Source organism: Lissotriton vulgaris, chromosome 1_1 (assembly GCF_964263255.1).
Source record: "Lissotriton vulgaris chromosome 1_1, aLisVul1.2, whole genome shotgun sequence".
Lineage (NCBI taxonomy): Eukaryota > Metazoa > Chordata > Amphibia > Caudata > Salamandridae > Lissotriton > Lissotriton vulgaris.
The window spans coordinates 1,723,006,047-1,723,078,135 of record NC_141685.1 but is presented as its reverse complement, the minus strand read 5'-3'; positions in this window follow the sequence as shown (position 1 = coordinate 1,723,078,135).

The following is a 72,089-nucleotide window of genomic DNA, read 5'->3' as shown; positions in this document are numbered from 1 at the left end:
ATACCGAAACACCATACATAATTCAAGTAATATGAAGTCTGTACAAGTTGAGGATTCACTAGGTCCTTTCGAGAACAAATGCAAATTGTGCTTCTAATCCTAGAAAAGCTGACTCCAGTGCAATAGACTGTGCAATCCTTTAATAAATTGGCTCCATTACTGATGTGCAAGACAAGTGTTATCCAGAACGCATCCCTGCAATCGTAAAGACTAACATCCAAGGATAGCTCAATGAATTGCATTCTCCTAGCAACAAGGTTGTGTCTGCAACTAAGAGGCACATATATCAAGACTTTTAGGCACCCCAAAGTCATGTAAAGTGGTGCAAAGTCTCACTATGGTATTTATTTTCTAGTGCAAAACTTTATTTGCACTGAAAAGTTGCAGATACATTGTTTGTTCTAATGCTACTACCAATGGATTTAAAGCAAATGCATATCTACAGAGATTGTGAGACCTGGCTTTGTGTCAAAATAAAATGCATTTCTGGAAGTTGCACAAACGGAAAAACATTTTAATTCCTTTTAACATTTCAAATACTGCATGTGGAATTCACTGTACAGCACATATCCAATCTGTGAAATGTTGAAAAAATAAAGCCTAAGATAGGATTCTTTAGTTCAAATTAACTCTCTTTTGGCATTAATTTGTATAACTTTTTGCATTTTTTTTTAGCTCAATCATGACCCAAGAGCATCAAAGAGCTTCAAATGAGCACTGTTATACATTTTAGATGATCAGAGTCATTTGTTAAAAAAAATAGAAACTATGGCTGTTAGGCCACCTCCTCTCCCTCTTTCAGTACAAGACATAAGATAGACAATGCTCATGCATCGTTTCACTATGTTGCAAATGTTTGGGCATGGTGCTAAGCAGTCTTAAATTGCATCATTGCAGGAGATGATAACAGCAATTATTTCTCTGAGCTGCTCTGCTCTAGCTCAATACTGAACTGCACATTTAATTGCTGCGCTGTGGTATATATTTAGAAAATCTGCTTAGCAAGCAATGCTCTGAAATATGAGGAACTTAGGGGGATATGTAAAATGAAGTGGCGGAGCGTGTCGTTAGCCTCCTGGGCTTAACGACATGCTCTGCCAATTCGGAAACGCAAGGCTGCACCATATTTACAAGAATGTAGTGGAGCCCTGCGTTTCCCCCTGTGATGGCACTAAGTTTAACTACTTAGTGCCAACGCAGGCACTCTTGCACCAGAGTGCAAGGGTGTCTGTGTGCAGGTTTGGATTGTTTATGTGTAGGAAGGTGTCACTTCCTGCACATTAACAATCCTAAAATGCGATTCTGTAACATTCATATGTGTTGCTTCATGCAGCACACATGAAAGTTACAAAATGGCATAGTTAAAAAAATATATGTTTTTGTACAGGAAGGGACACCTTCTTGTACGTAAACAACCATGGCATCTTGCTTTTTCCATGTGTGCTGCAAAAGGCAGCACATGTGGAAAAAGCAAAAACGAGGAGAAATAATGCATTTCTCCTCTTTTCTCCAACAAAAATTTTCCTGGTCATGATTTTGGAGCTGCCTCCTATGTACGCCACCCTTGTACATAGGGGGCAGCGTCAAATACAGTGGGTGTTGCGGTGGTACGCCCACCACAACACTTAATGCACGCCCCTTTCACGCTAACCATAGTGTGAAAGGGTGCCTTATTTACAAGGAAGCTTTCTTTCAAATACAGTGATCTTCCAAAATATGTAAACATTGGCATTCCGTGAAGGAGGATTAGCCTCTGCCAAATGCTGCAAAACAATAACCACAGGAAGTGGAACACTGAGTACATTTAGAATCATATGTTAAATGCATTGACCCTAAGTACCGACCGTGTATTTTATTGCTCGCTCAAAGAAGACGCACACGCCTTAAGGACACTGGAAGTTGATGGAGATTTACTCTCGGTAAAATAGTGCCTAAGTGCCGGTTCCAGATGTCAATCCTCCCTTTATGCTAAAAGATTATACAGTAATCATTCCAGCTAATTACAATGTCTATTGATTTTGATGTATCTAAGTTGCACTGTGGCACTATATGAAAGCAACAAAATCCTGTCTGATTAAAGGATGCTCTTATAAATGTCACAGGCTTCTGCGATTCAGTGATATTTTTTGCAGGAAAGGAAACTTGTCTTTGACACAATTTCTTTTTTAAAAAAACAGGTGTGCAAGTTCAAATATTAAAGTAAAGTAGGCGGAACGACAGCCGTGCATGTGAGTACAACTGAGGATTCACCAGCCAAAGGAAGGTGGGCAGAAGGGCTCTTTGGATATTTTCCAGGATTCTACTCTTTGTGTTGTTAGCATGTGTTCATAGTTTTTCGAGTGTTGTTTTTCCGGGGCCCTACTGATGTAGGAATCAGTGTTTTTGTACTCCCACTCTGCTTTTAGTCTCTTCTCATGGTTCTGTCTCAGGCATTTCTGCAGTGATCTCCTCTGGCTGTGTAGTGTGTTTGGTGCCTGTTCAGATGCATGATTATATGGTCCCTATGGTAGGTGCCACATTTATAGTGCTTGTCTTCTCTTCCTTCTCGGTAGAGCTTTGTTTCTTTAGTCTGATTTTCAGCTCAACCACTGTCTTTGCTTGGGCTTGTTTTGTTGTATGTGTTCCTTTAGGGGATTTTGTTGCAGAACAAAATAGCTTTGACTCCTGCGGTTTCTGATGTGTGGTCTGGTGCATTAATTCAAGAGGGAAGAGATTAGCTGGCCCACATCTGAAATTGTGAACCCTGGCACTCAGTTGTTCCTTTCTGGTTAGGACTGAGTCCATCTCTGCAGCAGAATATCGTTTGTTTGTTTACAACTTGGGTCCTGTGGCTTACGCCTGTGGCAAGCACTATTGTTGTCCATGGAGACCTTTGTTAAGGTTGGTGAATGGATGCAAGGTGATGGAGCATGGTCGTTAGGATATATGCTTAGAGTAAGTAGAGTGGTGTGAAAGAAGGACAAGGCATGGCTAATTATTTACAAAAAATCTTCATTACTCAAAGCCCAGGTCTTTATAATTAAAGTCCTATGACTTACTAGTCTAGTCAAAGTATTTCAAAAAATGGGCTAACATAGAATTAATTGCAATACAATTTCTGTGAGTGGATTCTTATTTAAGATTTTCTGTAGAAAACGATGGTGAAAAGTCTACCACTCTATCATGACGCAGTAATCCAATATGGCGGATTTTTCAAGATGGCTGCCCATTATTTGAGATATAGGGTATAACTGTTTATATGCCCATGTGGTATCATTTTATATGTTTTTAGGAACGGGAAAGTCAAAAATAACATCAGAAATTGTTTCTGATGACTATAACATCAAATTGGGATTAATACAATAAACAACAATAATTATATGTTAATATGCCAAATATAGTTTTGACATTATTTTTTATTTACATTTTTTCAACATCATTTGCAAAGGATAAACAAATTTCAACTAGATAATATAGCACGTCTCAATATGACACTGACAAATGAAAATTGTTAAAGAGGTAAATTCAAACAGCACTCCTTAGTATAAGAATAGTATGATTTCAATCATCGTTAATGTCCACTTCCATGGAATTGCAACAGCTTATTCCTCGACAATCCGTGCACAGATCTGTGCACACTATTCCCTGTCTTTTGCATATACATTGCAGAGTCACACATTCACTCTTGATACAGCCACATTTGACAAATTTTAATAAATGATCTTGTGCTGGTTATTGACTCAATCTAATGGGACCCAATCTTCCATCTTTCACTTCAAATCCCCACTGTAATGGATCCATATGAATACCCATCCACTGCTGCACCTGATGACATACTCTGAGCGAATGAAATTTGCAGGCATCCTCTGTAGGAGGCAAGACTTCAGGTTTCACATGTATTGTTGATTTTGTTGCCTTTGAAGTGAAAGTTCGAAGTCTCATATTATGTAGTGTGCTGTCTCCTGTTTTTCCTCCATACAACGATATAATAGCATTAAGACCAGTATTTTCAATTTCTTCTGTTGATGTTTGTGGAGTTTGGAATACGGCAGCACTTACTTTGAAGCTGCCTAATTTTTTTAACAACTTTATGGAGTCACGTTTTCCAAATCCAAATGGTTTTGAGGTGGTATATCACATCCTAATACGGCGTGAGCAAATAAGATGTGAGAGCAGAAGTCATTACCTAAAGCTTTTGCTAATTTCCTAATATTATACACAGTTATGTTTTTGGAAGATTTCTTAGGTTCTGGGCAAAGGAAAATATCAAATGGGTTTTCTTGAAAATGATGAAGGAGTAGTATGAGAAGATCGGTGTCCTCGCCAACAATGGCTGTAAGATGACTTTTGGCCGACTCAAAAGCCTCCAAAACGACCATGAAGTCTGCATCACTATGAGCTTGCTTTGTTTTGCACCCAGCTTCTTGTAACTTTTGCGAGAATTGAGCAATGAAGGCTTGTTTAATTTCATTATTACTCAGAAAGAATTGTCTCTGGATGGCGATGGAGGTAGAAGTTATGAAATTTACTTTAGGTCCTACAATACCTCGGTTTCTTTTTAGATGCACTTCTAATTTTGTAGAAAACGTATCTCCATATCCGTTGAATACTATTATTGCCTGGCCATACTTTGTTAGCACATATCTCTCATAGGCACAAAGCAGCTCATGGAATGTCTGATTCGGACTCTGAGGAAGGCGATGTAGTAACCACCCACCATCAATGACGAACTGCATATTTTCTGGGATGTTAGCAATGGCTGGTACTTGCTCTTTAATATAATTGGCAAGCTGCGTTGCATTTTTGTAAAACTGATGATTTGAATTCAACTGGTCATGCAATAAACCACGCATTTTTTTCCTCTCCCTAAAGTATAAATGAACTCAGTACCACAGAAATAAAAAATTCTAAAATCAAACCGAGTTTCACACGACCGTAGAACACAAGAAGTTGTGGGATCTGATTCTTTCTCCTGGAATGTTGATCAAGTTAACAAAACGTGCTCTACATTTCTTCTGAACTTTCTGCCCAACACAAACGTGAAACTTAGATATTTTTATCTCCTTGCATGTTTTTTGAATTTCAGTCACTCCTCTTTCAGTGAGTACAGATACATTGTCATCTTCTTGAAACACCACATCACAAATGTAACACTTTTCTATGTTCATTTTCACTGTATCTCCCAGCAACTCGCAAGAACCTGTAACACATCAATGAAACATTTTTGATTAACAAAAAAAAAAGACAATAACAACAAAGTTACAAAACAAAACACAAACAAAAGCAAACTTCTTATTTCAAAAGTTAATTGTAATATTTACGTTCCTTCACACTTTGTCATATAAGTCAATGAAAAAATTATACAATCTTTGCCCATCTGACATATTACGTGATTATTTGATATTATGGTAATCAAAAAAAAATGTTGATGTTATTTTTTACTTTCCTGTCCCTAAAAACATATATAATGATACCACACATGGGCATATAAACAGTTATACCCTATAACTCAAATAATGGCCAGCCATTTTTAAAAATCTGCCATATTGGATTAACGCGTCATGATAGAGTGGTAGACTTTTCACCATCGTTTTCTACGGAACAATTTCAATAACAATCCACTTACAGAAACTGTATTGCAATTAGTTCTAGGTTCCGAAACAAATTGACTAGTCTATGGCCACTGTCCATCCTCACTCATTTTCCTCCAGGCATGCATGTGAAGTTTGGATTTGTGTTATGGGGAAAATCACCAAAACAGGGTTTGATTCTGAAAAACGAAAAGAAGTATGGCAAGCAGGGAGCAGAGCTAAAGCAAGAAGGTTCCACATATTTTTCTGAGGTGCAGCAATTTTGAGTGTATTTACTGAAGAGGTTCTCACTACTCCCCAGGGCCATGTTGAGTGCTTGGCTACTGCAAGTTCTTACCAAGATTTGAAATATTCTTTATTCATGGACACAGCAATTACCTATAAGGACAGCACATTAATGAATGCTATAATGGGCCATTCAAGGACAAGCACAATTAAAAAAGATTGTCTCATTTACAGATTACTGGCAGGCAGAAATGATTTATTTTTTGGTATGGCTTGACAGCGCTGCTGATACCAGACCTTAGGTGATCAACCTGAAAAGACGTCTCAGAAGTATTACATAGAGGGGCTTTAGCGCCGCCCACATGTTGACAGACAGGAGTGCAAGTTTTGATTGGACAGAAGTTGTGTGTTCTCATAGAAGAAGTGCTACCCGACCACGCAGCTGTGAGTATTTTGATTGTTTATCCTGCTGTATGAGCTGGCAGCAGTATGGCTGACCTGAGAAGGTTCACTGAGATGTGTATGCATAAAGTATCAAGCATACAATAGCATGTAGGCTTAACTTCCATGGGAACTTTTAAAGTGTTTTAGATGAGTGGATAATTTACAGTGTTTGGCTTTCACTGTCAGTACAACAGATCCCCTTCCCTATCCATAATTAAACTTGGAATTCAGAGTACAGTTGTGTGTTTGAGAGCAGTAAGAGATGCCCAGGTTACCGTAAGCATTTTTAGGCCTGCCTTGACAGTAAAACTGTCTCTGAACTTTCTGTGATCTACAAAATAACTTTCTGAGTACTATGGAGAGAGGTGCCTAGGATCTACCCACATGTTGGTTTACCTAATTAAATAATTTTTGTGTTCCTATTAAAAAAGATTACTTATATTGCAGTGTGCAGCATGATATTTTTTGTGAAAAGCATATAGTAAAGTCAATAGACATTTATGGGTGGATTATTATTACTCTGTATTAACTCCTACAGATAGGTACATTATTGCATGGAATCTCACAGATTGGCATAGTAGGCACAGTTTTTGTTGTTGGTTACCCCCTGTAAAATCTTTGCACTGTGAGGATCCTTGTTAAGCCCTATTAAGAGACATAATTTCCTCTGCCTACTTAAATGTTGTATACATTTGTAATGTCATGACTGTATGCCTGGTGGTAGGCTCATGTGAAAGCTTACTCTAAGTACAGTATTCCTGGAAAGGGTTATGGCGATAGGCCAGTGATAATACTTAGAGGCCTGATTGGTGCACAGGTAAAAGCTATACCAGGGCTGGTCTTTTTAATATGAAAAGGAATGACAAAGGCAGTAGGCCTCAAATATTTATCAGGACAGCATTTGTTAAAGCCAATAGGCCCCTACCAATGTATTATTATCACACTATGTTATGTACTGTAGACAGGTATTTGGTTACATCTCAGAGATTACCATTGTGGGCTAGTGTTTAAGTGTTGATCACCCACTCTGCAAAAGCTTGGGAGTAAAAGATTTTCACTTTGATGATTCTTGTTAGACCCTATTTTGAGAGATTGTATATTGTTTTTTCCAACTGTAATTCTGTACATATTTGTAATTATATACCTGTATGCTTCATGGTTGTCAGTAGTTGTCACCTTTAGTAGGCCTATTTTGGTTATTGCCCCAAGGCAATGGAAAATGATATAGGCCTACTGGTTCAGTGGGGAAAGTTATGTCAGATTCCTTAACAGTGATCCCTTCATAATGAAATAATTATAACAAAGCTAGTAGGACTGACTTATCTATTGTGAAAAGCATACTTTAAAAGCAATAGGTTTTTAGGGGTGGTTTGTTATTACATTCTCATTCTACTAAATCATGTATTTTTGTATGGGTGTGCAAATTCCATATAATTAGCTTTTGCTTAATTTCACGAAATTTCAAGAAAAGTAGGCAAATTCATAATTTTGCAATATGTGAAAAATGCATCCTTGAATCAATTTATGACCGGACACCCCATCTTGCACTGAAAAAATAGTGTGAAAACCACAGTAGTTCAAAATGCCATGAACAACAAACCAATAGCTTCCATACTATAATGTTTCATGAATAGTGGTGTATTTATACTACATGGCATAATGGCATCAATGTGGGAATATTGCATAACGCAAAGTTCTCAATTTACACAGTATTTCACCTAGGGCTAGTTTTTTGTCACAAAGAATTATGCTAATTACCAACGTTGGCAACAGTTTTGATGACCCAAACATGGGGATAGAAATAAGGCACTTTAGTAATCCTTATTAGGCTCTAGTAGTAGGGATTTTATATTGTTTTGACATTTGTAATTTTGTATTTATTTGTAAATGTTTTAAGATATACCTGATGTATGCCTTGTGGGGAAGAGCATGACCAAAACAGTAGTTCTGATTTGGTTATGGTGACAAGCCAATGACGATAGTTATAGGCCTCACTCTTTATAATGAAAGTTTATGATAAAGGCAGTAGGCCTGACATATTGTTTGTTAAAAGCATACGTTAAAATCAGAACGCAATTCAATTGATCAATTGAGCATCATTTGCATTGTCACCTCTAGAGGTATCTGGGCGCTGAGAGTGCCATGTCTTAGTCCAAAAGCAGAGTCTGAAGTTTCCTTCCTTCGCTAGGGATGGTGCTGTTCGAAGGTGAAGGGGCAAGACATTTCAGGTCTTGGCCGCAATGTAGGTAAAGGAGTACCCTCCGCTGTGGCTGCAATGGATGCAGAGGTGTGTGTGAGGGCAAAAGAAGAGGAGCGCAGGTGCCTTGAAGGTAGGTGGAAGTTCATGCAACGGTTGATGTAGGACAGTCCTAGATTGTGTAGAGCTTTGTAGGCATGCATGAGGATCTTGAACTGGCATCTCTTCTCAATGGGGAGTAGTAAGGTTTCTGAGGTGGCTGGTGATTTGGGTCATTTTTGGAATCCAAGATGAATCTTGCAGCTGCATTCTGTATGGGCGGGAGCCTTATGAGGATCTGGGAGGAGATGCCTGCATAAAGAGTGTTTCTGTAGATGAGGCAGCTGTTGACGAGGGCCTGGTTGATGGTTTTTCTGGTGTTGACTGGGATCTAACTGAAGATTCTGTGGAACAAGTGAACTGTGTTCAAGCAGTAGAAGGCGAATGTGTTGACTTGTCGTTTCATGGATAGGTCGCTGTCAAGGATGAAGCAAAGGTTGCATGCATGGTCTGTGGGTGAGGGAGTTGGTCTGAGTGCTGCTGGCCACCAGCTGTACTCCCAAGTGGAGGTGCTTTTCCCGAAGATCAGTACTTCTGTCTTGTCAGAGTTGAGTTTGAGGCAGTTGTTTCTCATTGGCTCCATTGGTTATGGTGTTGTAGAAGTTGGTTTTGGCGCAGGAGGGGTCCTCTGTGAGCGAGAGCATTAGTTGAATGTTGTCAGCATAGGCGATTATGTTGAGTCTGTGAGATCTGTTAATGTCTGCAAGTGGGGTCATGTAGGTGTTGAAGAGGAGGGACCTGAGGGAAGATCCTTGGGGTAGACTTCATATGATGTCTTTGGGTTTGGAGGTGAAGGGAGGTACCCAGATATCTTGAGTGCCTCCTGGGAGGAAGGAGGCAATCCACTTGATGACGTTTTGCTGTATGCCAATTTTGTAGAGTCTGTCAATGAGGATGCAGTGGGAGACAGTGTTGAATGCAGCGGAGAAGTCAAGGAGGATCAGGGCTACAGTTTCTATTCGGTAGAGGAGTAATCTGATGTCTGTAGCAGGGATCAGTGTGGTCTCAGTGCTGTGGTTTGCACAGAATCCTAATTGTGAGGCATCAAGTAGGAGGTTTTGTTCCAGGTGTTCAGCAAAGTTTAGGTTGAAGGTCTTTTTCAAGTATATTGGCTGGGTGAGGGAGCATGGAAAACAGTTGATAATTTTTTAGATCTGTGGGTTTGGTGAAGGGTTTCATTAGGCATGTATGTTTCCAGCTGCCCAGGATGGCTGCAACGGAGATGGAGGTGTTAATTATGCTGGTGAGATCAGTGCTGATTGGGATGGGTTAGAGGTTGAATAGTCATGGAGAGAGGGGTTGGTGGGCACCCCAGAGTGGATAGAAGACATGACAGCCATGGTGGTTTTAGTGATGAGCAGAGACCAGGTGTTGAAGATTTGGGTAGAGTGCATTGGTTGGATGAGGTTATTGATTTTGATAGCCATGGGCTGGTGGTCTAAGTTGTTGTAGATTGAGGCGATGTTGATGTGGAAGTATTCGGAAAGGGAATGGCAGAGTTCTTGGGAGGGGTGGATGGTGTTCTCTGTTGGAGAATTCCTTGATTATTTGGAAGAGTTTCTTTGTGTACTTGAGAGCTGTGTCAATGAGGGCTGTGATGGCCAATTTCTTGGCTTTCTTGATTTATGGGTGGTATTTGCTGAGGGCTGTCTTGTGAACAGCTCTGTCGGAGGGGTTTCTTGTGGCACACCATTATTTTTAAAGTCATTAAATGTTGTGCCTGACAGTTGTAAGCTCCAGGTTGTACCAGCTGGCATGTTTAAATGTGTGGTTGTTTTTTTCTAGTTTCAATGGGGCCACTATGTCGGCATCGTTGGGGATCCAGGTAGAGGAGTTCTGGTTAATCTGGTCGAGGTCTGATGACGCTTTGGGTTGGGAGGTACTAAGGCCCTCTGTCTACTGTGTGTCAGTTACCTCGCTCCAGCTCAGATGCTTATTGGTGGCATGCTGAGCATCGGAGATTGTGAAGTGAACAAAGGCATGTTCGGTCCAGGTGAGTTCTGTGATGTGACTGAATTTGTTTCTTTCTCCAGAAGTGAAGATGAACTCAAGTGTGTAGCCAGCTTTGTGCATGGGTTCGCTCTTCAGTTACGTGAGGCCAAAGTTGTTCATGATTTCAAGGAGGGTGATGGAGTTGGCATTGTTGGGATCATTGGCATGGGAAATTCAGGTCACTGAGTAGGACGTAGCTGTAGGAGTCGATGGCTAGGGCTGTGATGAGGTTTGAGATGGTGTCACAGGAATCCTGTTGGTGTCCCAGGGGTCTGTATTTGAGGCATGGGGTCATCGTTGGTCATGGTACATCGGATGGTTTCCTTGATGATGAAGGTGATGCTCCTGCTGAGTTTGTTGGAGTGGTCTTTGTGTATCATCTTGTAGCCGCCTGGAGTTGCGGTGGCGATCTCGGGTTCAAGGAGGGGTTGAGCCAGGTTTTGGTGCTGAAGAACAAGTGGGGGGAGAGGGTGATCAAGTTGTCCTAGATTTCCATGGCATATGTTTAGGGCATTGGGTATTGAGAAGGGTGCATTAGAGCGTTTCTGGGCTGTTGGTGTTCGTATAGGTGGAGGTGGTGCAGGATCTAGTGTGAGCTTGCCTTTGGTGCACCGGAGGCACAGCCACAGTGGGGTCTCCATTAAGTAGGTCCTGGGGGAAAGGTGGGGCACTGGGTGTTAGTGTTAGGAGGCAAGAAACAGCAGGAAGAGGGACGTGCCAGAAGAAAGAGACAACTTGGGGCAAGAGGAGAGCAGAAAACAATCAAGTAAAAAGGGAGGGAGTGATTTTAAAAAGCAGATAGCTAGTGAACAGGAAAAAAACAACTAGAAAATGATCTGCAAGGGCAGGGAAGGAACAGAAAAACTAGTAGAAAATGATCAGAAAAGGCAGGGAAAGAACAGAAAATCAAGCTGAAAATGATCAGGAAAGGCATGGAAGGAAGAGAAAAATAAAAATAAAATGATCAGAAAAAGGCAGGAGTAGAGGGCAGAAAGCAGCAGAAAAGGAGTAGGAACAGGCAAAAAATGAACCAAGCAGCATCGGTGGTACAATTAGAGTCAGCAGGGCTAGGCTGTGGGCAGCTGGACTGCCAAACACTGTCAAAGTCTGTCAAAGGAGCAGGTAGCACCAGGATCTTCTCAATGCGGTTGCGCTGTGGCCTCCATTAAGTAGGTCCTCGGGGAGAGCAGGGCACTGTTTGGAGGGAAATGGAATAGGTCAGGAAGAGGGAAGTACAAGCAGAACCAGGCCTCGCGGGGCAAAAGGCAAGCAGAAAACTATAGAAAAGGCAGCCAGTGAAGGAACAGTAAAAACAAGCAGAAAATGGTCAGAAAGGACAGGGAAGGAACAGAAAAGCAAGCAGAAAAGGATCAGAATGGGTAGATAAAGAAAAGTATCAGAAAAGGCATAAAAGAAACAGAAAAACGAGCAGAAAATGATTGGAAAAGGCAGGGAAGGAACAGAAAAACTAGCAGAAAATGATGAAAAAAGGTGGAGAAGGTAGGAACAGAGGGCAGAAGGTGAGCAGGAAAGGAGCGGGAGCAGGCAAAAAACAGGGCAAGCAGCAGCAGAGGCACAATCAGAGACAGCAGGGGAGGCTGCGGGCAGCTGGACAGGAGATTGTCATGGGGGATCTGGCACGAGGACCTGGAGGAGGACAATTAAAGCTGAATTGCCATTTCATACAGGAAATCAAACAGATTACCTTTATAGGCAAGACTTTGGGTGTCAGTTATCCCTTCTGACATATTCCAGGGGTTCAGTTCAGTTTATTTCATGTTTATTCAGACCATTGGTCCACAAACAATACATAACAATGATAAAAATTTGTCTTAAAAGAACATTTCATTAACACACATAAATACATACTAAAAACAGATTCAGTCTAAAATCCCCACTATTACCCAAATTACTTGAGGATTGGCTAAAAATCATTAAAAAGGTATAACACAGCCTTCACGTTTTGCATAAATTTCCCCATGGCCACTGCAATATCTAAATAGGCCATTTCAGTCATCAGTATCACAGCCTGGGACCTAGTTTTAATCTTATATTTCATAAATATTGGTTTTAAAAACATAATACGCAAGTCCAGTAACTTCAGGCAATCAAATAAAATATGCGGCAGATTGCATTGAGTACCCACGGAGCAAGTACAGCCTCCCATCCTATTTATCATAACACACTTTACCAGATTGTTCATATAACAAGGATTTACCCCAATTCTTACTCTCAGCAATTCATTTCGTAATTGACAGTCCGGTATCTTATCAATATAAGGGAAGCATTGATTATTTTTCCATGTAGCAGCCATGAAACGTATCGAGATTTTATTTACAAGTTAATTTTGATCCTGTGCATTGGATATTTCCATCCCAATCAAGCTGAGTGTCTTCTTGTCGATATTAGTCACCTGGACAGTGGGGCATATATTAACTCCCATCATATTACATAGCTTTGTTATTATCCCCCTGGTCTCCCTTGCCCATTTTAGTTCGCTGTTCTGTATTTCATTTTTACACAGTTGAGATATTTTAGTGTTTATGCCTCTATCTAAGTGTTGCCAAAAGCGTAATAGGGCCATACCTACCTGAATATCCCATGAAGTCAAGCCGAGTTTCAGCCTTATAGCCTGAACCATTGCTGACATGGGGAGACTAAATAGCTTTTTTAGGTTTTTACCTTCCTCGACATCCCAGTTTTCCTTGCCACTTAAAAATAACAGTTCAGCGCCATACAGAAATTGCGTGGTACAATAGCCGAACATGCTTTTAGCACTGGTCTGTCGGTCATTGCACCATAGACTTTGTTAAACTATTTCAGGCCGCTGATCGATGCAGAGGTTCTTACTTTTGAGGCCTCTAGGTGGGTATTCCATTTCAGACTTTTATCGAACCATAGCCCTAAGTATCTATACTCAGTAACTGATTCCAATTTCTCTGCCCCCATCCCCCAAGAGAACCCAGTTTTCTTATGGCCGAAGCTCAGGGTTTTGGTCTTATCCATATTGATCACAAGTTTTTTTCCTGGAACAATATACATTAAATAAATTCAATTCCCTTTGCAGGCCCACCTCAGTCTGATCCATGATCACCAGATCGTCCGCATAAAGTAAGCATGTGATCTGCTTGCCATTTAATTTCAGGCTTGCCCCAATGGCATTACCCAAGATTAATGGCAGGTCTGCTAAAAACAAGGAAAACAGCAGGGGGGCCAATATACATCCCTGCCGTAGCCAATTTACAATTTCTATTTTCCGGATAGGCTGCCATCTGTATCTAAGATTATCTGGGCCCAGTTTTTAGTGTGGAGCAGTTGTATCAGCCGCAGTAGGTCATTTGGAATTCATAGCTAATTAAGGCCTCCCACAACAGCTCTCTATCCACCAGGTCGAAGGCTGCACGGAAGTCTACAAAACAACAGAATAGCCTTCCCCGCTTTTCCATCGACTTCCGTGCTATAGCCCAAAGGGCAAAGCAATGATCAATAGTGGAATGGCCAGCTTTAAACCCTCCCTGTTTCGAGGGGATAATCTGATTTTCTTCTTCCCAGTCTTTTAAGGCATTCAATATACTTTTTGCGAAGACTTTTTCCCCTATATCTAAAAGGTTTATCAGCCTATAATTTTTGGGGATTTTGTGATCACCTTTTTTATATATTGGCCCTACAATTGCACCCTTCCAGCTTTCAGGTACAATTCCTGTTTCCTGAATAACTCGGAACATTTTAGCAAATAGCTCCGCCCACCATTCCGGTCATGTTTTAATTATCACTGCCGGGAGGTTATCTGGGCCTGCAGCACGGGTAAGCTTCATACTAGCTATCATTTCAGTTATATATCTTGGGGTAAAGTATTCCTTAATATCTTCCCTTACCCGTGGCCAGTCTAAAAAGCAGATAGCTAGTAAACAGGAAAGAAACAACTAGAAAATGATCAGAAAGGGCAGGGAAGGAACAGAAAAACTAGGAGAAAATGATCAGAAATGGCATGGAAGGAACAGAAAAATGAAAAGAAAATGACCAGAAAAAGGCAGGAATAGAGGGCAGAAAGCGAGCAGAAAAGGAGTAGGAACAGGCAGAAAATGAGCCAAGCAGCATCGGTGGCACAATTAGAGTCACAGGGCTAGGCTGTGGGCAGCTGGACTGCCAAACACTCTCAAAGTCTTTCAAAGGAGCAGCTAGCACCAAGATCTGCTCAGTGTGGTTGCGCTGTGGCCTCTATTAAGTAGGTCCTCGGGGAGAGAAGGTCACTGTTTGGAGGGAGATGGAATAGGGCAGGAAGAGGGAAGTACAAGCAGAACCAGGCCTTGTGGGGCAAAAGGCAAGCAGAAAATTATAGAAAAGGCAGGCAGTGAAGGAACAGTAAAAACAATCAGAAAAAGGTCAGAAAGTACAGGGAAGGAACAGAAAAGCAAGCAGAAAATGATCAGGAAGGGTAGATAAAGAAAATTATCAGAAAAGGCAGAAAAGAAACAGAAAAACAAGCAGAAAATGATCAGAAAAGGCAGGGAAGGAACAGAAAAACTAGCAGAAAATGATGAAAAAAGGTGAAGAAGACAGGAACACAGGGCAGAAGGGGAGCAGGAAAGGAGCGGGAGCAGGCAAAAAACAGGGCAAGCAGCAGCAGAGGCACAATCAGAGGCAGCAGGGGAGGCTGCGGGCAGCAGGACAGGAGATTGTCAAGGGGGGATCTGGCACGAGGACCTGGAGGAGGACAATTAAAGCTGAATTGCTATTACTCCTTAAAGCCTACTGATAGGTATTTTCATACAGGAAAGCAAACAGATTACCTTTATAGGGAAGACTTTGGGTGTCAGTTATCCCCTCTGTCATATTTCAGGGGTTGGAAATTTCCAAGGCAATATTTCTTGTTAGAATCTCTTTGGAAGTTCTGATTGGCTTAACTGTCTATCAGGATTTTGTAACAAACAATAATTCATATACATCCTTTTATAAATATATGTGCATATAAATGCATAGAGGGCATTTGAGATTCTTCTTCTGCCATGGGTCTCCCATTTACATTTTGTTTCCATGTATGAGAGTGTACTACCTTGAGTAATGGTTCAGTCCACATCAGTCATTGTCTCCATTGCTCTGTGCATGATGGACGTTTGTTTTTAATCACATGCGTACCTCCACATTAAATGGAACATGCATCAGTGTCAGGGCTTGTTGGCCAGAACTTAGTTTTCAATTTTTCCCTTTTATAGTTCTCCTTTAATTTTGTTGCCTTTCCTCCTTTTTTTAAATGTCTACTACAGTTATCTAGGCAGTGCTACCCCAATCTATCTGCACCCTAATACACAGCTATCTCACCTGAAAGAAAGCTTTGCTGCAAGCAGTTTAAGTATAAATTGGGTCTGGCCTTCAAATCTGAGGACTTGACTAACTTCAGACTGACCCAGAAATCTTATCACAAATGTATTAGGGATGCCAAGAAATCCTATTTCACAAGCCAAGTTGAGCAGGCAAACTTTGACCTAAACTGATCTTTCAAGCTTCCCAATATTTTGTGCAGACTAAAGCACTTTCAAGAGAAATTCCCCCATCACAGGCCCTTTGTTATAAGAGTATCACCATGTTTGAAAAAAAGATATTAACATTAGAACGTGGTTTCACAGCCTGCTGCCTCTCATTCCACGTTTGCCACTTTTCAGGATATTTTGTTATCACAATAACGGCCTTCTTTCATGCAAGTCTGGCTCTCCCTGAGACCCCTGCCCACCGGCCATTCTACATAAGGTCATTGACAAGGTGAATCCAGGGATCAACCAGATATTAAACTTTACTTTTGCCTTTGCATAAGTCCCTAAATCTTGGAAAGCGGTGGTGATCAAACTACTGCTACAGAAGCCCTTAGAGGACCCTTCAATTGTGGCCTATCTTGCTGCGTCTAGGGTTGGGCAAAATCTTGGAACAAAATGGCAATGGCCAACTGATTTCCTATCTTGAAAGCTCGAATGCATATCTGCCAGTCTGGCTGCAAACTTAAGCATTGCTCAGAGTCGGCCTTCTTAGAAGTCTCTGAACCCATTAACAAGACACTGGATTCTGGTAACAATGCTCTGTTGATCCTATTAGGCCTTTCAGCAGCATTTGAAACTATTTCTCATTTGATTCTTTTTCAGCGTCTTCTTCAGACTTCTATATCTCAGAAGGCCTTGGCCTGATTCAAATATTTTCTGGCAGATAAGAAACAACTGCTAGCTATTGAACAGTACTCCTTGGCTGAGGGATCAATGGCGTTTGACATCCCGCAATGTTCATTGCCTAGTCCGGCCTTATTTAATATCATTAGTGTCCCTTTGATATTCTTGATTACCTCCTATGGAATGGTAACAACTTCATACATGGATGACACATGATCGATCCTATCTCTTGAGAAGGATTCTTTTGATTCTGAATTGAATTTTGAGAACTATGGGGCATATTATCAAGCCTGTGCGCTAAAAATAATCGCCGCTTTATCTGCCGAAAACGGCCGATAAAGCGGCGATAATGGGCTTGATAATATGCTCTATGGAATTCCAATCGAAGCACATGTTAGATGTGAAGACATCTAACATGGGCTTCGATTGGAATTCCATAGAGCATATTATCAAGCCCATTATCGCCGCTTTATCGGCCGTTTTCGGCCGATAAAGCGGCGATAATTTTAGAGCACAGGCTTGATAATATGCCCCTATGTTGTTAACATTATGTGCTGGATAGAAAAAATACCCTCTTTAAAATGCAACACTGATAAAATCAAAATGTTCCTGTTCAGAAAGGCAATCCTGTTCTCTGCTACGCTGTGGTGGACGAAGGTCTATCAGTGGCTGGCATGTGTTTCTCGATGATTAAATCTTAAAAAAAAATTTGACTTCCTCTCCCTAGCTGCTAGGAAAATCCTTGCTTTTGCCTTAATAACCTCAAGGCTTGATTATTGCAGTAGCCTTTATGCAAGGAGTTCAAAGTAGTTGCTCTGTAAACACCAAATGGTTCAACACGAGGCTGCCATACTGGTTCTTAAGCTTTTCAAACAGTGGGGCATATTACCAACAACTAGCGATAATTTTTGTCTCTAACTTGTTTAGAGACAAAACTTATCGCCGCACATCGGCGATTTTTATCGCAGATTAACCTTGCTATTATTAAGGTTTATCGCAAATGCGATAAAAAACGGCCGAAATGCATGAATATCGCTGAAAAGTCAGCGATATTCATGCATTATCGAGCAAATGCTCTTAGCCATGTTATCCACCTCCCATTGGATAACATGGCTAAGAACTGCTCAGGGCAGGTGTTAGCTTTTGGAGATATTCCCGCTTAGCGCGAATATCTCCAAAAGTTGGTAATAGGAGATAGCGATGTTAGCGACTGTTTTCAGTCTCTAACATCTTGGCACGCCCACTTTGCATCTCATTAGTGATAAATATCACTGACATGCAAAGTGGGGCCCAAGATGGTCGCTATCTCCTACTAGCTGTCGCTAACTGGTGTTAGCGACAGCTTGGTAATAGGGAGATAATTTTATCTCCGCTTTCTTGGCTTTTAAAGCCAAAAAAGCGGAGATAAACCCCCTTGATAATATGCCCCAGTGTTCTGCCACTGAAGCACTCAGGAGGGTGCACTGGCTACTGGTTCATAAGCTGATTTAATTTAAAATTGTTGTTTTGGTCTTTAGAGCATTACATGCCACGGGCCCCAAATATCTTACTGTCCGCTTTTGTCACCACAGAATTCAGAGGCTGTTGAGATCCTCTAATGCCAATATTCCAACACCTCCAACCTTCAGGCATACACCCGGGAGGACAAGTCCTTCATGGTTTTAGGTTCAAAAGCATGGAACCAATTTCCAGGCCTGATTTGGTTCATTGAGCATGAATCTACCTTCAAGAAGAGTCTGAAGACTTTGCTCTTTCTTGCAGCTGATACTCTTTGCCATTTGTTATCATAGTTGGGTGGGACTTACTATCTACTCATTTCGTTCCTCATCTGTACTAATCCATAGGTACAGTTAATGTTTGAGCTATAGGATGCTCTTGTCTGAGTGAACTTGCGCTCCATAAATATCACATTCATTCATTAAGTGCTAACAGGTTGCTTGCATACTGCTCAATTCATCTGCAGTGCGCCACATCCTACATGGCCACTTCCGCCAAATGAAGCAACTATATGGAATGCTGTTATCCACAGTATATCATTATTTGACCATTTCAAGATGGCCAACATGTTTGTTTTAAATGGGCTGCCATTCTGAAACTTTAAAATAAATATAGACTACGTACATTTAGTTTTGTTACTGCAAGGACATGCCCACCGAGTTTAGATGGCAGCCTGTTTTCCTTTTTTAATTGAATTCTTTTAATTTATCTTGCATATTGTGTGTGTTTTATTGCATTTGTGTAAACACGAGTCACTGGATGGATTAGTGGATGCTGGAGTGCAAAATGAGTGACAGTGCATGTATGATGACTTGTTGAGTGCCGTTAGCCAAACCTATTGGCATTGCCCTTGCTAGTTCATTATTTTGAATTGTGGGCATATACTTTCGTCATTACCTTATTAAATAGGTTGCCAAACATAGCCAGCAACAAATATGAGTAGGTTAATGCTCAGTGCGATCCTGTTGCATTTTTAATGCTGAAGGGCTAATTTAAGATCTTCCTTCTGCTGAGTGTTACCAAAGGAGGGTCAATGAAGTAGTTAACATTTACCTATTTCTATAGTGTTGCTACAAAGTGTTCCTTTGACAGGAAGTGCTAACTGAACAAAAAACAAAATGGAAATGATAGAAATATATTATTTTCTCAGGACTGCAATATGCCTTGCAAAGCCCTGAGGGTTTTTGGTTGTTTACTCAAGGAAAACAGCTCAATCTAAAGTTTTTCCCTCTGAAAGACGTACATATTTTCTTAAATTAGTATTTTCTCGCCTGCTCTAATGGTTTCCTTTTCTGGGAGTAGAAATGAACATCTTGATTAGTTGTCGTCAGAATATTGTCGCATCCAAAGACTTAGAGAAACAAACGAACTTAACACCTAGGTCCTTTCACAGACAAATACTACATGCCCAGCCTAATTCCACAGATTACATTTGCACAGAGAAATCAACAATTAACACTAACTTTGATGTAATGCATTTAAAATTAAGCACTGGCATGAATATTCATTAGGTAATTAATAAATAAACATTGAGGCAAGATTAGCAATTCAAGAATAACTCGTAGACTTTAATACTTAACTAAGCAATCTAAAATAATCAAATGTAAATATAGGCAAACAATTTAACTCTGAAGCAGATGTACTCCCAATAGTTTTCGCTGGACCACATGACCATCCGTGTGAGCATATGTCCCTCGGAATCTTTACTCACCTGCTACTATGTTGTGTCACAGGATATACTATTAAGGGCGTTTTCCAGTAGGCTGTTGTTACACGGTGAATTTTAGAATTCACAATTGCAGGTTGTTAAAATAAATAGTAAAAGAACAGTAGAAAGACGTAGGGGCATATTCTTAAGGGTGTATCAGAGAGTTATCGGCCCATTATCAGAGCCAAAGTGGCAATACTTTGATCGCCCCATTCACAAGCTGGTGCTAACAGCCCATATCAGCAGTTTCCCTGTGATAGCAGCCGCAAAAAACATCACCACAGATGACCCCTGCAACTATCGCTAATGAGATGCAGAGTAGGCGTTCCCATGCAAAATGCAGCAACAACACCACTCCGAAACATTCTCAACGACCAGCCAGATCAGCTATGTGAACCCAAAACAGGTGATAAGGTGCGTTAGCAGCAGGAAATTAACACCTGCTCTGACCTGGTGTAAAGTTGGATGACAGCCTGCACCAGAAAAGGGTGCCCAGCCCAGACCTGAAGGGCAACAGATGCCATGGATCTACAGACCATGCAGCTGGGAACCCCAACGACACAACACCCACCACTACCCCCCCAGGACCTCCCCAGGCACCCTTCACCCCGGGCAAAGACACTTCATGAAATTATTCACAAAATAATTCGCCTGATGTCACAGTCACAACAGGTAACATGTATATGTCATCCCAAAAATGAGCATCACACCTTCACCTTTGAATTACCAAACAAAACATTTTATTCAAAAAACTCAAAGCAACAATTTTGATGACTCATGGCGGGTCTCCTCGGGACAATCTGTAGGTCACTACCTGCAAGACAAAATTCCAGATAAGAAGGAGTGTAATGCACATATCAAAGGACAGAGAGAGAACAAAAGAGAGAGAGCGATACAGAGAGAGAGAAAGAGAGGGAGAGAGAAAGACGGACAAAGAGGGAGAGAGAGAAAGACGGAAAGAGAGGGAGAGATAGAGAGAGAAAGACGGAAAGAGACGGAGAGAGAGAGTAAGACGGAAAGAAAGGGAGAGAGAAAGATGGAAAGAGAGGGAGAGAGAGAAAGACAGAAAGAGAGGGGGAGGGAGAAACAGTGAAAAGAGAGGGATAGGGAGAGAGAGTGCTGAAACTGCACACCCAGGACTCACTGCTCACCTGTTGGCACTGGTGTGTCTCCAACCACATGCCGGTATGCACTGCAATTCACCAGGTCCCTAATCTGAAACATATCCCTCATCTGAAAAAGAGTCCAGATACATGAATGGCAGAGTACATACAATTGCACATGCAATCATCGCCTGTCTGTCCCTGCGCACCCTGGCTGCTGCATCCCAGCCCCTCCCGCCGCCCAGCGGTGCATGCCTGCCCCTGCGCACCCAGGAAGCTGCACCCCAACCCCTCCCGCTGCCCAGTGATGCATGCCCGGCCCTGCGCACCCAGGCCTCACTGCTCACCTTCCGCCGCCAGCGTATCTCCAAGAGGGCCCACCACATGCCGGTGCAAGCCTGGGGCTCGTGAACATGTCACCCTCCACATCATGCAGCCCCACACCACAGGCTACCAGGTCTCACACTTAATTCAGGGTCTTGATTTTGCTTTGGCAGAGGCCATATCCATGCACACGGCATCATCACAGGCTGCAAACCCACTCAGCCCTTGATGTGCCACTAACTCTGTAACCCACGAGGTAACGAGGCGGTAGGCCCGCACTGCCCACTGGCTCAGGCCAACACTGCGGTCCATCATGGCTCACAACAGTCAGCACCAGTCCGAGCCGCCAGGACGGGCATTCCTCGCAGGCTGCTCATTGGACAAGGTTATGACCAGGCTCAGTGCTGATTTACTATAAAGGGTCGTAAAAACTCTAGACACACAACAATGTGAAACACGTTAGAACATATGACATAGAAACATATTTTTGATTTTATTATTCTTTTTGTTTGTTTTTATGAATAGAAAAAAAATATATATATAAATAATTTGGATTTGTACACAGTTAGTTTCAAGGCACAGATAAGTATACATTTCAACACTTGTTGCACTGGTTAGATTCACATATATATGTCATCCCAAAAATGAGCATCACACCTTCACCTTTGAATTACCAAACAAAACATTTTATTCAAAAAACTCAAAGCAACAATTTTGATGACTCATGGCGGGTCTCCTCGGGACAATCTGTAGGTCACTACCTGCAAGACAAACTTCCAGATAAGAAGGTGTGTAATGCACATATCAAAGGACAGAGAGAGAACAAAAGAGAGAGAGAGCGATACAGAGAGAGAGAAAGAGAGGGAGAGAGAAAGACGGACAAAGAGGGAGAGAGAGAAAGACGGAAAGAGAGGGAGAGATAGAGAGAGAAAGACGGAAAGAGAGGGAGAGAGAGAGTAAGACGGAAAGAAAGGGAGAGAGAAAGATGGAAAGAGATGGAGAGAGAGAAAGACAGAAATAGAGGGGGAGGGAGAAACAGTGAAAAGAGAGGGATAGGGAGAGAGAGTGCTGAAACTGCACACCCAGGACTCACTGCTCACCTGCTGGCACTGGTGTGTCTCCAACCACATGCCGGTATGCACTGCAATTCACCAGGTCCCTAATCTGAAACATATCCCTCATCTGAAAAAGAGTCCAGATACATGAATGGCAGAGTACATACAATTGCACATGCAATCATCGCCTGTCTGTCCCTGCGTACCCTGGCTGCTGCATCCCAGCCCCTCCCGCCACCCAGCGGTCCATGCCCGCCCCTGCGCACCCAGGAAGCTGCACCCCAACCCCTCCCGCTGCCCAGTGATGCATGCCCGGCCCTGCGCACCCAGGCCTCACTGCTCACCTTCCGCCGCCAGCGTATCTCCAAGAGGGCCCACCACATGCCGGTGCAAGCCTGGGGCTCGTGAACATGTCACCCTCCACATCATGCAGCCCCACACCACAGGCTACCAGGTCTCACACTTAATTCAGGGTCTTGATTTCGCTATGGCAGAGGCCATATCCATGCACACGGCATCATCACAGGCTGCAAACCCACTCAGCCCTTGATGTGCCACTAACTCTGTAACCCACGAGGTAACGAGGCGGTAGGCCCGCACTGCCCACTGGCTCAGGCCAACACTGCGGTCCATCATGGCTCACAACAGTCAGCACCAGTCCGAGCCGCCAGGACGGGCATTCCTCGCAGGCTGCTCATTGGACAAGGTTATGACCAGGCTCAGTGCTGATTTACTATAAAGGGTCGTAAAAACTCTAGACACACAACAATGTGAAACACATTAGAACACATGACATAGAAACATATTTTTGATTTTATTATTCTTTTTGTTTGTTTTTATGAATAGAAAAAATATATATATATAAATAATTTGGATTTGTACACAGTTAGTTTCAAGGCACAGATAAGTATACATTTCAGCACTTGTTGCACTGGTTAGATTCACATATATAAATTGATTAAAGAGTGTCCTAGAAGAAGTAAAAATTCCTATATGGTAAACTTTACCAACTCTTATACAGTAGATGTTCAAACAGTACATTGTATTCCTCATAATTTGTACAGTTGTTACACAATTTAACATGAAGATTTTAAAGCTGAATATATCCAACACTGGTAATGATTTGTAGAATACCACCACTGCGTTTCTGCAAATGCCTTCTTCAGGATTTTCTTACCAGTGGTTTACTAAAATAAACAAATACATAAACAACATTTGTAATCTAGAGTTTAGATGCACTATTTATCTATATTCTTTATATACAATCATTGATGTCAGATTGATAATCCTGGCTCAGCTTTCTGAGACAATTAAAATGATGTTGTACTGTGTGTAACCAAGTGAAGTGAAGAGTGAACCATTCTCACTAGCGTACTTGCCATAGTGCTGTTATTCTTTCTTAATCACTGTGACAACAGGTGAAAAAAACAAGAATTAAAAGCCTACATGAATCATGCAAGTGTCGTTTAAAAAAGATATATAGTCCTAGACCATTCTATTTAATTAAGCTGTGTATGAGCACACTATCACATTGAGTTCCTGATTCAAAAGGGAACTCTATTTTTGGGATCAAAGTACAGATTTAAATCTACTGTACATGATTCCTTTATTAAGGTAAGTTACCTGTGCTGAATTCTTCACTAATCTACACAGACATCGCTCTTCATCCGTTTAGATTAGGAGCTATGATTTGCCGTGCTGTATTGGCACTATATGAAAATAAAAGTAAATTTAAAAGGGTTTTGTGTATTGACTACTTACACATCTCTTCGTTTCATCAACTAGTCCCATATTGTTTGGTCACTAATGTGTTCAAGTATCCATATATCTACATATACTAATATTGTAAATCACTTAATTTAAATGAAGACATGTCTTCAGATATAAAATGTTGATCTTAGTGCAGGGGTATAATTAACTTCTTTCTGTCCGATGACACAAAATGCCATCCATGACATTACACCGTTTTTAACACTTTAATCGCTGTACAAAACAGGATTCCAAATCCCTCCTTTTTATCCATGCTACCTCTAGGCTACTCAATATCTACATAAATTGGTATATTAAATACCTTATTCTAAAAATATGAGTCTTCAGATTTAAAATATTGATCTTGGTATTGAGACAGGTACGTCGGATTTCTTCTGTCTAAAGACACAATATGCAGAATTTGAAGTTAACCTATTTTTAACCATTTCTCTTGATATACGACACTAAGGTTCCTAATAGTATTTGAGGTCACTTACATTTTATCTGTTGTTTTCCTTTGTTGTCAGTCTCTGTTTCCTAGCTATTCATACTGGTCGGAGGTCTGATGAGTCTATCCGTCTTATTCTAGAACAAAAATTATTTGACAGTTGATACACTAACCCCCATATTGCCTACAAACTTATTCTGTTAGCGACTGTGTATGAATTCACATATACTAACCTAAATTGAAGATGAACCTATCAGCAATCGCGTTACTTTTTTCTTAATGCCATAGCAGGATAATGTGATGCGATACAATTCTTGGGTCCTACATGAGAAAGAAAACACTGAATTATTCCATGAAATCCTCAAAGTGTCCGTGATTTACAAATATTATAACCAAGTACATATTTATATCTAGCTCCATAGATATCAGTTTACTGTTGCCTTAGAAGTTACAAAACGGGCAATTGATACGATTTAAAACACACTGCGGAAACCCATATTGCACCCTGATTTTAAGGCAAGGAGCCCCTAAGGACAAGTGTCAACTACGTACCTAGACTCATAATTAGGGTAGTTGTCAATGACTCTCCTAACCATGTAGACAAAATTTCCAATTTGGCTTCAAATAGGTTCCCCAACTTTTTTTACTGTTTATAAAGCAGCCCTTAAATACCACATGTGGGTAGCTGCAGATGTACATCAGGGGTTGTGGCCAATGCATTAAAAATATATCCGGCCATACATTCCCTCGTGCCTTCCAGACCTTCGCAAGCACGGCCATCTCGACTAGCCATTCTTTCACCCGAGGCCATGACTGTGTTACTATACTATCATAAATGAATTAAAGGGATCTGCGCCATACTATGCAGACATCCCATGTATTTTACACATAAAATAGTGTTCAGTATGTTGTACGATATTCTGAAGGACTTTTGTATTATAGATTTAGTTTAGTGTCCAATACACTGTATGATACTTTGCGGAACTCCTATATACTTGAAGTGTCATCTAGCGTGTAGTGCGTATTTCATCTACAACTCCATTTGCAAGTGTATTTATATATTAATACATTATCGCTGCTCAACAGACTCACCTGAACACAGATGTAGTGTATCTCTGCCTCCGACCAGCTTACTTGCAAATGAAGCGTTTTACTTCTGATTCCATTTTTAATATTATAGCGCGACCCTCAGCCTTTGTGCTCTGACGTCATCATCGAGGGTAGTTTGGTCTAAGGAAATGTGTAGACGGCGAATCCGCCATGATGGACTGTCTACTCTCGTACTGAATTATATATATGATTTGAATAGTGAGGGCTCTGTTCACTTTGGCATTACTAGTTAATACTGCCTCACACACCACACGTAGTTCAGATCGTAATTGAAATAACATTTTCATAAGTATACTATTTGATGTAACCTACAATTAGTTTTTAAAGCGGACCATTTATTAAAAGGTCCTTAACTCTTCACGGAATGATGAAAGTACTATTTCTGACAGAGGATCCATAAATTGAGTATATTGTTTATGTCTTGTATTATAATTTATTAATATATCTTAAGCTTCATGATTGGTATCAACCCCTCTCTTTGTCAACACGATGTTATCCCTATGTCCAACCGGAAGACTCACAGATTGAATGCATTATTTATCTCTCATACTCCAGTAAATATGTGTGCCTAGATAAAACCTATATTTGCAGGGAGGCTCTACTGCTCACAATTATTTATCCAGGTCATAAATATCAATGTATCAATACATTGACAGTTCTCATACCTTTTCCAGGGCGGGTAACCCTAGTTGACTAGTATCTAACTATACTCCTGTCTTTCTTTTCAGACTCAGAAATGTCCTGAATTTACATTTTAATTTAATTAGGAGATCATATTCTAAAATGCAAATGGATGATAATCAAATGGGCATCATAGATGTTATAACTCCTTTACCTGTATTTCAATAGACATTTTGAAAGCTGGAGAGCGGATCTCACTTGTTTATAGGGCCAATCTCTATTTAATAGCTTGCTCCCAAGGTATCTCAAGATTTAGACCAATGGTTGATGTTCCCAAAACAAAAATCCAGTAATCTTCTCTGAGTTTTCTGATTTTATCTGTGTGTGTCCCTTCTTTCTGACAGATCTTTTCTAGAATGTACCATTGCATATCTTCAGGGGCATGATTTTTCTCCATATATAGTGATTAACCATAGGTGCTGCCATTTTCTTTGTCCTGATCGCTGATCTGTGTTCTGTTAGGCGCACATTTAATGCTCTCGCTGTTCCCCCTACATACCCCAATTTGCAGGTGCAAATTATCAGATGAATTACATTAGATGTCTTGCAATTATTCAGATTCTTCAGTGAAATCACATGATCATTAAAAGTCAATGTTGGTGCTTCTATAGCCATTGCACAAGATTTACAGTTTGTGCATTTATATGTTCCCACTACTGGATTGTTACCTCTGATACTCATTTGTTGAGATGTGTTAGTTTGCCTCATACGTGAATGTACCAGATGATCCTTTATAGATTTATTGCATCTATATGCAAACATTGGTCTAGGGATCCACTATGTTTTAGATGTGTTCACATTGAGAATATGCCAACTTGAGCACACTGCCTGCCTAATTCTTTCATTTAATAGAGTGTCTGGTGATAAACACTAGTGCAGGATCTTTTTTCTCTGTAGTGGCCTTAAGTAAATGCTGTCGGTCGTAAAACCGAGCTCTTTTATATGAGTTTCTTATGATCTTCTTAGGATACCCCTAGCCTCGAACTTCCTTTTCATAGTTTCAGCTTTAACATCGAAATCCTCAATGTTAGTGCAATTCCATCATAGACGTAAAGATTCTCCGAACGGAATGCTATTTTTTGTGTTGACGGATGGTAACTGTCGTAGTGTAGTAAGGTATTCCTGACGGTGGGTTTGACAAATAAATCCACCACCAAGACACGTGCGTCATGTTTTATTAGTACATCCAGATACTCCACCTGCTCTTTACTTATATGGTTGGTGAAATGTATGTTATTATCACACAGGTTTATCCATTCCAAAAATTGTTGTAGGTTTTCATGAGTGTCATTCCAAATAAAAAAGAAATTGTCTATGAATCGCGACCATTTGGTCACAGATTCGGGGCTATCTCATTGAAGACATATCTCTTCTCAAATTGTGATATATATATATTCACCACAGTAGGTGCGCATGATGCTCCCATACTCACGTCCTGATTTTGTTTGTACAGCTGTTTGTTAAATTCAAAGATGTTATGACATAGCACTATTTTAAGGCATTCTAAAACAAACAAAGATGGGCACTTTATGTTATAAGTCTGAATGAACCAATGTACCGCTGCTATGGCTCCATCAATGGGAATGTTACTATACAACGCCTCCATGTCCATAGTTACCGAAAATTAGGAGTCTGGGCAAAACGAAATGTTTTCCACAAGATTGATAATATGTCTTGTGTCTTGTAGAAAAGCTGGTGTTCGAGACACGTAGGGGCATAAAATGGCATTGATAAATTTTGCCAAAGTCTCTGTAGCAGAGCCTATAGTGGTAACTATTGGTCTTAATGGCGGGTTTGTTATGTTTTTATGTACCTTAGGTATGCCATAAATACTGGCCATCCTAGGTTTCTCAACATTTAAAAAGGCCCATTCTTTTTCACAAATGTCCCCATCCTTTAATGCTCGATTTGTGAGCTTCCGTATCTTGTTCACTGTGTTCATGGTAGGATCTCTGGTGTCAGTGCATAGAATCTTGTGTCACTCAACATAATCTCTATTTTTGTCACATATGTAGAGGTATCATATACTTCGATACCACCCCCCTTATCACATGCCTTAATGGTCTGGTCTGTGCTATCTTTTGGGTCCTCTAAAGCTCTGTACTGATCTCTGATCAGGTTAAATGGTGTCTTCTGAACATGTTTAGTGATATTAATAAACGTATTGTACACTACGTGTTCAAATGCAGTTACCTCAGGAGGTAGCTGTTCAGCTGTTGGCATTAAGACCGATTTTGGTGCCTGGCCTGATAAATTCTGCCTATCACCCTGACTTTCCTGATTTGAGAAAAAAAACTCTTAGTCTAATCTTTCTCAGAAATGCTTGTAGGTCTCTAAATAATTCAAATGTATTGAGGCCTGAGTGGGGAGCAAAGGTTAGCCCTTTTGATAGAACTGACATTGTTGTTGAAGATAACTGGGAGCTACTTAAGATGAATATGGGTATGGTCTCTACTCCCTCGAATCTTTTTTCTTCCGTGTTTCTAGATATTGATTGAAGCCCATTGGTGGATTGGCCTGGTATTGATTGAAACTCATTGGTGGATTGTCCTGGAATTTATTGAAATCCCTTTGTGGGTTGGCTTGAAACCTCGGCTGGTATTGAGGTCTCCAATTGCTCTGTCTGGTGAAGCGCCGCCCTAAAAAAGGCGGTATACTACGTTGTCTGTCATTGTATCTAAATCCCTGGTATCCTTTGTTTGCATAGTGGCCTTCATTATCGGAATCTGATGAATCAGAGAAAGTAGGGACTTTCCGGCCATAATTATATTGTTTATTTACAAATTGATCAACTCGTGCTCCCTCTGGTTGAGTGTAATATTGTTCTGCCAAATAGGGGCGAGTCGTTACTTTTCTGAAGAATCTGACATCCTTTCTTATTTTTTTTTTTTTGCATTTGGTAAGATATTCTGTATAAGAGTGGAGATCTTTTTCTATATCATCTAACTTCTTTTTAGCATCTACTATACCTGAGGCTTTGATTGTATTCTCCAGGTCCAGAATCTCAGCCGCTAATTGTTCTAGGACCTCTTTTGCTGTTGTAACAATTAGCATCACGTAATCTCGTGAGCAACGGTTCGATATCCTGGCCCATCGTTCTAGAAACTCCTTTATTTGAATAAGGAGGCCAGGAATATTCCTGACATGCAAGCTTTGGGGAATTACCCCCCACCTTCAAGTACTGTAGCATATAATGCCCGTGTAACTCAATACGTTTCATTTTCTTTTTTAATGCCAGTAATGTTATAGCATCTTCATTTTTATCTGAGACAGTAGATGCTTGATTACCGAAGGTTAATGAACTGCCTACCATATTAGCAAATTGTTCATCCGAAAAACTAAATGTAGGTAGATTAGATTCCTCGCAGGCTGCACACCCGCTCCGCACTTAAGGTCCCCTTACCTTAGTGTACCGAAAGTCACCGTCCCGTGGCAGTTTGCCTCTGCCAAATGCAGTGAATCCTGTGCCACCAAGTCTGTGCCCCGCAAGTCATGGACCCTCTATGATTGAGTATCATGGTGTGGACGCCATCATGTCACCAGCCCTGTGGAATGTGATGTTGCAGGGCCCTAGGCCCTCATGCATAAATGAGAACCACAATGATACACCCAGAGAGACAGTGGAAATGGCATTGAGCAGGTGCACCTGGCCTTTTTTATTGGCAGGGTCACATGTCCTGTGATGTGTGTGCTGGATGAGTGTGGTGTGGGTGTGTCCCTGTTGTTGTCTCGGTGCCACCTTTTTCTTTTGTTTTTTATTTATATAGTGCAACTATGCCCATGGGCGTTAAGGCGCTAAGGATGGAAATGCTGTAAGGGGAGAGGGGAAGTGCGCTGGCTATATATAGGCCTCCCTGAAAAGCCAGGTCTTCAAGGTCTTTCGGAAGAGAGAGTGGCAGGGTTGGTCCTTAATCTCAGGCGGAAGGGAGTTCCAGATCCTAGGGGCGATAGAGAAAAAGGCCCTCCCACCCCACCTTGCTTTAGTGATTCTTGGGACAGAAAGAAGGCTTGTATTGGCTGAGCGGAGTTCCCTGCCAGGGGCGTAGAAGGACACAAGGGATCTAATGTCTTCCGCCCCAGAACCGTGAAGGGCACGGTGGGTGAGGCAGAGAACCTTAAACTCAATCCTAGCCTGCATGGGGAGCCAATGCAGGTTTTTCCTAATGGAGGAGCCAGATGAGAGCCTCGGGGCATCAACAACAAACCTTGCTGCTGCATTATGCACTACTTGGAGATGTTGGACAAGTCGTTTATTGATTACTAAATATAGCGCATTGCAATAGTCTAGCCTAGAGGATAAAGGGCCACCGTGACCTGTTTACGAGCTTCGGTGGAGAGATAATGCACTATTTTCCTCAAGGTTCTAAGGACACCACAGCAGGTTGATGCTGTCCTGCTGACCTGTTTATCAAAAGAGAGCTTGGTGTCGAAGATTATGCCAAACTTCTGGGCAGACTGGGAGGGCGTGGCACAGGCTCCGAGAGCAGGAGGCCACCAGTCGATCGACCAGATCTCCTGCTTGCCTAAAAAGATGAGCACCTCCGTTTTCTCCCCATTTAATTTGAGGAAGTTCCTCACCATCCAGCCTGCAACTGCTTCCGTGCAGTTCCTGAAATTTTTGGCCGTGAAGTCCACAGTTTGCGAAAGGGAGACCATGATCTGATTGTCATCGGCATAGGATAGAACCTCCAGCCCAAAAGATCTTACAAGCCTAGCTAAAGGGGTCACGTAAATGTTGAAAAGTGTGGGGCTCAGGGAAGAGCCCTAAGGCACACCACATTGCACAGGCTTGACTGGGGAAAGAAAATCACCCAGCTTGACCCTCTGTTCACGGTGATCAAGGAAAGATGTTAAAAGGCTTAGCGCCAGTCCGTCCACTCCAATCTCCCTTAGGCGCATGGCCAAGATGGAAGGGGACAGGGTGTCAAATCGGCTGTGAGGTCGAGCAGGACCAGAAGTGTAGTCTGGCCACTGTCGACATTCACGCAGATGTTATTAGTGACAACTGTAAGGGCGGACTCAGTGCTATGAGCCTTCCGAAAACCGTGTTGAGAGGGGTCAAGAAGGCTGGAGTTCTCCAAGAAGGCACTCAGATGGTTATTAAGATGGGCCTCTAACATTTTCGCAGGGGCTGGGAGTAAAGAGATAGGGCAAAAATTCTTTAAAATCCCAGGGTCTAGTGTGGGCTTCTTTAAGAGGGGTTTCACTATGGCCATTTTCCATGAGGTCGGATAGACACCTTCATGGATTGCAAGGTTGATAGCCTCCAGGAATGGAGGGAGTAAAACATCCCTGCATTCTTTTAGGGTCTTCAAATGACAGGGATCAAGAGGAGATCCTGATTTAAGTTTGTCCAAGTGCAGATTAAGTTGCACCAGGGTGAGCGGGGGTCAATTAGTGAGAAAGCCACCCTGGGACCTTCCAGGATCCTCCTCCCGGGGAGAGGGCGCCACTGCGGCACAGGGAGCTCCAAGGTTTTGATTGAGAGCTTCTAAGCCTGAGTGGATATCCATTATCTTCACATGGAAAAAGTTAGAAATCTAGACCGCAATCAGCAATGTGTCTACTTGTGACCCAAGTCCAACATCATGAGTAACATGGACATAAGGGGGAATCACTGACCCTACATTCATCCATACTTCCACTCTTGAATCATCATAGACATGACACATCTGTTTGAAAATGAATGTTTATTGCACATTCAGTGGAGTGTTGCAGCTGGAGCAGTACTGGGCCATGCTAACCACACTTTACAATGTTGGACTGAGGTGGGCCAGCCAGAGTCCTTCAGGGAATGACAAGTCCAAAGAAGAGGAAGAGTTCAGTCACAGTCTGATTGCTGTGTCATTGGTGATGAAACAGAATATGGCAGTCTTTTTCGAGGTCCAAGGTGAGTGTCACAGAGTGTATTGGGGGACAGTAGAAGGTGATGATGAAGAGGGCAGAAACAGGCCCTATGGCGGAGATGAATGCTACTCCGTCCTTCTTACCATGAAGCCAGATTCATATGCATGTTCGTCCTCTGCTGTTTCATGTGCCTCATGTGTGGGTGGTGGTGTTCTGTCCCCAGCACTGTGTGGCAGTGACACATCAGTGGCCGGAGGTGGATTGTCTTCTGCAGTGTTCTCCCACACCGATTTATTATCCCCTCTTAGATGCAGTGGGATATTTCCGCTTCTGGCCGGCACGCTGACTAACATCTTTAATCACTCCTTTGAGAGTGCCTCTATTCCTAGCAGTTGGAAGCTAGCCCAGGTCAAGCCTATCCTCAAAAAGCCCAACAGCGACCCCTCCACCCTATCCAATTACAAACCTATATCCCTTTTACCTTTCTTTGGGAAAGTACTGGAACATCTAGTAAATAAACGAGTTACCACCTACATTGAGGCACATGCATTGTTTGATCCTTCACCATCAGGTTTTCGTACCGCCCATGGTACGGAGACCGCAGTTATTGAGATAGTAGATAACATTCGGCTCTCCCTGGAAAGAGGGGAGTCAGCTATTCTGGTCCTGTTGGATCTATCGGCGGCCTTTGACACCATCTCCCACAGCATTTTGAAACATCAGCTGTGGGAAATTGGTGTTAGGGGCAGTGCCTTAACCTGGTTTAAAGACTATTTCACCGGCCGCTATACCTATCTCAAAATGAACACCTATGTATCCAGGAACAGGCCTCTCACTGTGGGGGGTACCACAGGGGTCGATTCTTAGTCCCCTATTGTCCAACCTATATTTGACCCCGTTGGCCAACATTATAAAATCTTATGGCTTACCCACAGTGTCTTACGCTGATGACACGCAGGTGTTAATCACCTGCAGTTCTCAGTTTCTGGATACCTGTATGAGATTCAAGCAGTGCATGGTTCACATTAGCGGTTGGATGAGTGATAATAAGCTCCAACTTAACTATAGCAAAAAACGAAATCTTGCTATTTGGTAATGCCAAAACTATTTGGTCCGTGGATTGGTGGCCTCACGAACTCGGACCCTGCCCGGAGCCTAAAGAAGTGGTGCGTGACCTGGGCATTATGCTGGACAGTGCTCTCTCGATGAAAGCACATGTCAACCAAGTATCTGGTACTTGTTACAGAATACTTAAACAACTGCCTAAAATCTTCAAATGGCTTCCTCCAGAGGCACGAAAGCCTCTGGTTCAGGGGCTCATTATAAGCCGTCTAGATTATGGAAATGCCATGTTTGTGGCGATCAATGAGTGTGTGCTCACCAAACTTCAAATACTACAGAATGCGGCTGCCCGATTGGTACTGGGACTACCGCCAAGGTCTGCCTCTGCACCCAGTCTAAAAGAACTGCACTGGCTCCCCGTGCGCCAAAGATGTCAGTTTAAAATACTAAGTCTCACTCATAAACTCCTCTATGGTATTGGCCCAACCTACCTGAAAAAAAAATTAGTTTGGTATAGACCATCCAGAACTCTACGTTCCAGCTCGAAGTCCCTTCTTGTCCAACCAAAGGCCCGCACCTCCAGAAATGGATGCAGGGCTTTTTCTTACCTGGCACCGCAATTATGGAACAAATTGCCCTCCCATCTGCTTTCTCTCTCCAACCATCTAGCGTTCCGTAGGAGTCTGAAAACCTGGCTCTTTTCCAATGAATTCCCCTTTCAACCATTTTTTGCTCCCTGTAAGGTTGATGCCTTCTTTTTTGTCAAGCGCCCTGAGACCTTTCTGGTGAATTGTTGTGCTATACAAAAGCCTTTGACATTGACATTGACATTGACACTGTGTGACACTGACACTACAGGGGCGGAGAAGTGGATGTAGTGGTAGCAGCAGAATGCATCAGCGCCAGGCCTTGTGGCAGCAACGCCATGAGGATGGTCCTGAGGTCATTAAGGAACCTTGCTACCTCTCGCTGGTGTGCACCCACTGCAGCGGCTCTTTCCGCCCGTGTCCGCTCCATGATCTCCATTAACCTCCGCATGTGTCCCAACTCCTGTGTGACATCTCTGGAGCCACTCTAGAACACAGTTGTTCTAGTGGCTGACTCAAGACTCCAGCGATGTCAGCCACAGTCTGTTGGAGAGCATGTAGCAGACTGTGGGTGTCCGTTAGGGACTGTGAGTGGTCCCTGATGAGACTTAGACACCCACGTATGGCATCTAGTTTGACTGCCATGCGGTCGAACCCCACCCACACCTGTTCAGCCAGATTCTCCTGGCACCCTAACAAATGGTGTTGGAAGGCCATGTGTTCTTCGTGGGGGTCGCTCATTAGGTAAGAACTGTGACAGGTAAGAGGGATGAGCAGGTAATTGTGTGGTTATAAACCTTTGTCAGGTTATTATAGGAGGAAAAAAGAGCAGTATTCAGTTGTTGATTTTTTTCTGTGATTATAGCGCATGATGTAAAACCACAATAAGCTATGGAAATTTGTAAAATGTTTCCTGGTGATTTTCCAGCCCTCTAGTCACTCCCAGACCTCATCAGATGTGAAGTACCAGGTCTTGCCCTTTGTATCCTACTGTAGCTTTTTCCAGAAAGATCATTGAGTATTTTATCTCTCGTTCTTTTAAGGCCCTCTTAACCTCAAGAAAACTGCAGGTGATAGTGGCATTTTCATAATGGACTGGCAGCGCACTATGAGTAGACTGTAGGATGGCGTCACAGTAGTTAAAAATGCAAGCAATTATGGGACAAGGAGGTGCATCTTGCTTTGGCGGGGACCCTGGGATGCTGTGGGTCTGCTCAATGGAAAAAAGTAGTTGGAGAAGCCACAAGGTTGTAATTGCTTGAGTATGAGGTCCTCTATGAAAAGTTCCACAGCTGGTCCCTCCGATTTCTCAGGCACACATATTTTGCGGCCAATCTTTGGTTGTGACCGTCCTTCGAAATCCTCCAGTCTGGCCTCCAAGACTGTGGTAGTGGCTTTCAGGTCTTTAACTAGATCTTTCAGCATCATCTTGACAGCCCTGAGGATGACAATTGAGTCCTTCATCTCTTTCACTTGAACCCCCAATTTGCAGAGGTTGTCTGTCATTGGCATGACCTCTGTAGTGACTGAGTCTATTTTAACCCCAAGGACTCTTCAGACTCCCTGAATCACCACCATCACATCAACATGGGTGAGAGGCCCATTGCCGGGGAAGCCTGGGTGACCGGGGTCCACAGCTCATCGGGCGTGAGGCTCATTGCAGAGTCTTTGAACATGGTGACTCATGTTTGGTCTGGTGGCTACAGCGGGCTCCTCCTCCACTGGTAATTCTGGCAAGTTGGATACCAAGGCTCTCAGCGGCAGAGCCCTGATCCAAAAGACAGGAGGGGACGCTGGAGCAATCACCACCACCTGCGTAGAAGCTAACGAGTACCACTCTGCAACTTGTAGGTTTTCCAGAGTCTTACCACCGCACCCTACCGTATGACTCCAAGGAGGACCAAAGGGCACCACTGCACCCTCTCTGGGTCTCACCCTGACCTCTGTTTGGGGAGACTCCACTTTTGCCAATGCAGCTGATGGGACTGGGGGTCCAAAGCATCAACCTCCTCTCAGGCCTGATGTTACCAAAGACAAGATAACACCCCACACCAGTGATTCACTTCATAACCCCCAACAAAACCAGGGAAGGTCCAGGTGCGCCGCAGCTTGGGCCCCAACCTAGTAAGCAGCAAGAATCTTCAGTTAGGGTTGGGGTCACCACCCTCTCATGCGGCTCAAGAATCAATCCCTGGGGTGCTTTTGTGGGCGCAACACACACTTGCAGACCTTCACTCGGGCCCAGTAAGGCCTAACACTCCTTTGGTGGTGCAGGAGTCAAGGGCCGGACCATTTGGAAGGGGCCACTATCATTGCTGCAGGCAGGAGCTGGACGCAACCAGGTATATGTTTAGACATTGGTCTTCACTCCTGGATGCCCTATCAAATCCCACAGTGCTGTCCACCTTCTGTTAGTGACAATGCTTACTTCTAGGCCTCACTTCCTTGGAGGCCCCATCTTCTCCCCGCAGTGCTAGGCCCTGCCACTGCCAGTTTAGCAAGGCCACTTAGTGGGGAGCCCCACTTCACGCAAACAGGGGTGTCCTGGACAGTGATCGCATCCAGGGCAAAGCGGCCCACACAAATGGGCAGATGCCCAGCCTCAGATGATGTCACGGCTGGTCCTTCGGGGTCATGGGCATCAAGGAGAAGCCAAGCCCGCTCCACCCACTCTCTCAGCGTTGCTTCAGTCCTCCATTCCCCTCCTGTACAGCACCTGGGCCCAGGCAGAGCACTCTGCCACTCGTGGAATCTCTCAGCTTCCCATAACAGCTGGCTCCAAGTGTGCCACTCCCTTGTGAGTGCAGTGTCTCTGGTCTCACAGAAACACGTGAGGCCATGACTGCACCTCACGCCACAGGCCTCACATCGTATGCCGGCAGGAGTTGAGGTAGTGCCTCACCAAAGAGCAGTCCGGTCTCATAGCAATAAGGAGACACAAAGAAGGCAGTCATACACCTGTGTCACCTGGATAATTGTGCGGATGGCGATTGAAAGATTTGCAAGGAAGCAGCCATCATGCTCAACAGTTGGCCACGCCCCCCCATGTGACGAGCATTTAAAAATATAATTCTATTTCAAGATCTAAATGTATAACACATTGCTCGGTGTGCTAATTGTATTTTATATTGAAAATAATATTGTACGATCAGGTACTAAAGTGACATAAATCAAATAAAGACATAAAGAAAGTAAATGAAATCAGACATAATTAATTTGGGAAGAAATTTAAAATGATAAAACGTAATGTTCAATCACAAGCCTTGCAATAAAGTTAAAATATCGCAAATTGTCCAATGCTCATTCCGAATGTCTCATGATTTTCTGTGCTTCGGTTTCTTATCATTTTATTTTTCTCATTCAAAGCAGTGTCAATACCAGAATGTAAGTAAAAAAAAAGTAGGACTGGATGAGTTACTCACACTTGAGATGGTCTTTGACAGGATATTTAATCTCTTCAAAAGAATGTGGAATACGGTTCCAAGACAGTGGTGCCATTCCGAGATGTAGGCATAAGCCAAGCGCATATTTCCACTGGACTGCAAAGGCCATACTTCTACTGCAAAGGCTGTTCTCTCCATTTCTGTACCAGGAACTGTCGAATCAAACACAACAGGTGAAGGGAGCAGAAGCTGTTCTGAAGATGTTCAAGACTACACCATGTTTCCAAGAACCGTAGTGCTCTAAAATCAGACAAAGAAAGAAGGGGTACTCCATGCAAGATTTCTAAGAATATTGTATTAATTTATGCTTGTTGTTTCATTGCATTGTAAAAAATGGTGGATAAAAGGCTGCGTTAAACTAGTTAGATACTCAAAGTCTTCAAGTAACTTCCATGCCATTGCACATATAGTTGAGCTAAGGGCTCTTTAGGGAGCTTGGTCTGTAAGTATTTGGTCCCTTGCTTCAGAGTACATAAGAATAGCACCCACAAACGTGTGAATTCTTCGTAGCAGTTTCCAGTCCACCTCAATTGACTCCACAAATATTATACTAACCCGCTCGCATTGCAGGGGATTAACCACACATATTTGCATACTTTTAAACCTTTCTCTTCCTGACCTGTACTTGCATTAAGTCGCAAGTATCAGTGTGTGTGCTTTAACCCGTTCGGCGCTTATGACAGAACAGTTCCATCACGCGCCTCGGGTGAGCTGTGCTAGTGACGGAACGGTTCCGTCACGGCCCGCTCGACACGCCTGCGCGGCGCTGATTTCGCGCCTGCGCGGTGCGTTCTATTGAGCGGGCGTGTTCGTGACAGAACTGTTCCGTCACTAGCACAGCTCACCCGAGGCGCGTGACGGAGCAGTTACGTCACAAGCGCAGGTGACCCGTGCAACCCCCCCCACCCCCTAGCACTGCAGCGGAATTGCCGCCGCAGTGAAGGGATTAATGGTAGATACGTATATGCAAGAAAATCAACATGCAGTCCCACTTATGGTGCTTAAAGCACTGGCTACCTGATTCTCAAATCTTTTGAGCCTGGTAGTGAGTTACTTGGGATGACCAGGATAGATGATGTTGCAGTATCTTCACCTGATTTCTGTGGTCAGTGTGAAGGAATGGAAGAATATTTTGAGAAGGGACAGCTACATATCCACACTTTCGACTGGAGTATTGGGGAGCAAAGGTAAGGTTAATGTGGAACAGTCGCCCATGATTCTTTACTAATGTTGAGGAGGATGGGTGTGTTCTGAGGACTAACTGGCATTTGAAAAAATGTGATTTAGGTATAAGGTCTCTCACTACTTAATGTCAGTGGTAGCATTGCCCATGCATTGAAAACCACCCTTTTTGATGTGGAACTCATTGTCCAAACTTGAGGTAACATTGGCTGTGTTCTCCAAGTGAAGTGAATTTCTGTATCATTGTCTTACATTTGGAAGTTTACTAGGTACTCTTTAAGGAAGTGTACCTTTGGGGGTACATAAATATTAAAGGAGATCTGAAAGTGATGATTCTTGAGGAACAGTGCAGATCACTGGATATGTGGGAGAGCTGATTCTCATCTTTTGATTATGGATAGTGAGAAGTATTAGAAGCATTGTAGTGAAGGTTCAGAGGTGCCTGCCAAATGTTCAACCGTTTGGAACAGTTTTTCATGATGGATGGTATTGTAGCCTGTGGACAGGTCCAGGAGCATAAGGTCATTTTATTTGTTATTGTCACATGGTCCATAGGGAAATTGTCATCTTCCCTAAGTTAGCATGAGCACGCTGTAGACTGCCAGGTGTTTGTGCATGTCTTTTGATACTTTCACATGAGAACCTACCGCTGGATTCATGCTTTGTATGTTCCTGTTGTTTAGTCTGAACATTATGAATAAGGTCGGACAACAATGCCCCTTGTTATTCTGTTCTGGTCAGGCCCTAGCACCTAGACAAAACATTCAGACGCAGCTGTTTTTTGGGAATGCATACTTTGGTTTTATTGGAACACACAGATAGGTAGCACACACTTGGAGAGGCATCTTTCCAGGGAGAAGAGCATGCCAGTGCCTATTATGTAGACCTACCATCTATAGACTGAGCTATGGGGTATGCAGATCATGAACAGAGATCTTCTAATATATAATCATCCTGCTTCTATACAAGGGGAGGGAGGTTAGGCTATGCTATCTTTCACTATGACAGCTCCTGTTATGATTTACGAACTACTTGTTATGCTGATCGTATTTGTGTTTTAAAGTTGTGCAAGTCTCTGTCAGATCTTATTGTGATCAGGTACAAGAGTGTGAGCGAAAGGGCATTGCCACTGCGTTTCCTGAGAGAGTTGGGAGAGTTGTGTTCTAGGATGTCTAAACACTTCTCACACCTCTGTTAGTGAGTAGGAGGGCAAGTGAGACACTATAGCCAGTTGGTGCCGGGCTCATGGGTACTAAGGTGGTAGGATGTCTCAGTCCCGATATACTAAGGACCCATATGCCTATGCACAGTTCTGTGTTTGCACAGGATCCCTGCAACATGGCGCCGCCAACGTTTGGTCTTGTGCTCATTCACAGGACCCCTGAGTAGCACTTGTGCTTGTCCACAATACCCTCACACTGGTTCCTAAAGACATCTGTGGTGGGAAGACTAAGCCTCCTGCCATTGTAGGGTACACCTATTTCTGCAGGTTTTTCAAGCTTGAATTTTAATAGGTTTTTAGAACCATTTCTCGCTATCCTTTTGCCTGGTCTTTACATACAACATGGCTCAACCGGTCACTATTCCGGCACATAACCGGGCGGTGGTCCCACCATTTGATGCAGCATGGGGTCCCCAATGCGGGACTGCCATTATATTCGTGGTCGAGGTGGATCCAGCATACTGCTTTGAGGTGTTTTCTCCTGGGTTATCTCTTCTGCAGTTGATGCAATTGATCATTTTTTGCATGTTTACACGGTCGCTGCTCCTCCAGTAGAGTATTGTCCATAACTAGAAAAGAGGGATTCCTCCACGCCACAAACAGATCCGTCCGTTTGAGAACTGGAGGAATCCCTCTTTTCTAGTTATTATACTTTTGGGCCATGGTGCAATACACTATGCCTTAAGAAGATAAACCTTTTTTGGACAGTTCATGGTGATTCGATGAAACTATAAGATGCACTCTCCAACTGAACTTTGCCATACTGACTCAAGACACCTTACACCCTTGGAGTGGCCTGGGTGATCACCACAGCTATTACCTGGTTGTTGACTTCTTCCTGTGGAGTCACCATATTATGGTTGGATCCTTCCTTTCTTCAAGATATTGATTGGAAGTTCTTTCAGTCACAAACAGCTTCCACTTTGTCATCGATCCTGTCCGGCGGGACGCTTCACCATATTTGGACCCCCTCTTACCCACCGGTATTCCCTTAGCAGACTTTAACTTTAATTTGCGCCGCATTTTGTTACCATACTGCCTTACTCAGCCGAATAGGCGCTGAGTTGTTCTTTCCCCACGGAGGCAGCCGGCAACACATAGCGGCCATCTTGGGATGCAGGCAGGTTGGCGGACTAGGCTTTGGGGCAAAGCTGTGGGACACACGTTCAGAACGCATAAATTAAGCACCCTTCAGGGCTCGCGTTAGACCCAGTACTACCTCGCACTACTCCTGAGGCGGAAGCCGGGAGGTTTGATCTCTTTTGTACAATTTTCAAAACATTGTATATTTTATTATTTAGTGTGTGTATTTCCCAGCAGTATTTCCTTAGCAGACTTTATCTTTAATTTGCGCCGCATTTTGTTACCATGCTGCCTTACTCAGCCGAATAGACGCTGAGATGTTCTTTCCCCACTGAGGCGGCCGGCAACACATAGCGGCCATCTTGGGAGACAGGAAGGTTGGCAGACTAGGCTTTAGGGCTAAGCTGTGGGACACGCATTCAGAACGCATAAATTGATACTGTCATGTCTCCGCGCAGCGGACGCGATCTTATGGCATGCCTTTTTCGCGCCAAAGGAGTGCCTAAGGAAAGCCCGTCTGTGCCCGTCCGTGACAGGACGGGACCAGGGGCCAGTACTTTTGGACCCTGTTTAGCAGGTATACTTAATTACAGTGGGGAACAGCTTTGGAAACTGCGAAGAGACCTTACGGCCCTCTGCCCCCAATTTATATCTCCAGAGGAACCTTGGACCCCCTGCCCTCATTGTAAAATTGGCAGTGGGCCCCCAGAAACCCCTCTCGCTAATAATGAAGAAGTCAAATCTTACTCCCTATAGCTTCTTAATTGTCGCTCTCTTCCAAAACATGCGTCCGTAATTCGCTTGTTGTTGGAGGAGCGAAAGCTCCATATTCTCTTGCTAACTGAAACTTGGTTGACGGAGGCCGCAGACCCAGATTTAGTCCGGGCCCTGCCCCCAAGTTATGCAATTAGCAGGTGTGACCGTCTACCTGGACGGGGAGGAGGGGTTGCAATTATTTACTGCAACACATTTGGGTGCCGAACATCTGAGAGCCCACTATCAGAATTTGAGAGTATGGCGTTTTCCATCTCTTTTTCTCCCACCTACACCTTTTCGGGGATTTTGGTTTATCGCCCTCCCAGAGCACACAATTACTTCTGTAACAATCTTCATGATTGGATTACTCACATCTCAAGTAGTTCCCCCAATTTCTCCATTTTGGGTGATTTTAACATACACCTTGACGAACCGGAGACCTCCCCTCGCAAGATCTGAAGGAAGGATTAGAGATGTTACAACTCAAACAAATTGTATCTGGTCCTACTCACTTGGCCGGACACCTGATCGACCACTTCTTCACCAACCTAGATAATATTCGCTGGGACGAGTCACTTTTTGTCCCGTGGTCAGACCATGATTTGGTATTATTCACGTGGACACCGCTCGACCAAAATCATCTGATCAGACTATCTAGGAGTTCAGTCGGATTTGGTCCAGACTCTCGTTGGATGACTGGGTATCTACCCTGAATAAGTCTCCTCCCCTGATGTGTGATAATCCTGTCATAGCTAATGCTTCTTTTAACTGCTGGATAGAGTCCTCATTATATCTCATCCTGCCCAAAACAGAAGTATGCCATCGTATTGGCTCCAATAAAATGCCCTGGTATTCCATTGAATTAAAAAGGCTTAAACAGAGCTGCAAGCGATCCGAAAGAAAATGGAGAAAAAATGTCTCTATTGATAATAAAAACGATTACAGATTGGTAATCAGGACTTACAAAAACCAAATAAAAATTGCACAATCCTCGTATTATCAAGCTAAGATTGCTGCTGCTGCCAATTACCCTAGGGAAAGTTTTAACATTTTTAAATCCTTGGTCACCCATCCCTGTCTTTCTAATGAATCCTTGGACCCCCAGAAACGCTGCGATGAACTGGCCAATTTCTTCGCCACAAAGGTGGCAAATATTTACTCAGCCTTCCATTCTATCGACACATCCTTCCCCCTGACAATGCCTGGACCCCTAGCATTGCTTAAGTCTCTTCCTTTGCTTGATGTAGCTACGGTAGAAAGACTCCTTGGGAATCTTAAATCTGGCTTCCCGTCTGACTCTGCTCCTCCTTCAGTTCTCTAACAGGTCTCTGCAACTGTTGCCCCAGTCATTAGGGACGTTATCAACTCCTCCTTGGCTGCAGGTTTGGTTCCTCCACTGTGGAAACAGGCCAGCGTCAAGGCACTTTTGAAAAAACCTAGTCTTGACCCGGAAGACTGGTCAAATTATCGACCGATATCTCTGCTGCCTTGACTTGGCAAAATGGCTGAGAAACATGTTAACTCTGCATTATCATTGTTCATTGAGAACAATGAAGCTTTGCATCCCACCCAGACGGTATTTAGAAGTAAGCAGGGCACAGAGACCGCCTTGGTAACTGTAGTCGAGGAAGCCAGGAAAATTGTGGATGCGGGAGGCTGCGCTGCGGTGGCCCTGTTAGACCTCAGCGCAGACTTTGACACGGTAAATCACCTACTCATGATACAATGATTGAGGGAAGTAGGAGTCACAGGGACTGCCCTTAAATGGCTGCGGTCATTTCTTTCAGATAGAACCTTTGCAGTCTTAGAAGATGAAGCAAGGTCTAAACAACTTCCCCTGCAATTCAGCATTCCCCAGGGATCTTCGGTGAGCCCTACCATGTTTAATATCTACATGAGGCCTTTGGCTGACGTGGTTCTTCCCTGGGGAGTTCAGTTGGTCACCTATGCCGATGATACGCAGTTGGTCGTTTCCCTTGCTAGGGCGGAGGCTGCGGATTCAGGGATAAACAAGCTGTCTCCCTGTCTTACCAAGGTTCTTGCATGGATGGACTCTTCCTTCCTAAAGCTGAATGGTTCAAAAACTGAAATCATGCTGTTAGGCTACAAGGCCCCTATTAATCTCGATCCTTGGTGGCCCGACTGTCTTGGCCCCCTCCTGCTCCAAAAAATCAAATCAAAAGCCTGGGTGTCTGGCTCGATTCTACTCTGGGCTTCCGAGTGCAGGCACGCAAGGTGGCTGCGACATGTTATGGTTTGCTCAGACTTTTAAGGAAGGTTCTGGCCCTTCTTCCGTCTGAGGCCTGACGCCTCCTTCACCAGTCACTTATTTTATCCCGCCTGGATTACGCTAATGCGGTCTATCTGGGTGCACCGCTTGGCACTATTAAAATTCTACAGTCTGTCCAGAACTGTGCGGCCCGTCTGCTTACGGATGTCCCAAGACACAATTCGGCAAAGGCTGCTCTGCGAACTCTTCATTGGCTGCCGGTGCAGGAAAGGGTTTGTTTCAAGACCATGTGTATGGGCCACAAGTCAATGACCGACAACGGCCCGGCTGTCCTACGCCCTATGCTTATTCACCATCAGATTCTTCGAGTCCTCAGATCCAACCATCGCAATCTGTTGACAGTTCCCAGGGTTAGGCGGACACGTATGGGTGGCTGGCGCTTTCCATTTCATGCAGCTAAACTCTGGAATCAACTCCCAGAAAACATTCGGCTTGAACCCAACCATCTTGCCTTCAGGAAACGGTTGAAGACCTATCTGTTTCGTTGAGTGGTGATTGCCTGTCCTTGGTCTAAAGCGCTGGGATGCCTCCGGGTAGCCATGCGCTATATAGGCATGTACTCATTCACGCATTAATTCTTCCCAGTTTTCTGGGGGAAGGTTATCCTGCACAACACAGGATTACACAGGAGTATATTGCTCCTTGTGAAGAGCCACCGGTTTTAAAACAACTACCTCTAACAACTATTGCTGACATACCGTTAGCAGTGTACTCTTACACATAATATTTTGTTTGCCCTGAGGAAGTTCCCTATATGGGAATTAAACGCGTTGACTGGATTGTCTAAACTCAATGAATTTTAAAAGAAATTTTTGAATAAAGAAGTTATTTTCCTATCTACACTGGCCTTTTGGACATCTTGAGCTGCACACCCCCATTGGTTACATGATTCTTTAATCTGGAGCACAGTGACGCCACTCAGCGGCTGGCATAGGGGTGGTCTGCACAGCGACTGTGCATATAGGAACTGGCATGAGGTGCAGCATAGGAGGTCCGCTGTTGTTTTGGGATTAACACCTGGGGATGGTGTTTGCCTCAGTGTGTACACTGTGCTTTGGCATCCCCTTGATGAGCATTCTGCCGAGCATTCTAAAACATGTACAGGATGAACATGGATTTGGGGATGAAATTAGTGGGTATGTTCCCTATAGTCTCCAATATGATTCTGGCTAACATTAACCACTTGCATGCAGCAGGAATTCTAGCCCTGTGCTGGACATTCCAATCCTGTGCGTGGTCGTGACGGAACCATTCCATCAGCAGCACAGCCCAACCATGACTCATGATGGAATGGTTCCATCACAAGCACGTAACGGGTTAAAGGTGAAGCGGTTTGCTTACAGTTGCGCCAATGCCTGGCTGTGGTGGCAGACGCTGATTGGGAGCCACAGCTGGCAATTATTATTGTGGATGTTTTTACATCCCCCGGTTTCAATAATTTGGGAGTCAGACCATTTACACAAATACAGAGTAAACCCCCTCCTGACAAGTAGGGTTGTCCAGTCTTTCCAAAAAAGGCATGGAAAAAAAATGTGCAGCAGCAACAGAAGTCTAGGTCTTGTGCTGGTTCGCCTCCACTTGACGCTTCTGAGCGTGGATATGATTTATGTGACCGCACTAAAATTAAAATACCTGAAAGGTTCAAGGTTCCTGATCCCCGTTCTCCCCGTTCCTATCAGGAATCTTTGGATCATCAATTTGGCAGAGGGGGATGGCAGGATCACAGACAGGGCGATTCCACGCCACAAAGGCGAGACCTGCAGCAACAGTTTGACATGAAGGTGAAACGGGAGGAACCAACTCAATATCAAGCCCCATTTCAGCGGAAAAAAGTTGCCACTTTCACTGCAAAGTATGCCCCCGATGGTGAGGACCCACCTAGCCAGGAGTTGTGTGGTGATTCTCTTTGACAGCTTGGTTGAAGTTACCATAGTATGGCAAAAACTCCACCAGCATTTGGAGGTGAAAGCAAATGACACTTACTGTTGAAAATGCGGACACCTGCATTTCCCCCTGGCAGACTCTATGAATTAGACCTCCAAATTGAAGGTGATATAAAATGCACCGTAATTGCAGTATTTTGGGACAACTTGATGTCTTCTTACAACATTTTGCTTGCAAAGGTTTATTGGCCTCCCACTTTATCCTCATTTCCTCTAGGGGCGAGGATGTCATTCAACCATCATTTTCACAATATGTCCCAGAGGAAACTAAATAGGCTTATGCTTTGGAGTGGGCTCTAGCCTTGGCCCCAGCATTATATTGCAATGAAGTGGGTTGGGATAAGGATTCACCATTGCATGGTATTCCTTTGCGATCTACACCTCAGCCCCAACCACAGTATCCCAATAAACGTGATGCTAGAGCATCTGTTAATGACATTCTGACTCAATTGTAATATCAGTTTATAATTGATCCTTGTGTCTTGTCTATGAATATCCTATTTTTCTGATATTGAAATCGGAGCATTCATATCACATGGTTTTAGACTATTGACATTTGAACAATCATGTTGGTACCTTTGCTGTGCAGATTGCACACAGTTCTGCGTTAGTAAACACCATTGTTTGAAAATAATTCAAAACAATGTTAGACATTTGGAATGGATTTTTCAGTCACCCTTTGGCTCCATAAAGCTGTGACTGACTGGACCACATTCAGCGCTCTCAGCAATCAGAGATGTTATGCGAGATTGCCTATGGGGTAGAAGAATAGCCCAAGGGTTTTAGCAGCAGGCATTGTGTCGATTGTACATGAAGATGACCCTGATGCCTTCTCATATATAGATGATATTTACTTGACAGATGAAGAACTAAATCCTCATCTCATGGATTACACACTTCGCTTCTTTAGGTTACAAATTAAATTTTGCAAAATCACATATTGCCTTTTTGGCAGTTCTTTTCCTTTATTACGAGCTGAATAATAAAGGTAGGGTGTTGGCACCCCGCTTTTTGAAGAAATGTGCTCAATTGCAACCTCCCCCTACTATCAAAAAGTTACAATCTTTGCTGGATTTTATGCATTTCAGAAGAACCTAAATTCTTGATTATGCCCAGCATATCAAACCGCTATACGCTTTGATACACCCTTCTTTTTTGTCTTCCAGTTGGCTTCCGGAACACACTACAGTTCTTCGGTCATTGCAGTCAGATCAGCTTGATACTCAATTCTTGTTGTCTAGAGATAATACCACAAACTTGGTCATATGGTTTGTACCAGGAGTCTTAGGATTCACTTATGTAACGTTTAACGAGGGGGACATAGTCCCATTGCATATAAATGGCATTTGTATCCTCCTGCGGAAATGCTTTTTCTTCTACAGAAAATGTTTTGACGATTCTGTAGCAACGCTCTCTGGCTCAGGGCAAAAGCATTTTCATGGTTTTGCCTGTGTCTGCTTTAGAAGGTGTCATGAAGGAGAGTGTACCAAATTCAAAAGCTCTGCATCCTCTTTCGATACAACGGGCTACTTAATTGACGTCGGCTGATGTCAATTTTGTCTATGATCCTTCTTTGCAGACACAAGATTTTTTACAATATGAACATGTTCATCCTCTTCCTTTTTCCCTACTCTTTCTTGATCAGTACAAATGTATCATTTACACTGATGGGTCTGCACAGCTGGCCATTGGATCAAAATATGCTTCTTCTGCAGCCTCGCTATTCTGGCAGGCATGATAGTGGATGGTGATTTTAAGTCGTTCTTTGGTTTACACACGATCTCTGGGGGATTGCACGGCACAATTGGCCGAGATATGTGTTTTGTTTTTGGCTCTTGAGTTTGCTGATCTTATACTCTTTATAGTGTGTGATTCCTTCTACTGTGTAAAATCCTTTAATGACAATGTATTCTTTTGGAAACAGAATGATTTTCCTGATTCTAAGGATAGCACAAATAAAGCAAAAAAAGCTTTAGGTCCAGTTGTCTGCTCCTAAATACCATTTGCTACTCACACATGTTATCTATACACTAGACCATCAGCATGTGGGAGCACACGCTGTGGGTAATTCTATGGCTGATGAAGCAGCCAAATCCGCAGTAGCCACATGCTCAGTAGTAGCTGTTACAGTCTATGACTAAAATTGATGATGATTTTTGGCAGCTGTTGCTGCAACAAAGGAGGGGACAATGTTCCTCCAGGGTTTCCCATCATGTTTTTCCTATCACTTAACCAATGATCAGGTTCTGTTTGTGACTTTTCCATTAGTTGGTGACCAATTGATTCTCAAGACTGCAGATTTCCATTGATTGTGACTGCTCATTAAGGAATGGCATCCACACATGCGGCAGTGACAGCCACAATTTATCTTTTACACAAACATTCTTGGTGGAGGGGCTTCTACCAACAAACATGCAAATATGTTCTTTCCTGTGACATTTGTCAACAGTTTAAACCTACAGTTTCACATCCACCACATACTCAACGTTTCATTTCAAATCAACAGTTTGGTTGTGTTTATCTTGATCACTGTGGTCCTTTGGCATTTGACGATGCATTCAAATATATTTTGGTTGCAGTGGATTTGTGTACTAGGTTCCTATGGATTTGGCCACAGCACTCTGCTGACGCTTGTACTGTTATTAAAGATTTGCATGTCTTTGTATCGACTCATGCCAGTGGCACCTTCCAATCTGACCAAGGACCAGCTTATGTCTCTTAGGATTACCATGATTCGATGAAGTCGATGGGGATGCAGGTGCATTTCCCGTCTCCATATCGGCCTGAGGGCAACTCTGTTGTGGAGTGGATGAACTGTGACTTAAAGCAATCTTTAACAGCAAGGGTATTCCGTGCAGGCTGGGGCAGGTTGACTCATCTCTATGGGGTTCAAAATGCACTAAATAATCTCCCTAGATTGTCTGCGATGGGCAGACCCCGTACCAAATGCTCTTCGGCATTAAGATGTTTGTTCCAGACCTTGACAGTCTAGACGTTGTGGCGGCTGAAGCCACATTTTACGTAGATAACCATTTTCCTATGTTATAGGATCTACAAAAGAATCAAGATGCTCTACAAAGAACCTGTTTGCCTTTGTAAACAGATGGAGCAGGGCTAGTCCCTGTTTTCAGCTGGCTTCCAAAGGTTGGTGATCTGGTCTAGGAAAAATTAGCAAACAAGAAATAATATGGCCCCAAATACCATGCTCTGGTTGCAGTCCTTGTTCTGAAGGGTACCCAAACTGTGATCTTACATTCTCTGCCTGGATGCAAATACAATCGGTTCATCTCAATTGAACATGTCAAGTTATACCATATGGCTGATACTTAATTGTATGCCTACTAGCATCCTGTGTCAGGATGTTCTTTTAGATCAGATGAATTCTGTTTCTCCGGATTTCAGGGGGAGATTGAGACTTCAATAGATTTGTTGCTTGTTTTGTGGTCTACATCTGCAACTGGGGATAATGAGTATTTTCCCCACCAGTTGAACTTACAGTTGATATCTCAGAAACTATACTACAGTCTGCTTCTAATGAAGAACAACCTCCCATTCTTTCAGCTCAGCTCCAGCAGTCACTAGATTGACCAAGATAACTTTTCCTTGGATACATCTTCATTGTCTTCATCAATTGCTGCACCTCCTACATGGATTTGTGTTTTCATATCGTGGTTGAAAATAACTTACCTAGGCTCCCCATGGACTTACATCTGGATTGTGTTGTCAATGGTGTTCCTCTTCATGTGGATTGGATTTGTGACTGCCTTTTTCCTTTTGATTAATGGCCACTACTTGCCTGAACGCTCTGCGGTGGAACTGATTGGCGGAGTGTTGGCTCTGTATACTTCTTCGTATAAAATGAAAAAAGACTAAACCTTTCAGCAGTTGCTGATAGCATTGTTTGGGACAAAGTGCCATTCGATGTGTATGGTCCTACGGAGACCCTACAAATTCCATATGTCTTCTGTGTTTCTTTGGGAGATGTTATTATACCTGGAATGCATTCAAATGATTGGGATGTCAGAACTGTTAATTATTTGTTTTCTGATTTGCAATATTATACTATTTTTGATACAGAAGATTTAAATTCAGCAAACTGTGCAGATTTTATTTTGTTACCAACATTATGGACATCACTTTCTTCACAAAACCAGTACTCTGCAGCCCACTTTTAATTATATCCAATGGGAACATTGCTCAACACCAACAAAATAAGTTCCATTATAAAGAAAAAGACATTTACATATTTACTGGTTACAATCTATCCTACCCAGCATCATTTTATTTCAAATTGAATGTTCCAACATTGATCAAATATATGCTTACACAGACTAAATTGATGTATTCCTCATCCTTCATAGCACATCTATCCCTAAAAGGTTACAGGTATTGGAAAGACCCTATTGACTTAAAGTCTATTTGAAGCACTAGACTTTGGCAAGTAGACGGGGCTGATTCCTTGTATCCTGCATGTGTAATACAATCTCCATTATATTTTTAAATCAGATGGTACAACAAACTACTTGTTTCTGTTTAGCCACTGCAAAACATTTGAATACTCCCTCTATTCCATCTCTATCTGAAATGAAATGTGGCATGCATATAACAACTATACAGTTGAAGATATGACTAGAATGATACAAAATGGCACTTTTAATCCGGAGGGTTGGGAGTTCTGGCCTACACCAATCCTTGGTATTTACATTTTATAAATGCTGCTGACGGGTTCAGCCAAGAAAGACCTGATCCTCGTTACCCCCACTCACATACAGTTACCACTTATTCGGTTGGTAAATTATGTTAACAATGGTTGGTACATTCCACACTTTGATCTGTAAAGCGCGATCTTCCATTTTGTCAGGTAACTTTGATTTTTCAGATTTTCTTTTGAGTCCAAAATCACCTCGCACTAAACATTTTGTGTATGCTGCCTATATTGAATTTTGGAAACTATCACAAATGGAGTCAGCGCTGCGCTTACACCAAATAGATCAAGATAATTTGGACAAAGTTCTTGGCGTGGTTGATAACAGCATAAACACACTGTCTTCTCGTTTATACGCTTTAGACAATATTGTGTTGTCTGTTATTGATATTGTTCAGAATGAAGCCTTTACTCTGGGCAAAATCGGTTATGCAATTTGGTTGGACCTTACAGACACTTAAAAAAGGGAGAGTACCATGGGATTACCTGAATACTTCTGCACTGTTTTTACAGTTCAATTTGACAGATAAACAGAAACAGATGTCTATGAAACATGCAATGTACACTATATTACACATTGAGAAACTGGAACAGTTACCATTTACTGTCGCAGAAACATTCTAGGGTATGATTGATGCACAGTGTAATTTAATTGCCCATCTCACATTTCCAGTTTGCAGCTTGCATAAACACTATCCTGTTGGTAGATATAAACTGCTTGGGAGCTGTTACAGACATGAATTGTGGTCACTGCCATTCATATTCTGATGACACTGTGCAAACAAGGAAGCTTTTCTTACAGGGGAGGAGTGTGACTCTAAAGTCGGCCACTCCCATGTGAATAAGGAAGTAAACCTTCACGGTGCCTGCAACGTTTTAGCCCCTAATTTGGCTTGTTTTTTAAAAGGAACTCCAGTTCCCGCTATTATTCCAACTCTCACTTTGCTTTCTAATAGCAGTTATCTCATTCTTAATAATCAGAACTGATGTGGTTTATGGGCAGGCATTCCATATATAGTACCAGTTTCACAACCAGTTACTTTTTGCAGCAATGCCCTGTTTCTCCCCCACACACGGAAGTGTAGATAGTTTGCTCTGGCCTTCCGTTCAGACTTTGAAAACAGATTTCAATAAGCTAAGCAGACTCAAAGCCCTATTGCTTCAACAAGCAGTGGCTCTTCGAGTTGCAGAAGGCAAGAACATCTAGTGCAATTAAGTCTTTGCCAAACACAAATGCCCCCTACAATTTGAGGAATTAGGTCACCAAATCCATAATGCATCTAATATGGCAGGCCTAGCCCACTTTTTAAGTTGTGGGGTCCGGCCTTTTCACCTCGTTTCAGACTATAGTGGAGTAATGCCTACTTGTATTCATTTTAATTTTTCCAGCATATTCTGAGGGTTTCCCCTATTAATCCTCATGGTTTGTAGCATTCTTGTACTTCTGTTGCTGTTCCACAATGGCTGCTCAATCAGTGGTACTGCCCAGTCAGGCACAGTTGCAGCTGTACTTTGATCTGATGTAGCAACTTTTTGGTTAATGCCATTGGGACCACTTGACTATTGGCTGACATTCTCTTATGCCTATTTCACCTGCGTTCACCCTGTATTCTATTGCAACAGGTGCCATTTTCAATGGGCCCTAGATGTCAACCAGTCCACCTAATCACTCGTTGCCCTGGATTATGAACTGTTGATGGGTCAGTTGAAGTCCCATAAGCTTGATTGTTCTATGGGTATGCGTCCTGTGTACAATCCTTCACTGGGGCTGGCGTCCGAAGTGAGTCCCAGTGCCTGTGTACAGTGCCATTGGGTCCGCTTGAGATCAACTATTGGCTGACATTCTGTTATGCAATGAACAATTGTGCGCCGAGCACTCCTTATGATTTCTAAGTTTACCAAATCTGAACCTAATATTGTGATCTGTGTGCAGCGACTGAATGAGTGTACCCTAACACTCGACAATGTAGCATGAAAATGTGGCTGGTTAACAAACTGTTAACGCAGGCTCAGTAGCGCACAACAACATAAACTCTATTGATCAAACATGTTTAAACCTTTTCTTTACAGAAACATATTCTTTAATCATATGCTTTACTCATTAGTTGAACTTATTTCAGCACAACAATTTGTGTTTATACATAAACACTTTTTGATACAAAATCATACAACTTTATACATTAACAGTGCAATAAATTCTCTTATATGCATCATGATTCGCCCGCCCAATGCATTTCGGGACAAATGTAGAGTCCCTTCGTCAGGGGCAATGCTGCAAAATAACATAAACAGGCACATCAGTCTCTATGTTATACATGATTCACTTCAGTTCAAATCATTCCTCCACCAAAGAAGAAAAGAAACAAGATGAAAAAAACACCCAAAGTGCAATTACCAGAAAACTTCTAAGCCCTCAAAGAAACATAACCAACTACTCACATTTCTATACTATTGAATTCACTTATAACGAGCTTCAAACTGCCTCGGTCCAAACAGACTGTAAACAAAGCAAAAATAGACAAAATCAGCCTACCTCCTTTGTATATGCGCGTAAAAATCTAACTACCAAGCAGTCAATCTCATGGAGAAGCATACCTGTCTCTTCTCACGAAATCCCAAATTCAAAAAAACCTTAATCCTCTCAGCGAGTTGTCGCAGTCAGTATCCTTCTGTAAAAAATGTATGAAATTCCTCAATGCAGAATTCGTTTCCTAAAATTATGCTGCTAAAGATTCTGCAACCCGACCCGGTTAACTAATCCTTACCGCGTGTAACAGCAACTTGAGCTCGTCAATAAACCTCCCGTGTCTCATCCAGCGTTCAAAGTCTTCCGCGTGTGCGTACACCTACATCGGGTCTGAGTTCATCTACTATAACCTGTGTCCCCATTGGTTGCCACAGCACACTGCCTAACCAATCAGAACCGCGATATCAAAAAAGTATCACATACAACGTCCGTCACTGCGGAAACAAAAGCTCTAATGTTAACTGTGATCGTTACTGATTCTATATACCTGCTCGAAGCCAGACAAAACGGGTCAATATTTTGCCGTTTCCTAAAATATGCAGAATCCGTGTACAACGCGAATACTCTCACTAGAAGGATTCCCACGTATACCTATTATATAAAGCAGATGTGGGTTTTAACCAAAACTATGAGCACACAAATGATACTAAATACAATAGACATAACGCGACCAGCTAATATCTTAACCACAGAAACGTGTGAAAATAAATAAATATATGAAAAAATGCCACAGTTATAGGTTTCAACCTCAAGATGTTGCAAACTTCAATCAAACTTTATTGAACACTCAGCTGTTACTAGATTCAATAGATATCACGTGATCAGCCCATTCCTCCACCAAAAGATATATGAGACAAAGTAAAAGAAAAAGAATGCCCTTGTGGCCTTTTATATGTGGGCAAGACCGAGCGAAAATTGAAAATTCGTATCTCAGAACATAAAAGCAGGATACGCAACAAAACCACGACATCATCTTTAGCAGCACACTGGCTAGAGAAACACCACACCATTGCCCAACTCAGATTCACCATCCTAGAGATAGTAACAATAACAGAGGGTTGTGATAAGAACAAGAAATTGTTACAAAGAGAATCTTTTTGGATTAAAATGTTGGGGACACTGACCCCTGGGGGTTTGAATGACCGTATAGAGTTAAGCAGTTTTTTGTAAAACTGTGTTCCAACATAACATTCACTTGGTTGCATTAATACAAATGTGCTTAGATGCATGACACGTTGTTCAAATTTGGTTGCATTTTCTGTATTTTTGTTCATTGATCACTGCTTGTTCATGCATATTTGTTATGAATATTCTATTCTTTTTCTTTTACTTTGTCTCATATATCTTTTGGTGGAGGAATGGGCTGATCACGTGATATCTATTGAATCTAGTAACAGCTGAGTGTTCAATAAAGTTTGATTGAAGTTTGCAACATCTTGAGGTTGAAACCTATAACTGTGGCATTTTTTCATATATTTATTTATTTTCACACGTTTCTGTGGTTAAGATATTAGCTGGTCGCGTTATGTCTATTGTATTTAGTATCATTTGTGTGCTCATAGTTTTGGTTAAAACCCACATCTGCTTTATATAATAGGTATACGTGGGAATCCTTCTAGTGAGAGTATTCGCGTTGTACACGGATTCTGCATATTTTAGGAAACGGCAAAATATTGACCCGTTTTGTCTGGCTTCGAGCAGGTATATAGAATCAGTAACGATCACAGTTAACATTAGAGCTTTTGTTTCCGCAGTGACGGACGTTGTATGTGATACTTTTTTGATATCGCGGTTCTGATTGGTTAGGCAGTGTGCTGTGGCAACCAATGGGGACACAGGTTATAGTAGATGAACTCAGACCCGATGTAGGTGTACGCACACGCGGAAGACTTTGAACGCTGGATGAGACACGGGAGGTTTATTGACGAGCTCAAGTTGCTGTTACACGCGGTAAGGATTAGTTAACCGGGTCGGGTTGCAGAATCTTTAGCAGCATAATTTTAGGAAACGAATTCTGCATTGAGGAATTTCATACATTTTTTACAGAAGGATACTGACTGCGACAACTCGCTGAGAGGATTAAGGTTTTTTTGAATTTGGGATTTCGTGAGAAGAGACAGGTATGCTTCTCCATGAGATTGACTGCTTGGTAGTTAGATTTTTACGCGCATATACAAAGGAGGTAGGCTGATTTTGTCTATTTTTGCTTTGTTTACAGTCTGTTTGGACCGAGGCAGTTTGAAGCTCGTTATAAGTGAATTCAATAGTATAGAAATGTGAGTAGTTGGTTATGTTTCTTTGAGGGCTTAGAAGTTTTCTGGTAATTGCACTTTGGGTGTTTTTTTCATCTTGTTTCTTTTCTTCTTTGGTGGAGGAATGATTTGAACTGAAGTGAATCATGTATAACATAGAGACTGATGTGCCTGTTTATGTTATTTTGCAGCATTGCCCCTGACGAAGGGACTCTACATTTGTCCCGAAATGCATTGGGCGGGCGAATCATGATGCATATAAGAGAATTTATTGCACTGTTAATGTATAAAGTTGTATGATTTTGTATCAAAAAGTGTTTATGTATAAACACAAATTGTTGTGCTGAAATAAGTTCAACTAATGAGTAAAGCATATGATTAAAGAATATGTTTCTGTAAAGAAAAGGTTTAAACATGTTTGATCAATAGAGTTTATGTTGTTGTGCGCTACTGAGCCTGCGTTAACAGTTTGTTAACCAGCCACATTTTCATGTGACATTCTGTTATGCCTATTTCATCTGCGAGCAATCTGTGTTCTAGTGCATCAGGTGCCTGCCACATTGTGCTTTGAAAGGCAGGGGGGTACCATCCATAGGCACCCCCGGAGTCCATGGGGCTCACAACCGGCCCCCCAAGCATACTCTGCATGCCTTTCCGTAAAGGCATCCCAAAAGGCACATTGTAATATGGCTGGCAGTGTCTTACAGACACCACTACCACTATTGAACCCTTTTACGCCTGGTCGACATGTCGACCGTGCGGAAAAGCGGCGGATGGTCTTTCCATCCGCCACGGACCCTCAAGCCATTGTAATATGGCGGGTGGTCATTTCTACAGGGATGGCAGGCAGTTTTCCACCGCCAGGCCTGCGGTGACGACTGTCGGCCCGGCAGGGGTGATCTGCCCGCCATCCTAATGGTTCCCTAAGTCTCAACAGTACAGTAGACATACAGTACACCCTTGCAGTGAGTATAATGTCAAAATAAGGGAGGAAGACAGTAAGTGCAAGCCTAATTGTCAGGGAAGTATAGCTCGTCCTCAAACTCTGGGGGTTCAACCAGTAGTAGGTAATCAAGTAATACACTACTTCTGTCACCTGAGCCGCTGTCCTCATCTTCCTTCCTTGATTCATGTATTGTGTAATTCGGTGGTATGAAGTGATTCATTTTGATCATTGTTAACCTCTCCACGTTTTTGGGCGAGAGACTAGTCTTTCTCACTGTTACAATGGAACCAGCAGCACTGAAAACACGTTCGGAAGAGACACTTCTGACAGGGCAAGCCAGATAGCTTATCGCCAGCCTGCTGAGCAGTGGCCATTCAGCCCTTTTCCTATACCAATATTGCAATGGGTTTTGATCAATGTACACTTCTGTTGGGTCGTCCAGATAGGCCTGGACCATCCATTCAATGTTCAGGGGTGCTGCTGCTAACCTTTTTACTGGCTCTTTTCTATGTGCATCCGCTCAGTGCCTAATACCAATGCCTAACTGTAATTACCAATTGTGTAAAGATTCTACTGGGCCTAATGATGATCCAGTTATTGTTGCTGTTGTCGATAAAGATGGTGAGTGTTCTGAGCCAAACGTACTGCCTTCAGCCTCCGAAGTTGCACTTGGTGCCGGATGCCCTGCTGCAGTACTTCTTGTGCGTTGATCTAGCGGGCTTTTAATTAGCAGCCATACATTTTCCAACGTACTCGCTGCCTCAGCTATCCAAGTTTTGTAGCGGGCAACATCCATCTCTGAGAAAGGAATTAATGTCTTCATTGCCAATTGTGTCCGTGGATCCAGAATTGTGGCACAAATGTGATGTTCTTGTGACAAAATATTATTTTGTACCCTTGTATTTTCAGCTAAGCGAAGGGATAAGCTCTCCACCAAGTCATAGGCTTCTTTTTTTTCCTCTACACGTTTTTATGATTCTGACACCTTCTTCATCCGATGCTCTAGCATTTGCAATAATGGGATAACTTGCCCATTGTATAGTACTCCTTGCTGACTTCACATGTGAAGACCTCAAAAGGACGAAGCATGTCAGTCAGGCATTTACTAGGCATCATTGGTCCATCTGAAGGGTCATGCCTTTCACAGTAGCGTCCAGTCTTTGCATGACATATTCATTGAGGGCCTGTACTGCTCAAACAGACGATCAAGCATGTAATAAGTTGAGTTCCAACGTGTTGCCACCTCCTGGATGAGTGCTTTGACTGGCATTTTATAGTCATGTTGAATGATCCTCAGCTGCTTCCAAGATTTAAAAGAATGGCTGAAATGAGTGCATATTCTTCAGCAGGTGGTCAGTAAGTTGCTGACTATGGGTTCTTTTTCTTGAACTATAATGTTTATGCAGTGTGCCAAACACGGAACCCTGAAATAGGAACCAAGCTTCATGGCCTAAAGTACATTACTGCCATTATCTGTGGCAACAAAACCAATACTAAGCCCTCTTGGCCACAGCCATTCAAAAACCTTGCTGTGAAACTCTTCCAAAATGTTTATAGCAGTATGAGATTTCTCCATGGCGAACATAGCTACAGTTGCATGTTTCCGAGTAGCTTTAAAAATCTCAGCTTTGTCAACAGCACCTCCTTCAGATAGCTTATCTCTAACCCCCACAAAAGAGACCCAGTGTGCAGTGATGCACATGTAATCTGTGACTTGGCAACTGGTCTACATGTCTTTTGTCAGGTGGATATTGTAAACAGCACTCTACTGCACAGCTTGTCCAACCAATTCCAGCACATCATGATGTAGTGCTGGAACAGCAATTCTTGCGAAATAGGACCGACTGGGAACCTTCCATTTAGGGCAGATGGCTGACACAAATTCAAGAAAACCCACCCCTTCCACAAATGAAAAAGGGAAAAGGTCCACTGCTAACATTTTAGCCAGCTTCGCATTGTACAACCGTGCCGTTGGGTGGTTGCTTTGGAACTGCCCCTCCAACCTAAGCATGCTCTCAATGGTAGGTCTGATTACTTTCCTTTGTGGTGCTGTTGTTTTCATTATCCCACTTAGGCTCAAGGATGCAGTTTGTCTCATTGCAGTAATTGGTTGCATTGGTGTCTCAGCCTGACTCTGAGTATGGCTCTTACTGCGGTGTCTCCCTCTTCTTCACCTTCCACCGCAATCATATCGTCCCCTGATTCTCCATGCCCAACTTCAATAGGTTGAGTTTTTTTAATTTGTTTTAAGTGAAATGTGTGATTCTCCCACACAATAGTGTGCTGTATTCTGAGATGACTTGCTTGGCCTCCGGTACCATAGTTTGTACCAAGCTTACCCCGCCTAACACCTTGTCAACAAATTGAGCATATAGCAATGTTCTCCTCCTTGATGCTAACAGAAAAGAAGTCCCAAACTGGGGAGGAGAACTTTCTGGCACTGCTGGATGTGCCACTTTCAATAAGAGATGAACTGGAGGGTGTGCTTGGAATGTGACTCTGTGCATCTACACTGTAGCTTTTACTACCACTACCTACTGAGATGGTTGAGCTGGATGTAGGTCCCTGCCGGGCCTTTGAAAATATGGCAGCTGGAGGTCGTGGTGGTGTAACCTGTGTTGGTGGTATCCGTGCTACATCCCGCTCAGTAGCAGCCTTTCTGGATAGGGTGAGAATGTTGGTCTCCATCCCCTTTGGGGCTGGAGTGATCTGCGTGATGACTGGCTCATCTTCATCAACATCATCCCCCTCTTCTACATCTACCTCCATAACTCTAAGTTTTTCTGGAACCTTCCTTTTCAGAAACATTTTCTTTTGGCGTGCATCACTCTCAGACTGAACTGGTGGCTGCCAAGTGGCATCACGATTATCAGAAGCGGTGCTTGAAGAAGAAGATGATGGACTAAGCCTCCTTTTCCTTGCAGGTGGTCTGGAAGAAAATAGATCTTCTGAAACAGTGGTTTGCTCCACTTTGTCTGCCGGAAGTTTGATTTCCTGAAATGCCCCTACTTCAGGAGCAACAACTACTATTGTGGGCTGTTCTTGCGTCTGCTGCTGTTCTTGCGGCTGCTGCTGTTGTTGTAGCGGCTGCTGCTATTGTGCTGCTGCTGCTGTTGTTGTAGCTGCAGCTAAACACTTATCTGCTGAGTTTCCGCCTGCGTTGATTGTGTACCACTTTGCGATAATGGCATTTCAACATCGCTGGTCTTTAGTAGACTGGCTACCTCTGCGACACTCAAGGGCTTGGGCCTAGGTTGGTGGGGTTGGACCGCTGGTGTGGAGGTGCTTCTCCCAGTTTGGTTCCTGGACAACGCTGCTGCCGGCATACTTTTTTTGGTCCCCCCCAAAAAAAATTGCCCGGCACACCAGTCGTGGTTAGTGGCACTTCCTTTTTCTGTTCCTTCTTCTCACATCAACTTTCTTGGTACTGGATCTTGTACCTTTCTTTGAGGCCATCTTCAGATGTCAGGCAGGATGCAGGTGCACAAGTTGTTGTAACACATGAACTTCTGTCTGGCTGGTAGTACAACGGGTGATGATGATGACACCTCCTCCTCTGGCATTTTGTGCACCTAAAAGCAAATAAGCCAGGAGAAGAACATCAGTGAAATGTTGCATTTGTTGTTGTGGTTCAGTTACTTACTACTGTACTAGTACAAACAAACAAACAAAAGTAGATATAGTCAAACCATTTCTGAGACTTTGTCAGCAAGGGCTATGTTATACTACTGTGTACATACTACACTCTCAGGAGGGATAGGAAAGAGAATAAGAACCACCAAAAATACAAATGTAATGGAAGTGGGGTGGACCTTATTTGGCATTAAACGATTTGAGCGTCACATCATTTATGGAGCTGCTGCTGGCAAAGGGGATGGATGGAAGCAGTAAGCCAATAGGAAAACAATGCAGGCCTATATGGCAAAAGCAGGACACTAATAACTCTCACCACAAAAAAAGGCCACCAGCCACACGGACACTCACAAATCACAAGCAACAAGCAGGAGGCCTGGGAAACACCATGAACTGACATAGGCCTATACAGTATAGCATTAACCGAGAACTTCTTTCAGTATGGCACCCAGATGTATCACCAAATCAGAGGTACATCTATGGGTTCGACTTTTGCTCCCAGTATAGCCTGTATCTACATGGCCACCTTTGAGGAACAGACTATCCACGCACCCACGAATCCTTTTAACCAGAACTTGACGGTATGGCGTCGTTATAACGAAGACATTCTGATCCTATGGAAAGGGGACCGGGCAACTGCTGAGTCTTTCTGTGCCTGGATCAACCTCCAGAATCCCTATCTGAAATTTAGTGGGACTATATCAGATACAAGCCTGCCATTCCTTGACCTGCCAATCCAACGGACCCCAACAGGGCTGAGTACAACCCTGTACAGGAAAAATAGAGACCGTAACAGTCTCTTGCCCTATGACAGTCACCACACCAGAACCCTTAGAGACAACCTGCCCTTTTGGCAATTTCTAAGAATTCGGAGGAATTGTAGCTCACAAGGCTTTGAGATTCATTCTCGTTGTAGCGTACACCGGCTGTCCGTGTCGCCGTGCTCACAAGACTGCAGATAGGACGTGTTATTCAAGCCACGCCTGCCCTCCTCTTGCCTTATCCAAGTGGACTGTCTGTTGTTATATATAAAGGGTGAATTCCTTGTATTGGGGTTTGAGAGTGATTCCTGCCCCTACCCCCCACCTTTGTGTGGGCGGGTATGTCTGCTGGCTGCCGGCATCTGCCCTTGACGTCACGAGGACCTGATGAATAGAGTACCCATTGTCCTGATGAAGCCTACATCATTTGGCTGAAACGCGACCGCGACTGCGTCGACACCTTTTATTTCAATTGGAGTCCCTTGTTACCATCAAATAATTTGTTTGATTTATGTCTTGGCACCAACACAAATATAGTCTGGGTTGATTTAGTAACCCCCAGGTGCTTTTCTTTTGGGACTACCATTGTTTTGTGCTCTCATTATAAATTGAGTTGAGGCACTGATCCGAATTAGGATATATATATATATATATTTTGTTTATATATATCTTGTGTTTGGGGTACATAGGTATTTGATATTGTAAATGTGATGTATATTTGTATATATGTATATGTGATATTTTGTAGATAGATTGTCGGTTATTGTGCTTCCCTTGATGCCAGCTCATATGTGTTGATGAATTTGTATATGTAATTATTTCATGTTTAATTTCTGTTTCACAAGAGAATTAATTGTTTCTTGTTCGAGAATTAAATTTGGATCAATCCCTTTGGTACCCTTTGTTGCTACTTTTTCATCTTAGGATGTCCCCTGCTCAGGTATGGGAGGGTTAAGTGGGCAGAACCCCTGACCATTTTTTTGCTAGTCTATATCAGATACAAGCCTGCCATTCCTTGACCTGCCAATCCAACGGACCCCAACAGGGCTGAGTACAACCCTGTACAGGAAAAATACAGGCCGTAACAGTCTCTTGCCCTATGACAGTCACCACACCAGAACCCTTAGAGACAACCTGCCCTTTGGGCAATTTCTAAGAATTCGGAGGAATTGTAGCTCACGAGCTGATTACAAGCAGCAAACCTCTATTCTACAACATAAACTACTAGACAGAGGTTACCCTACCAGACTGGTGAAGAACTCATCTAAAAGAGCCCTTAACAATCCTAGGGAAACATTGCTGGAGACACGTCCGAAGGTCTCTGAAGACGTGATCACTTGCGTGACTAAATACGCGAAGAACTCCCCATTCATTAAAAAGACAATTAAGAAACATTGGGGTCTTTTGAATGCCGGAGATCTCTCGATCACGCAGCCCCGTTTCGCATTCAAACGGACTTCTAACCTCAAGGATAGCTTGGTACACACCTGACCAAGAAGGAAGGCTCCCAATAGCCAGAACACACTATGGAGGTTACCCCCTGTGGTAGGTCACCATCAATGTGGCAGCTGTGTGGTTTGTCCACAGAATAAGCAATGCAAGGAGATTAAACTCACCGACTCATTTACATGGCACTTAAAAAGGCATACTAATTGCAATAGTTCCCACTGTATCTACCTTCTGATATGCCCCTGTAATAGATACTATGTTGGCATGACAACGAGACAGGTGAAGGTTAGGATCATGGAACATAAAAGCAACATTCGCTGTGGTAAGACCCATACCAGGCTGTACGAACATTACACGCAGCGAGGCCATCCTGCAGATAGCATGCAGTGGTTAGTACTAGAATCCCATCCCTACATGACACAGCAGGCATTATTCAAACTGGAACAAAGATGGGTTCATCGCCTTAGCTTGGACACTGTGGGCTTGAATGATTCGGTGCCCTGGGCGTCTGTTAGCAGATAAATTACTGTCACTTCTCGAAGGCTACAGTGAGCAAGTATTCACGTAGCCCTGACTGGGGTATCTAGTCTGCTTTTTCTATAGGGTTTGCCCATAGACTGACTGCCCCCATCTGATTTCAGTCTTGGGCACTGCACTGACGGCCACTCTTTGGATGCCCTTGCATCACTACTGACACCACTCCAATATGGCCGCGGCATGAGCACTCCACATTACACATTATATATTCAAAGATGGCCGAACAGTAAATGGCCGCATTTCACCTACAGTAAGCGTGCAGACGTAACCTCGTTGCTAGCCACGCCCCCCGTGGGCGTCCGATGCAACGCGGCGTTCATAACCCTGGTCCTGGCAGATGACGGGCACCAGCTGTTCCGTGCCCTGACCAGGCGCTGTACGTGGGGGTGGGTGCTGACAGGTGATGTTCCCACGCCGCTCAGGTAAGTGTGTGCCTGGGTTCCTGCGACGCGGGTCCTCTGGATGTCCTCGCTTGCACTAGAGGTATGCCCGATGATCTACCGCCGAAACCCATCTTGTGTGGTCCTTGGAGACACAACGCTGCCACTGGTCCGGTGCTCCTTTCTGTGGGTACTATGTGCGGATGTGGGGCTGGACGCGGACTGGGGGTTGCCCGACCTCCCCTGACGCCTTGTGCTGACGGGGGGTTGGGTTGTCCTCGGCTTGCGTTCCTGTTCTGTGCCTGACACGTCGGTCCTCCTGCGGGATACCTTTCCCCGATTGCGGCTCCCTCACCCGGTGGCTTAGCGTTCTGGTCTCCCCTGTGCTGCCTTAGCATTGAGTCCTTCCTGGGGGTTAGCTACTGTCACGGGCTGCCTCTATCTGCTTCGGGTACAATGGTGGATTCCACCGTGCTCTTCCCTCTGAGCATCTCATGTTCCCACTTGTGAGCTCCCTGTACAATCTCTGTTCCCAATAGGTACCATATCCATATGCGTGTCGAACCCACGGGAACAGTCTGCGGGGCCCTAGTAGGTTTCACTTAGGGTAAGGACCACGCTCCTCCATATACATTATTCCCTGTATCCACTGTGAAAGAATGGCTTTGTGTTGTTTTCTTCCTCGAACGTAGATAAGTTTTCTTCCTCGAACGCAGAAAATTGCCCTTTTCCTTGTGTTCTTTTGTTTAAATTTACATAGTGAGTCCATTGGTCAGCTCTTAATGTTCATGACTGAGTAATGGTTGCTCGGTGAGGTGTCCCCACTGTGCAATAGCTCCACTCACCGATTTTATTTAGCCCATGTTACGGCTATTAACTACCAGACAGTGTGTGCCCTCTGGAACCACTTCAAATGCAGATATCATTTGCCCATACATTTGGTTTCTGCTACCTATTTGACCTTTCCTACTTTTCTTTTTAGGTCAAATCCCACAGAGTAGGACCAAAGGCCGGCCCGTTTACCGACCTACCAAGGTTGTATACTTTCTACGTTTTTAATATTTTCACTTGTGTGCACTGTGTAGTACGCTACCGATAGGTCCTGAAGAATTGCCCTAGTGGCATGAAACATGTCGACCAATAAAGAGAGTAGAGTTAGTCACCTGGAATAACTAGGCAGGTTTCAACTCCCCCTTCTCACCCTTTTACTAAGGGAGCCAGCCACGCCATTAAACTCCCCCTGTGGACTGACTCACCTTTTTTAAATACCCGTCACCACTTTTTCACGACTACACCACACGAGAATACTCACACATTCGCTCATTTTTCGGCCGGACAAAAGATCTCCACCAAAAGTAGTACCCTCAGGTACTCCGTCAGTCATTGCAGCGCCGGTCTGACGTAGGAGCAAAGGGCCGGTGATGAAGCACAACACCTAGCCGCTGAGTGATGAAGTATGTCACTTAGCCTGCTGGATGTGTGAGGTTCTTTAGTCCCACCAAGGGAACCCCTTAGTTCCCTGCTGGTTCACTTTCCTCTTGGTCACACACTATCACAACAATCTCTGGGGAACTCTGTACTTCTAATTGTAGATTACTGTCGGGACATGTACAGTGGACCCCATTAAATATCGTCCTATCAAGGTTCCCCCTTTTGTATTGATAGGCCTATACAAGCCAGGTAAAGGATGCATGCTAAAGCACACTGCTTTGCCTTTCTAATGCAATAAAATACAAAAACGAAAATGCACAGGCCCAAAAAAAGTCTGCAGGGTGCACGCATTGCACACCAACACACACCAGACACACACAACAAAGGCATGTCTTTAATACACCCAACATCAGAAAGCCCATTCCAAAAAAACACATTTCCCAACTCAATCCAATGCCATCCATGCCCTACATGATGTCTAAATTCAACAGACCACACAGAAACACTTATTTAATGCCGCTATGGCTACCTGCTCTGAGCCTACCGGATGAAAGCAGGCCTGTTGGCAGACAAGGCCAGACAAGCTTGCATGCCTAGGCTTCAAAATGACCACCAGTCACATGGCCAGGCCCAACAACAGAACGCCCACTCCCCAAAAACACGTTTCCCAACTCAATCCAATGCCATCCATGCCCTAAATGATGTCTAAATTTAACAGACCACACAGAAACACTTGTTTAATGCCGCTGTGGCTACCTGCTCTGAGCCTACTGGATGAAAGCAGGCCTGTTGGCAGACAAGGCCAGAAAAGCTTGCAGGCCTAGGCTTCAAAATGGCCACCAGCCACATGGCCAGGCCCAACAACAGAAAGCCCACCCCAAAAAAACACATTTCCCAACTCAATCCAATGCCATCCATGCCCTAAATGATGTCTAAATTCAACAAACCACACAGAAACACTTGTGTAATGCAGCTGTGGCTACATGTTCTGAGCCTACTGGATGAAAGCAGGCCTGTTAGCAGACAAGGCCAGACAAGCTAGAAGGACTAGGCTTCAAAATGGCCACCAGCCACATGGCCAGGCCCAACAACTGAAAGCCCACCCCCAAAAAACATTTCCCAACTCAAGCCAATGCCATCGATGCCCTAAATGATGTCTCAATTAAACAGACCAGACAGAAACACTTGTTTAATGCAGCTGTGGCTACCGGCTCTGAGCCTACAGGATGAAAGCAGGCCTGTTGGCAGACAAGGCCAGACAAGCTTGCTGGCCTAGGTTTCAAAATGGCCACCAGCCACATGGCCAGGCCCAACAACAGAAAGCCCACCCCCAAAAAAACACATTTCCCAACTCAATCCAATGCCATCCGTGCCTTAAATGATGTCTAAATTCAACAGACCACACAGAAACAATCGTTTAATGCAGCTGTGGCTACCTGCTCGTATCCTACTGGATGAAAGCAGGCCTGTTGGCAGACAAGGTCTGACAAGCTTGTAGGCCTAGGCTTCTAAATGGCCACCAGCCACATGGCCAGGCCCAACAACAGAAAGATCACCCCAAAAAAACACATTTCCCAACTCAATATAATGCCATCCATGCCCTAAATGATGCATGAAAATGAAATACATTTGAAAAACAACAAAGGAACAGTTGCTTCTTCATGCACCCACCCATGAGGCCATGACTAGCTCTGGGCCTACTGACTACTACTACCCACAACATAAAAAAAAAGGAATGATAGTTACTAAAATTAAATTATAGTTGCAACAATTGCAATGCCCCCAATCAAACAGACACAACAACTACTTCTTGTAAAATGTCCAATTAAAAATCCTCAAATCCAAAGGCAATGATGCAGCAGACAAAAAGAGTGATCTTTCCAGCTCAAAATCCAAAGACAGAATAAGCAGGAGATGGACAAAGCACTGGGAGGAGCCTGCTGGACAGGAACAGGAAGTTGGAGATTCTGTGGCACTTCCTCCCTCTCCCCCATTTTAAAAAAGAACTCCTTGCACAAAAAAGGACAGCCAAATGTCAATCTGAGGAGTTTTTTTCATCCAAATCATCAATTGCAGAAGGTTTTATGCTGCTAGAGCTGATATTCTTCCCCAGATTGAAAATGTTACATGTTCGAGTTCTCGAGCTTCACATTACTTCCGCCGGATGTCGATGGCGCGTCCAAAATGACATGTTTGCGTACTCTTGCTCCCTGTCGCATTGCATATGACGTGTTCGCGTCCTCACGCTCTCGCTCGCGGTGGAGAATGACGTGTTCGGGTGCTCTCGCTCCTTGTCATGTTCGATATGATGTGTTTGCGTCCTCGCGGTCTCTCTCGCGGTGGAGAATGAGGTGTTCGAGATCTCATACTCGTGCGGTGCATGATCGCGAGATGAATGACGTGATCGTGGGTGCGAACTCGCGTGAGATAGCGCAAACGGCTACCAACATCTTGTGGAGCACGCAACCGGATCGGGATAACTTGTCGGCGGACGCGGGGTTCCAGATAAGGTGATCACGTGCACGAGAATGTATTTTTAAAGCGCAAGCATGAAAAAATTTACAGTACGCTGCGGATCGCGGAAATTTTGCCATTTTCGCACTCTCCGCGGAACACAAAAATGCCAAAATAACGGAATTTGACGCCCACCCCTGGTTTTCAAATCATTTACCTATTGAAGACAATCCTTTCCAATTGATTGCCAAGTACCATTAGCTTTTAAATATTTGAAGTTTCTTTCAAGAAAGAGTTGGTGGAAAGGGAGGCAAGATGGCAACCGGTCAGTCCGTCGAGTGAGCCGCTCCTACTCTCTCCAGCCTAGACCTATTTCTGAAAGTGATCTGAACGCACTGAAAATGGTAGAATTTACTGAATAGACATTTTTCTATTTTCTGCTTACTTTTTAAATCACCGAAGTCTCTGAATCCGGACGACATGTAAGATTTAGAGGCTGAGGTACTGGCTGTGGGGTGTCCCGCTCCCCTGTTGGCTGGTGCCGCGAGTCCACTATCGCTTAGCGACCCCCTTGTCTTCCTTGTTGGACCTAGGAGCTGCAGTTATGCACAGAACACAGGCAGCAAGAGTATCAGGGGGCCCGGAATGCAGACAGGTTTGGACAATGCAGAGAAGGCAGCTCCTGCTGTTTCTGTTGATGGAGGAGGCTCTGGGGCTACAGGCGGTTGGACTGGAATGGAATTACAGGGTCCAGGCGAACCTCAGAGAACAGTAAAGAACGGAGCAGTAACGCACACCAAACAGATGTTACTGGCGATGTTCAAACTTCAGTCAGGGAAGAACAAAGCAATTGGGAGTCCCCTTAGTGGTATGGCCGCATCCCCTAAGGGGAAAATTAAATCTACTAATCTTTCAACACATGGGAGAAAGAGCGATCAGTCTCCCTCGACTTGGGTACCTAGTATGGAAGTGGCTGCCGTAAGTCTGATTCAGGGGAGAGTGGAGTCGGCGGTTTCAGATTTCCCCGTTACTGCTTCTATGATTACTATGATTAATAAGTCTGATGTTGCCAATGATAATCTTGTTGATAATTGTGAGGAGAGTGATCGCAGTGAGAGGCTCCCTTTATAATCAGTAACAAATCCCGCAATTCAAATACAGCAACCCAAATGCATGTTGAGAAATGGAGTTCATTCAACTGTAGGATTGGAAAATCATGCTGTGGACTCCGCCCCACCCATTAATTTGACGGGGTTGGGGCTTGGAGAAGGCAACAAACATATCAGTAGAGAAGAGGATGCTACCAATAAGTTGTTTTCATTATCAAATCACTCAAACTCTTCTGATGAAGGCTGCCGGGATAAAGAATGGGCAGGGGATGGGACTGACACAAGCAGCCTACAGTGGGAGGAAGGCAGTGATAGGTCTTTGTTTAATCATGGTTCTGCTAAGAAACTTCCCTCTCTTCCCACACCAGACAATAGGGCTGAAGGGACCACTGGCAGCATGATTTGTGACTATTCTTATTTGCCAAACCTGAATGAGGCAATCGATGGGGGAGAGGCGGAGTCTCTGGCTGATCCAAGTGCTGTGCCCCCCTGTAATGAAGAGATCACGCTCTCAACTATCTATCAAGTAAATATGGTTCATAGGGAGGAAACAAGGGCAGAGAGCTCCTGGACACAAGGTGCCTGTAGAAAATTGCAAAACTCTATTTGCAGAATTGCTAAGATTTGTGCTGACCTTGCCACCAGAATTGGAGAGACGGAAACAAGGAAGTCCACATTGGAAGATGAGCTAAGTTCGCAGAAGAGGAAGACAGATCAAATACAGTCCCTTAGAGATGATACTTTATTGAAATTGACTGATCTTGAAAATCACGCCAGGCTCAATAATTTGTGAATTTTGGGGATTCCGGAAGGAAAGGAAGGCTCTGACATTCATCAGTTTGTGATTGATTTGTTCGGCGTTGCCTTTCCAGATTGCCTCAATGGGACTGGAAGACTCAGATCCAAGGTGCCCATCGCTTTCCGTTTAATCAGAGGAGAACAGGAGGACAATCTGATAACCGTCCACGAGCAGTCTTATTCTCCCTGAACAATCTTCTGGCCAGGGAATCTTTATATGACCTTGCTAGACCAGATCGGAAAAGGGCTGGAAAGGGTTGTGATTTTTTTGTCTGATCCGATTTTTGTCAAGAAACAGTTGAAAAGCATTGGCTGCTTCATCAGTTGATTCCTGAATTTCAAGCAAAAGGAGCTCAAGCTTTTCTCCTGAATCCTGCAAAATTGAAGGTGGTCTCTCTGGGTCATAACCAATATTTTCAATTGGAAACGCAGGCCAAAGAACTCCTAATGTCATTGAACTTGAATTGATTGGTTTCTTTGGCCAGACTATCCTGTTCCTTTTTTCTTTTCTTTTTATTGATTATCAGATACCTTGAAGTGTCATCTTTAAGAGCTCTTTTTCAATGTCTATTCTATTCTCTTTGTTTTCACTTGTTGGTGTTCACAATCGCTTTTTTGTCTTGAACTTACTAGTATACACAGTTAAGGAGTATAGGTCTAGGTTTATGGCGAGGTGGGTGTGCTGGCTCAGCATCACAAGGGACAGTTGGTCCCATGCCTTATGTGGTAGGGGGAAGGGGGCGGTTGGGCTGGGGGCACCCTTGGAGGGTGGCTATGGGGTGGGGGTCAAGTGGGGGGAGGGTGGGGAGAACACAAGCATTCACATATTTTTACAGCTACTTCGGCAGTTTATGCAATACTCAATGCTCAGCTAGACTTTCTGTTCCTTTAGGCTTTGTAGTAAAGAAGATGTTAAAAATGTTATGTTATTATGACATATCAGAAGGTACTGGTAGATATAGCGGATAGGACCACATCTATTAGAGTTTGCTCATTTAACTGCTGTGGCCTAAATGATAGGAAAAAGAGGGGGATATTTGCAAAACGTATTAGACACATCCGGATAGATGCATTATGTCTTCACACATTTGCTGGAATAATCATTGCTGGTTAAAAGATTTGGGCATTGATCTTCTGGCATGCACTCGGCAAGCAAGCAATACCCGAGGTGTAGCAATACTGGCAAGGCATGGCATTGTAACCTGTAAACTGGTTAAGGAAGATAAATTAGGAAGATGGGTAATAGTAGAAGCAAATATAAGTGAAACTGTTTACACTCATTGTTCCCTTTATGGGCCTAATTTAGATGACCCTAAGAGTTTTGACTTTTTAAACATTGAACTGGCTTTATGGCCTCCCTCGATAGTGCTCTGTGGGAACTTTAATATCCATATAGACGCCAACGTTATTCTTCATAGTAATATGCCATATGCTGATATGAAGGTTACGTTTTTTAAGGCCTTACAGGGGTTGTGCCAAGAGCACAACCCCTGTAAGGCCTTAAGGTAAATATCTGGCAAAGTCAAAGTCAAGTGGGGTTAGGTTATACGTATTTCTCTGCCCCCCATAAAAAATGTGTATGTTTAGATAATTTCTTTTTGTCCAATTCAATAATAGGGATATTTAGATGTGAGCTTTTTCCCAGATTGATATCGGATCACAATCCATTAGTGATTCAACTCCCAGTAGGGAGCTTGCCTCAAAAAGGGGCAACCTGGACATTTGAGAGGAAACTATTACTTAACTCAGAATACATCACACATATGGCGAAATGGATTGTGGAGTTCATCGGGAGTAATAAGGAAACTGCAACTGAGTTAATAGTGTGGGACACGATCAAGGCTGCAGTGAGGGGAGAGACACTTAGTGTTTCTTTATATCAGCAGAGGAAGATAAAAGAGAAGATCAACGTTTGGGTTGGCCAGCTATGGGAGGCAGAATAGGAACTTATTTGTGTAATTGCAGATCCTCAGAATGGAGAAGAATGCCAGAGAAAGATAGCAGTTGTGAGAACTAAGATTCATCAACCCTATGGGCAGGAAATAGCTATTAAATACCAGCAACATCGGGCTGATATCTATGAATTCGGCGAGAATACTGTCAGATTATTAGCCAAACGGATAGAGCAAAGAGCTGTGTCAAATAGAATCTGCAGAATAAAAGATCAAAGGGGTCAGATTCAGGATCTCCCAGATAAGGTCTTATCTCGGAAGTATTTCAAGAATATTATCAGGGGCTTTACTCTACTGAGAAAGACTGTCTAACTACTTCAGGAGTGGACTATCTTAGTGATTATGTAACCTCCTAGATTATTCAGGAGCAGAGAGACATGTTGTCCGCCCCGGTTTCGCATGAGGAAATTGAACAAGCCGTAACTTTGCTAGCGGCAGGCAAGGCTGCTGCCCGGATGCAATACCTCTAGAATTCTTTTGTACATTTAGGCAGAATATCCGTGGAGAAATTGAATCTCTATTTTTAAGAGCACAGAAGGGCCAAACTCCTGATTCATGGCATAAACCAACTATCGTAGTTTAAAAAACAAAGGCAAGCCAGAACTTAATCCTTCTTCTTACCGACATATATCTTTGATCTCCACTGGTAGTAAGACATACTCAAAGATAGCAGCTATGAGGTTAGGAAGGGTTATTGCACCTCTGGTGTCTATCCGACAGCACGGATTCATTCCAGGACATGACACATCTGACCATGTCAGACTTGCAATAGCCTTGTTAGACTGGGCTCAGGCATCCAAATCACCCCTAGGGATGATCCTGTTGGATTCAGAGAAAGCATTCAACAGCGTCTCCTAGGGGTTTAGTTGGCTGATGCTACAGATCAAAGGGTTTCTGCAGGATTTCATCACTGCTTTACAGACATTGTATATTTCACCAGAGGCTAGGGTTCGAATTTCTGGGCAAGAATCTAGATCATTGTTATTAGTAGTGACACACCACAAGGGTGCCCTTGCTCGCCGCTTTTATTCTAAATTTATATTGACCCTTTTCTCTACAAGCTAGATGCCGATCCACGAATCATGGCAAAAACGGTTAATGGCACCTCGAATATAACACTAGCCTACTCTGACTACATTGCTATCTTTACAACTAACATAGGATCTGCGTTAACGGCAGTGTATGATCTTGCGAAACAATTTGGGCTGGTTGAAGGCTATAAATTAAATCCTGATAAAACTCAGATTATACATACAGATACTTTAAGACTGCAGGAGATCTTGACTGAAACATCTGCAACTTATTTGGGTATAAAAATTACAGCAGCTGTAGAGAAAATACCAGAAATGAACATACAGCCAATTATTAAAAGTGTGGATCAGGCAT